Source organism: Leucoraja erinacea, chromosome 1, assembly GCF_028641065.1.
Source record: "Leucoraja erinacea ecotype New England chromosome 1, Leri_hhj_1, whole genome shotgun sequence".
Lineage (NCBI taxonomy): Eukaryota > Metazoa > Chordata > Chondrichthyes > Rajiformes > Rajidae > Leucoraja > Leucoraja erinaceus.
In genome coordinates, this window is record NC_073377.1 from 95,244,603 (window position 1) to 95,305,550 (window position 60,948).

A 60,948-nucleotide genomic window follows, 5' to 3' on the forward strand; every position below is an offset into this window, starting at 1 on the left:
CGATGCTGAGCGCCCTCCGCAGACAGCGCTTGCTTTGGACAGACTCAATGGAGGGGAGTGAGGAACCGGTGATGCGTTGGGCAATTTTCACCACCCTCTGCAAGGCCTTCCGGTCGGAGACAGAGCAGTTGCCATACCATACTGTGATGCAGTTGGCAAGGATGCTCTCGATGGTGCAGCGGTAGAAGTTCACCAGGATCTGAAGAGACAGATGGACCTTCTTCAGTCTCCTCAGGAAGAAGAGACGCTGGTGAGCCTTCTTGATCAGAGTTGAGGTATTGTGGGTCCAAGAGAGGTCATCGGAGATGTTAACACCCAGGAACCTGAAGCTAGAAACACGTTCCACCTCCGTCCCGTTAATGTGGATGGGGGTGTGCGTGCCGCCTCTGGACTTCCTGAAGTCTACAATGAGCTCCTTGGTCTTCTTGGAGTTAAGGGCCAGGTTGTTGTCAGCGCACCATGCTGCTAAGTGCTGGACCTCCTCCGTGTAGGCCAGCTCATCGTTGTTGCTGATGAGGCCAATCACCGTTGTATCATCTGCATACTTGATGATGGTGTTAGTACCATGTACAGGTGTGCAGTCATAGGTGAAGAGGGAGTAGAGGAGGGGGCTCAGCACACAGCCCTGTGGAACGCCGGTGTTCAGGGTGAGGGTTGAAGAGTTGTGCTTGTCTAACCTCACAGACTGGGGTCTGTTGGTTAGAAAGTCCAGTATCCAGTTGCAGAGGGAGGGGTCGATGCCCAGGTTACCGAGTTTGGTGATCAGTTTTGATGGTATAATGGTGTTGAATGCTGAGCTGTAATCGATGAACAGCATTCTTACGTAAGTGTCTCTGTTGTCGAGGTGGGAGAGGGCGGAGTGAAGTGCCGTTGAGATGGCATCCTCCGTACTCCTGTTCTTGCGGTAGGCAAACTGATAGGGATCCAGTGTGGGGGGTAGGCAGCTTTTGAGGTGTGCCAGGACCAGCCTCTCGAAGCACTTGGTGATGATGGGGGTAAGTGCAACTGGGCGGAAGTCGTTGAGGCTTGCCGCAGTGGAGTGTTTTGGCATTGGCACGATGGAGGTGGTTTTAAGGCAAGTGGGGACAACTGCTTGGGCAAGTGACAGGTTGAAGATGTCAGTCCAGACGTCTGTCAGCTGCGCAGCACAGGTCCTGAGCACGCGCCCGGGGATGCCGTCAGGGCCAGCAGCTTTACGTGCATTAGTCCTACTCAGTGCCACGTACACGTCGTAGGGGGTGAGTGTGAGGGGTTGGTGATCGGCAGGTAGCACAGCCTTGATGGCTGTCTCTAGATTGTCCCTGTCGAAGCGGCAATAGAAGTGGTTAAGCTCCTCAAGGAAGGAGGCGTCGCTGGATGTGGGGGTGGTGTTGGAGGGTCTGTAGTCCGTGATGGCCTGGATGCCTTGCCACATGCGTCGGGGGTCGGAGTTGTTGTTGAAGTGCTCCTCAATCCTGAGCTTATGGCAGTGCTTGGCCTTCCTGATGCCCCTCTTCAGGTTAGCCCTGGATGAACTGTAGGCTCGAGCATCGCCTGACCTGAAAGCGGTGTCCCGTGCTTTCAGCAGTAGCCTGACCTCGCTGTTCATCCATGGCTTCTGATTCGGGTATATGGTCACCTGTTTGAGGGAGGTGACACTATTGATGGTGGAGTTTATAAAGTCCAGAACAGAGGATGTATAGGAATCAATGTCCGTGTGGGAGTCAAGGGTGGCCTGGGCTGCAAACGCCTTCCAGTCAGTGTTTCCAAAACACTGCTGAAGTGTGAAGTCCGCTTCCTCTGACCAGACTTTAACTGTCCTCACAGTTGGTTTAACCCATCTGATGAGTGGGGAGTACTTAGCGAGCAGGAACAATGAGACATGATCAGACTGACCAAGGTGGGGGAGGGGGATGGCTTTGTAAGCTTCAGCCATGTTGGTGTAGACTTTGTCCAGTGTCTTGTCTACTCTAGTGGGGAAGGAGACATGTTGGTGGAATTTGGGGAGTACAGTCTTCAGGTTAGAGTGATTGAAGTCACCCGCAACAATGAAGGCTGCCTCGGGGTTGTGCGTCTGTTGATTGCTAATGGAAGTATGCAACTCTTTCATTGCAAGCTTGGCATTAGCATCAGGAGGGATATAGGCTGCAGTCACAACAGTGGAGGTGAACTCTCTGGGCAGATAGAACGGCCTGCATCTAACCAAGAGGAACTCAAGGTTAGCTGAGCAGTGACTCTCGATGATAATTGGAGACTCAAAAGACTGGAGATGCTTGAAACTTATGTAAGGAAGGTGATCAGTGGAATTTAATAAGAGAGGGTTTGTGGGGCATGGGGGAAGGTAAGAAACCCAGTAGGTATGGTACGTGGATGATAGGCAGATGGGACCAGGTGGGGGGAGCGGTGGACCTGGTTGAATTAGTAAAGAGAAAGGAGCAGATAGTGTTGGTTCATGTGTTGACTTACCTATTCCAGTAATAGTGCAATGAGCTGAAACAAAATATCTCATCCAGAATTTTCAATGTATTTTTTTTAAAGCGTAGATTCTAAACAAAACAATGATTCATGTTCTGCCTTGTGAATTATTTACTGGCTTACTCAGTTGTACCACAGAGCTACCTTTGTTTACTGTAGATTAAACCTACCTTGTTTATGCGTACCATTAAAAAACTCATACAGGAAAAGGTGCAGTTACAGGTATATGGGTCTGAATCAGTGATCAATACTGAGAGAGGCATACGTATGTGTCTTGATTTAACTGTTGAATTGGCAGGATATTTCATTATTGTTGAATGGATCAAAAAAGATCATCACTTGGGTATGGCTGAAGGCTCCTTAAAGAAAATGTGACACTAACACTTTCTTATTTACTGCTTTTTGAAAGAATCTCAACTTGTAGAAAACCATCCCAACACATTTCACACGATCAAAGAGAAGATAAATTTAGGAAGTACGTAAAGTTAAAGAACATTGGCAGCTGAAGGCAAGAGGGTCAGTGATTTAAATCAAGCCCGAATGACAGGGCAAAAGTGGGGAGCACAGAAATTTGGGAATTTTTAGAACTGCCTGTGATTACAAAGATGGGGATGAGCAAGACTAGGGTGGAATTTGATGTTAAGGGTGATCATATCCTGACCCAAATTGAAATGTTATCTGTCCATTTATAGACAATAAACAATAGGTGCAGGAGTAGGCCATTCGGCCCTTCGAGCCAGCACCGCCATTCAATGTGATCATGGCTGATCATCCCCAATCAGTACCCCGTTCCTGCCATCTCCCCATATCCCCTGACTCCCCTGAACACTATCTAGCTCTCTCTTGAAAGCATCCAGAGAACCAGCCTCCACCACCCTCTGAGGCAGAGAATTCCACAGACTCACCACTGTGAGAAAAAGTGGTTCCTCGTCTCCTTTCTAAATGGCTTACTCCTTATTCTTAACCTGTGGCCCCTGATTCTGGACTACCCCAACATTGGGAACATGTTTCCTGCCTCTAGTGTGTCCAAACCCTTAACACTTATATGTTTCAATGAGATCCCCTCTCATCCTTCTAAACTCCAGAGTGTACAAGCCCAGCTGTTCCATTCTCTCAGCATATGACAGTCACGCCATCCCGGGGATTAACCTTGTAAACCTACGCTGCACTCCCTCAATAGCAAGAATGTCTTTCCTCAAATTAGTGGACCAAAACTGCACACAATACTCCTGGTGTGGTCTCACCAGGGCTCTGTACAACTGCAGAAGGACCTCTTTGCTCCTATATTCGATTCCTTTTGTTATAAAGGCCAACATGCCATTCGCTTTCTTCACTGCCTGCTGTACCTGCATGCTTACTTTCATAGACTGATGTACAAGGACCCCCAGATCCCGTTGTACTTCCCCTTTACCCAACTTGACGCCATTTAGATAATAATCTGCCTTACTGTTTTTGCTACCAAAGTGGATAACCTCACATTTATCCGCATTAAACTTCGTCTGCCATGCATCTGCCCACTCCCCCAACCTGTCCAAGTCACCCTGCATTCTCATAGCATCCACCTCACAGTTCACACTGCCACCCAGCTTTGTGCCATCTGCAAATTTGCTAATGTTACTTAGAATCCCTTCATCCAAATCATTGATGTATATTGTAAATAGCTGAGGTCCCAGCACCGAGCCTTGCGGTACCCCACTAGTCACTGCCTGACATTCTGAAAGGGACCCGTTAATCCCTACTCATTGTTTCCTGTTTGCCAACCACTTCTCTATCCATGTCAGCACTCTACCCCCAATAACATGTGCCCTAATTTTGCCTACTAATCTCCTATGTGGGACCTTATCAAATGCTTTCTGAAAGTCCAGGTACACTACATCCCTTGGCCATTTTCCTAGTTACATCTTCAAAAAATTCCAGAAGATTAATCAAGCATGATTTCCCCTTCGTAAATCCATGCTCACTTGGACCGATCCTGTTACTGCTATCCAAATGTTCGGCTATCTCATCTTTTATAATTGACTCCAGCATCTTCCCCACCACCGATGTCAGGCTAACTGGTCTATAATTCCCCGTTTTCTCTCTCCCGCCTTTCTTAAAAAGTGGGATAACATTAGCTACCCTCCAATCCACAGGAATTGATCCTGCGTCTATAGAACATTGGAAAATTATCACCAATGCATCCACGATTTCTAGAGCCACTTCCTTAAGTACCCTGGGATGCAGACCATCAGGCCTTGTGGATTTATCAGCCTTCAGTCCCATCAGTCTATCCAACACCATTTCCTGCCTAATGTGGATTTCCTTCAGTTCCTCCATCACCCCAGATCCTCTGGCCACTACTATATCAGAAAGATTGTTTGTGTCCTCCTTAGTGAAGACAGATCCAAAGTACCTGTTCAACTAATCTGCCATTTCCTTGTTCCCAATAATGAATTCACATTTTTCAGTCTTCAAGGGTCCAACTTTGGTCTTAACTAATTTTTTCCTCTTCACATACCTAAAGAAGCTTTTACTATCCTGCTTTATATTCTTGGCTAGCTTACCTTCATACCTCATCTTTTCGCCCCATATTGTCTTTCGCCCCATATTGTCTTCTGTTGTTCTTTAAACATTACCCAATCCTCTTGCTTCACGCTCATCTTTGCTACGTTGTACTTCTTCGCTTTAATTTTTATACTGTCCCTGACGTCCCTTGTCAGCCATGGTCGTCCCTTTCTCCCCTTGGAATCTTTCTTCCTCCTAGGAATGAACTGATTCTGCACCTTCTGTATTATTCCTAGAAACACCTGCCATTTTTGTTCCACTGTCATCCCTGCTAGTGTATCTTTCCAGTCAACTTTAGCCAGCTCCTCCCTCATGGCCCCATAGTCCCCTTTATTCAACTGCAACACTGAGACCTCCGATCTACCCTTCCCCCTCTACAATTGTAGATTGAACCTGACCATGTTATGGTCACTTCCTCCTAATGGCTCATTAACCTCGAGGTCCTTTATCAAATCCGGTTTATTACATAACACTAAATCCAGAATTGCCTTCTCCCTGGTAGGCTCCAATACAAGCTGTTCTAAGAATCTATCACAAAGGCATTCTACAAAGTCCCTTTCTTGGGGTCCAGTACCAACCTGATTTTCCCAGTCTACCTACATGTTGAAATCTCCCATAACAACCACAGCATTACTTTTGCTACATGCCAATTTTAACTCCTGATTCAACTGTCCTATGTCCAGGCTACTGTTTGGTGGCCTGATGATTAGTCCCATTAGGGTATTTTTACCCTTAAAGTTCCTTAGTTCTATCCATACTGATTCCACATCTCCTGTTTCAATATCATCCCATGCAAGGGACTGGATTTCATTCCTCACCAACAGAGCAACCTCACCCCCTCTGCCCACCTGTCTGTCTTTTCGATAGGAGGTATACCCTTGAATATTCAGTTCCCAGCCCTGGCCCTCTTGAAACCATTTCTCAGTAATTCCTACAAGATCATACTTGCCAGTTTCTAACTGAACCGTAAGCTCGTCCACTTTATTCCTTATTCTCCGCGCATTCATATACAATACTTTGACCTCCGTATTCACTTCCCCTCTCACAATTGGCGCTGACCTTACTCTGTTGTCCATTCTCGAGCTTTCCTTCCCATTATTTCGAGAATCTTTTGTAATTTTTCCTGTAGCCACTTCCCCTTCAACTCCATCTTTATACTCCCAATTTGTCAATCCCTCCCCCCCACTATTTAGTTTAAACCCACACGTGTAGCCCTAGCAAACCTGGCTGCCAGAATGTCAGTCCCCCTCCAGTTAAGGTGTAACCCGTTCCTTTTTGTACCCCAGAAGAGATCCCAATGGTCTATAAATCTAAATCCTTGCTCCCTGCTCCAGCCCCTCAGCCACACATTCAGATCCCCTATCCTGTCCCTGTTCCTGTCCTCACTAGCATGAGGTACTGGAAGCAATCCAGAGATAACCACCCTAGAAGTCCGGCATTTCAGTCTTCTTCCCAACTCTCTGAACTCATGTTGGATAACCCCCTTCCTCTTCTTTCTGATGTCGTTTGTGCCTACGTGCACAACTACTGCCGGCTGTTCATCTTCTCTCTCTCGAGGATGTTCTGAATTTGGCTGGTGACATCCTGAACCCTGGCACCAGGAAGGCAACAGACCATCGTCGCATCTCATCTGCCGCCACAGAATCTCCTGTCCGCTCCTCAGACAATGGAGCCACCCACCACTAGGGCTCTGCCCGACGTCGGTCTCGCCAGTCGAGTCCCATCTCTAGGATTGGAGCCACCGACGTATCCGTCACTCGGACTGGAAACATCGTCTCCCCGGACAGTTCCCAAGAGGGCGTACCTGTTTTCATTAGGCACAGCCACCTGAGTCTTTTGCACTCCACGATTTCCTCCCTTTCTCTCCGTCACACACCTTGGTTCTTCCCGTATCCTCTGCGTGACTACCTCACTGTAGGTCCTGTCCAGGAAACTCCTGTTTTCCCGGATGGCCCTGAGGTCATCCAGCTGCTTCTCCAGTGCCCCAACACGGTCCTTTAGGAGCTGAAGCTGAACGCACTTGCCTCAGTTGTAGCAGCCAGAGGCTCCATCTGTGTCCCTGGGCTCCCACATTCTGCAAGCCTCACACCGTCTCATCTGCCCCGAAATGTGTTCATCGCGTTCCGTCCTCTCGAGCTTTATGCATAGCCTCCTCTCCTCAGCCTCCTCGCTGAAGACTCTCGAGCCAAAGACTCGCACTTCCCTCACAAGGCTGCTCCCTCACAGCCGTCTTGCTTATATTGACTGATAAATTGCCTAATTTACCAATTTACAAACCAAATTCCTCAGTTTTAAACTGTTTTCCCCCTCTGACTCACTTCTAACTCTCCTCCCACTCGGGCTAGAGCCAATCATTGCTTTTTCCTGCTTCTCTTTGCTGCTGTTTCTTCAAAATCCACAGGATTTTCCTCCAGATGCTGCCCGACCCACCCTCCAGCAGTTTGTATTTTGATGAAAAATTTTAAATGTTGACATTATTTCAATGAGAATTGTTGGCCAGCAACAACTGTTTTAGAAACATAGAAAAATAGGTGCTGGAGTAGTTATTCGGCCCTTCGAGCCAGCACCGCCATTTAATGTGATCATGGCTGATCATCTAAAACCATTACCCCACTCCTGCTTTTTCCCCATATCTCTTAATTTCTTTAGCCCTAAAAGCTAAATCTAACTCTCTCTTGAAAACATCCAGTGAATTGGCCTCCACAGCCTACTGTGGCAGAGAATTCCACTGATTCACAATTCTCTGGGTGAAAAAGTTTTTTCTCATCTCAGTCCTAAATGACCTACCCCTTATTTATAAACTGTGACCCCTGTTCTGGACTCCCCCAACATCAGGAACATTTTCCCTGCATCTAGTCTGTCCAACCCTTTAAGAATTTTATATGTTTCTAGAAGATATTCTCTCATCCTTCTAAATTCCAGTGAATACAAGCCCAGTTGACCCATTCTTTCATCATACGTCAGTCAAGCCACCCGGGGAATTAACCTGGTGAACCTACGCTGCTCTCCCTCAATAGCAAGAATGTCGTTCCTCAAATTAGGAGACCAAAATTGCACACAATACTCCAGATAGAATAGAATAGAATAGTTTCTTTATTGTCATTGTAACATGAGCCATGTACAACGAAATTTAAAAATGTCAGCCAGTCTGTGCACCATTCAAACATTTCTAAAAGCTAACGGTACATACAAGGTAAAATATTAAAAGATAAACAACTAAATAAATATCACGAAAATAGCACGCATAAACACCCAACCCTCCATCCTGTCGATTTCACAGTGTACCACAGTCCCTTAGTATGTCTCGCCCCTGCGTTCCTTGGCGGCTACATTTAATGCTTTTATAGCAGTGGGGTAAAAACTGTTTTTTAGTCTGTTCGTCCTTGTCCCTGTAGATCTGTACCGTCTGCCTGACGGCAACAGTTCAAACAGGGAGTGTCCGGGGTGGGAAATGTCCTTTACGATGCTCTGGGATTTTTTGGTGCAGCGGGAACTGTGTAAGTCCTCCAAGGTAAGGAGAGGGCAGCCGACAATCTTCTGGGCGTTGTCAATGGCCCTCTGGAGCGCTTTCCTCTGAGCCGCTGTGCAGCTGGTGTACCACACGCATACACAGTATGTTAGTATGCTCTCAATGGAGCACCGATAAAAGGACAGCAGCAGTCTCTGAGTGATGTTATTCTTCCTGAGCACCCTCAGGAAGTGCAGTCTCTGCTGGACCTTTTTCAGCAGCGCAGTGGTGTTCACGCTCCACGTCAGGTCCTCCTCAATATGGATTCCCAGGAAGCGGAAATCCGCCACCCTCTCTACACAGTCCCCTCTGATAGTCAATGGTACCATGTCCGTTTTATTCTTCCTGAAGTCTATTATTACTTCCTTTGTCTTTAAGGTGTTGAGGAGCAGGTTATTTTCTTCACACCACACTGTCAGCTGCTCCACCTCATCCCGGTAGGCGTACTCGTCCCCCCCGGAGATGAGTCCCACCACCGTAGTGTCATCCGCAAATTTGACAATGGTGTTGCTATGGTGGGCGGGGGTGCAGTCATGTGTGTAGATGGTGTAGAGCAGGGGGCTCAGTACGCAGCCCTGTGGGGAGCCGGTACTGAGGCTGAGGGCCGTGGATGTATGATGGCCCACTCTGACTCTCTGGCTGCGACCCGACCGGAAGCTATTTATCCACGTACAGGTGGAGTGTGGAAGTCCCAAATCCCCCAGTTTGTCCATTAAAAACAGAGCTGTAGTCCACAAAGAGCATCCGCACGTAGCTCCCCCGCTGCTCCAGGTGTGACAGTGCAGCATGGAGAGCTGTGGCTACAGCGTCCTCTGTAGATCTATTTGCTCTGTACGCAAACTGGTGGGGGTCAAAGCTTCGGGGCAGGAGTGATGTGATATGACCCCGGACCAGTTTTTCAAAACACTTCATCACCACTGGTGTGAGTGCGACAGGCCGGTAGTCGTTGAGCCTGGAGATGTTGGTTTTTTTGGGCAAGGGGACTATGGTGGAGGACTTCAGCCAGGGTGGAACAGTGGACTGGGCCAGAGACTGGTTAAAAATCCTTGTAAAGACTCCAGCCAGCTGGTCTGCACAGTCCTTCAACACGCGTCCAGATGTGGTCTCACTAGGGCCCTGTACAACTGCAGAAGGACCTATTTGCTCCTATACTCAACTCCTCTTGTTATGAAGCCAACATGCCATTTCTTCACTGCCTGCTGTACCTGCATGCTTACTTTCATTGACTGATGAATGAGGGCCCCCAGATCCCGTTGTACTTCCCCTTTTCCCAACTTGACATCATTTAGATAATAATCTGCCTTCCTGTTTTTGCTACCAAAGTGGATAACCTCACATTTATCCACATTAAACTGCATCTGCCATGCGTCTGCCAACTCGCCCAACCTGTCCAAGTCACCCTGCATTCTCATAGCATCCTCCTCACAGTTCACACTGCCACCCAGCTTTGTGTCATCTGCAAATTTGCTAATGTTACTTTGAATCCCTTCATCTAAATCATTGATGTATGGTATGACCGATGCTAAACTATTTCCTGCCTTCAGTACAATAATTCAAAATAAATGTACCAGGCACGGCAGTAACTCACCAAGAACCCTTGGGCAGCAACTTCAAAACCCATCACCTCCATCAGCCAGAAGGGCAAAGGCAGCAAAAAGCAAGGGAACACCAGCACCTGGAGGTTGCCCACGAGGGCGCACTCCATCCTTACGGACAAAATCCTGGAACTCTCTCCCTAACAGGACTGGGGATATATCCACACCTCAAGGACTTCAAAGCTTCAAGAAAGTCGCTCACCATCACCACCTCCTGCATCCGAAGATGGGCAGTTAAATGCTGGCTCAGCCTGCAAAACCCACATTCCTTGAATGAATACAAATAAACATCCGTATTGGAAGCAAGAGTAGGCCATCTGCCCCATACCCTGATTCACATTTAGTAAGATCTTCCCGATCTTCCTAGCGAGGAGCTTTTCCAGGGAACTGGTCAGAATATTCCACAGACTGTTAGGTTCTGGCACCTAAACCTCAACAGCAGGTACACATGCTTGCCAGAAATGGCATGGAGGTGGGTGGGGGGGGGGGGGTGGGGGGGGGGGGGGGGGGGGGGGGGGGGGGGGGGGTTGTGGGGGGGCGGGTGTGGGGGGGTGTTGGGGTGGGACTGGGGACGAGGGGGGGGGTTGTTGTGGGGGGAGGGGGTGTGTGGGGGGGGGGGGGGGAGCTGTGGGGGAGAGGGTTGAGTGGGCGGGGGGAGTGAGCCAGAGAAAAGACAGGGGAGGAGTCATGGGGGAGAGGGGAGGAGGAGCCAGCGAGGGGGAACAGAGGGGTAGTGGCTGGAATTGGCAGTACGACGGGGACTCACAGCGGGCGCTGGTCGCTGGTCGTTCTCGTCTGTCGGGATTAGAGTCTCCGCTTTCCGTTTGGCGACATCAGCGACATCTCCGACACCGGGCAGGGCTGGGTCTCCAACACTGGGCAGGGCTGGGTCGCAACACTGGGCTGGATCTCCGACGCTCAATGGGCTGGGTCTCCTATGCTCAATGGGCTGCTTGGGGCTAGGCTGCTTGGGACTGCGTTGCTTCGGGTCCCTCCGAAATTTGTGTCAGGCTGTAAACCTCGGCCAGCCATCCTCAGCACCAGTAAAGGCGCGATGGCGGAGGTAAGGTGCAGGCCGTCCCAGCGAGTGTCAGGGCAAGAGACTAATCCGTGCGGCGCTGAACGGCAGAAGAGATCGATCTGCGCATGCATGGTTTTTAAGATTTTTTAAACCTCGCTAACTTTTACGACATTCAACCGATTGGAACAAAACTTGTAATCGCAGCACATGAGAACGGTGAGTGAACTGGCAAAAAATCGTAGCGCTATCGCGAACAGTTTTTGCAAATAGAAAGACCGCACAAACCGGAAGAAACATAGAAACATAGAAACATAGAAATTAGGTGCAGGAGTAGGCCATTCGGCCCTTCGAGCCTGCACCGCCATTCAATATGATCATGGCTGATCATCCAACTCAGTATCCCGTACCTGCCTTCTCTCTATACCCCCTGATCCCCTTAGTCACAAGGGCCACATCTAACTCTTAAATATAGCCAATGAACTGGCCTCAACTACCCTCTGTGGCAGAGAATTCCAGAGATTCACCACTCTCTGTGTGAAAAAAGTTCTTCTCATCTCGGTTTTAAAGGATTTCCCCTTTATCCTTAAGCTGTGACCCCTTGTCCTGGACTTCCCTAACATCGGGAACAATCTTCCTGCATCTAGCCTGTCCAACCCCTTAAGAATTTTGTAAGTTTCTATAAGATCCCCTCTCAATCTTCTAAATTCTAGAGAGTATAAACCAAGTCTATCCAGTCTTTCTTCATAAGACAGTCCTGACATCCCAGGAATCAGTCTGGTGAACCGTCTCTGCACTCCCTCTATGGCAATAATGTCCTTCCTCAGATTTGGAGACCAAAACTGTACGCAATACTCCAGGTGTGGTCTCACCAAGACCCTGTACAACTGCAGTAGAACCTCTCTGCTCCTATACTCAAATCCTTTTGCAATGAAAGCTAACATACCATTCGCTTTCTTTACTGCCTGCTGCACCTGCATGCCTACCTTCAATGACTGGTGTACCATGACACCCAGGTCTCGCTGCATCTCTCCCTTTCCCAATCGGCCACCATTTAGATAATAGTCTGCTTTCCTGTTTTTGCCACCAAAATGGATAACCTCACATTTATCCACATTATACTGCATCTGCCAAACATTTGCCCACTCACCCAGCCTATCCAAGTCACCCTGCAGTCTCCTAGCATCCTCCTCACAGCTAACACTGCCCCCCAGCTTAGTGTCATCCGCAAACTTGGAGATATTGCCTTCAATTCCCTCATCCAGATCATTAATATATATTGTAAATAGCTAGGAAGATAACAAGATCAGAGCTTTAGTATGTATAGATAGAAGATAGATGTATAGAAAGATAGATAGAAGATTTGCAGTGGCCAACTGAAAATAGTCTCATCTATATTGGGTTGGGCATAGGTATGCTTGGGCCCACGGACATCAAATACTATTTTGGCAGTAATCACAAGATGTAGAGAATAATGTTAGATATAACTTTGCAGCCAACGCAAACATGCTATGCAGATTGTAGAAACAAAGTCAAGTCAAAGTCAAAGTCAAATTTATTCGTCACATGCACCAACGAAGGTGCAGTGAAATGAATTTTCCATACACTTAAAAAAAAGAGCACACAATACACAATAGAATTTAACACAAACATCCACCTCAGCATTCTTCACTGTGGTGGAAGGCAACAAAGTTCAGTCAGTCCTCCTCCTTTGTTCATCCATGGTCGGGGCCATGAACCATCCGAAGTCGCCGCTACGGACGGCCCGATGTACAGGCCCTCTCGTCATGACAAATCTAAACTCCGACGCTGGGACGGTCGAACACACTCCGCGGCTTGGAGGATGTTATAGGCCCTGCTTTCCTGCCGGAGACCGCAGCTTCAGGATGTTATGGGCCGCAGGCCGGCGGTTGGAGCTCTTCTCCGACGATCCCTGGCAAGGGATCCCATATTCCGGATGGTATGTCTACGCCACGTCCGCAGACCATAGCCCCATGATGTCAAAGTCACCAGGCCAACGATCGGAGCACTCCTCTCTAGCGACCCCCGGCAAGGGTCAGCGATGGAAAAGTCCACGCTGCGCCCGTTGTTGAAGCTCCGGGTTCGACTCTGGCGAAGTCGCTCTAATCCAAGCCGCGAGCGATGGCGACATGAGGAGGTGACCGAAAAGCGTTTTCCCCCTCCCCCCTGCCCCCCTACACAAGACATACAGAGAGACACCTAAACTAGCATTTGGACACACCAAAAAAACCACAAAAAATGTCGAAATAACGAACACGCTGCTGGCAGGGCAGCTGACTCACAGCGCCCCCAACCGAATTGAGGGCACCCTCAACCGAAACAAGAAACAGGATTGTACTAATTTTACTGCCAACTCAAACATTCTACATCCGGCCTGATTGTAGAAACAAGAAACTGCAGCTGCTATTTTACAAAAAAAGGCACACCAAGTGCTGAAGTAACTCAGCAGACCATGCAGCATCTCGGTAGCGTGTGGATAGGTGATATTTCACCTATCCATTTTCTCCAGAGATGCTGCCTTGACCCACTGACTGACTCCAGCATTTTATGTTGCCTAATTGACTGATGCTGTGAAAGGCTGCTAAATAAACTTCTGATGTTAAATTGCATTTGAATGATCAAGTACAAGGATTAAGAGGGGTGGAATTAGTTGGGACCATTGATGTTTCACATTAGCCTCGTAACAAGGCAAATCAGATATTCAGTTGAAACCATGGGCATTAAATGTCAGACAGGGTATAGAATAGGCGCTTGTTATAAAACATTCCCGTTTGACTTGATTTCTTGACCTTTATGTACTGTATTTCTCCACAGGTTTAATTGAACAATTATGCATGAAGCTCCATAAGACAATTGTAAACCCACTCTGGTATCTTATCTTGTCTATTTTTAGCCTGTATTGGTAAGCTGAAAGCATAGCCCAGGTTTAAAATAGAAGAGAGGAGATACCAGTAACTGCTGATGTTGGAATCTGGAGCAAACAACAGACTGCTGGAGAACCCACCTCCCACAAACCATTAAACCTACAAATGTGATAGTAAAAAAGTTATTTAACATTTTGAATTAATTTATCTCTATACTTATAAAACTCTGTTCTTGGATGTGCGTGCGTGTGTGTATAATCACATCTTCTCGAAAAACAAGGAAGTAACGGTAAATTTTTTACATATTCCGGTAGAGATTTTTTCCGTAGAGTCCAAAATCGCCTTATCTGAAAAATTCATGCTTTATTTCTCGCGTTACTAATGAAAATGTTCAAATATCTGAAAAAACATTGAAAAAAACCGGCTGTCTTTTGCTGATGGCGTCACAATGAATCTGCGCGCTGTGTTCCACGCGCTCTGAGTGACGAACGAGCAAGTCGGGCCCTATACTAGAGCTCTCGGGTCCGGTCCATTTCGGGTCGAGTCAGTGTTGGTCGGTTCCATTTCGGGTCGTTCTGGTATGTCTCGGGTGCGTCTCAGGTCCTCGGTCCCTCTCTGCCTCTCTTTGTCTCTGCCTCTCTCTGCCCCTCTCTCTCTGCCTCTCTCTCTGCCTCTCACTCTCTGCCCCTCTCTCTCTGCCTCACTCTCTCTCTCTCTCTCTCTGCCTCTCTCTCTCTCTCTCTCTCTGCCTCTCTCTCTCTGCCTCTCTCTCTATCTCTGCCTCTCGCTCTCTGGCCCCCCCTCTCTCTCTCTATGCACTCTCTGACCCCCCTCTTTCTCTGCCCCCTCTCTCTCTGCCCCCTCTCTCTGCCCCCATCTCTCTCTCTGCCCCCATTCTATATCTGCCCCTCTCTCTCTTTGCCCTCCCTCTCTTCCCCTCTCTCTGCCCTACTCTCTCTCTCTCTGCCCCTCTCTCTGCCTCTGCCCTCTGTCTGTCTCTGCCCTCTCTGACTGCCCTCTGCCCTCTCTCTCTCTCTGCCCTATCACTCTCTCTGCCCCCTCTCTCTCTCTGCCCTCTCTCTCTCTGTGCCCTCTCTCTCTCTGCCCTCTCTACCCCCCCTCGCTCTCCCTCTCTAGCTGCGCCTGCGAATTGGGGGCTATGCGTGAGTGGAGAGGGTGGGAGATGAGATAAAAGGAGCGAATGCATAATATTAATATAATATCAAGGGGAGTGGTTAGTGGTGTGTGTGTGTGTGTGTGTGTGTGTGTGTGGGGGGGGGGGGGAGGGGGGGGTTAGTGTGTGTGTGTGGAGAAGTGGTTAGAAACATAGAAAAGAGATGCAGGAGTAGGCCTAGCCCTTCAAGCATGCACCGCCATTCAATATGATCCTGTCTGATCATCCAACTCAGTATCCTGTACCTGCCTTCTCTCCATACCCCTGATCCCTTTAGCCACAAGGGCCACATCTAACTCCCTCTTAAATATAGCCAATTAACTGGCCTCAACTACTTTCTGTGGCAGAGTATTCCAGATTCACCACTCTCTGGGTGAAAACTTTTTTTCTCGCCTCGGTCCTAAAAGATTTCCCCTTTATCCTTAAGCTGTGACCCCTTGTTCTGGACTTCCCCAACATCGGGAACAATCTTCCTGCATCTAGCCTGTCCAACCCCTTAAGAATTTTGTAAGTTTCTATAAGATCCCCCCTCAATCTTCTAAATTCCAGCGAGTACAAGCTGAGTCTATCCAGTCTTTGTTCATATGAAAGTTCTGTCATCCCAGGAATCAGTCTGGTAAACCTTCTCTGTACTCCCTCTATGGCTATGGTTACTGTGTGTCGCCCTCCCTCCCGCAACCGCGCGTTGAGGGGACGGGACCCAACAGGTCCCACTTGGTCTAATTTAGTCTAAAATTACAAGGAAATGGAAGACCACCCAGACTGCAGGATGCACCAGGACTGGCTCAATTAAATTTCTACTTGCTGCAGCTTCATAGGCACATTAAAAGGCAACAACACGATAAATACGCTATACGTTATCCTGATTCTAGGTAAACCAGACCATGATAGTGCATGCCAAAGTACACAGTGCAACCTGAGTAGTGCAAAGTCAATAGTAGTTCTGTGCAGGGTAGTTCAAAAGCCTGACAGTTGATGGGAAAATCTGAATCTGGATGCAACTGTTCGCAGGCTCCTTATGGGTAGAGACTGCAGAGAAACAGATAATTTCAGTTTTCAGCAAAGGAACAAGAAATTGATGTGGAATGCAAGAATATCTAGTTAGATATAGAAGATTACTTTAAAATGTAGTATAGATATATAAAAAGAAAAAGATTAGCAAGATTGCATGTGGGTCTTTTAAAGACTAAAATGTTGAAAATATTAAACAAATATTCACTGAAGAAATCACAGAAAATGTTCTGGAAGTTGTGAAGGGCATCTCATCCAAACTGAATATGGACGGGAAAGAAATTCTTATTAGTTAAAAAATTGCACTGGAGATACTAATGAGACTGAAAGGATCAGTAGGACTGAAAACCAGTAAATCTCCAGGGCCTGAAGATCCGCATCACAAAGTTTTCAGTGGTGGCCCTGGAGATATTTTCAGCGGTGGCCCTGGTTATGGCACTCATTGAAACCAGCCTACCAAAGAACCTTGATCCACTGCAGTTCGCCTACTGCCACAACAGGTCCACAACTCTCATCCATGGAACACATGAATCAGGACAACTATGTTAGACTCCTATTCATAGACTACAGCTCTGCATTCAATAACATTTTCCCAACCAAGCTCATCTCCAAAGTCATGAAAATTGGAGGCAGCACTCCTCTCTGCAACTGGATCTTCGGCTCCCTGACCCACTGGCCACAATCAGCAAGGCTTAGCGACAAATCATCATCTACAATAATCCTTAAAACAGGTGCCCTGCAAGGTTGCAGTCTCAGTCCCTTACTATACTTCTTATACACTCATGACTTCACCCAAATACTAATCCAACTCAATTTAAAAGTCCTCAGACGACACCACCGTAGTGGCCAGAGATCAAATAATGATGAGATGAAATACAGGAAGGAGATTGAGAATCTCATAACTTGGTGCCAAGACCACAACCTCTCTCTCGATGTCAGCAAGGCAAAGGAGATTGTGATTGACTTCAGGAAGCAGAACAGTACACACACCCTTGTATACATTGATAGAGCCGAGGTAGAGATGGTCGAAAGATTCAAGTTCTTATATCACCAACAATTTGTCTTGGACCAACCACATCGAAGATATGGCCAAGAAAGCACACCATGCCTTTACTTACTTCCTTCGCAGGCTTCGGAAGTTCGACGTGTCCCCAAAATTCTCATCAATGTCTACAGATGCACTGTAGAATGCATTTTATCAGGATGCATCACAGCATTGTTTGGGAACTGCAGGGTTGCCAACTCTCACGCATTGAGCGTGAGAATTACGCATTTTGCCAAATTCCCACACTCTCACGCTGATCACAAATTTCTCACGCTCTGTCGTGAGAAATTCTGTGATCAACGAAAATGTAAAAACTCATATCAACTGCAAGGGCTGCAGGTGTTGGAGCGTCGGGGCTGAGGGAGCGATGGAAGCAGAAGCAGTGGTGAGGACAGATGCGGACGGGGAGCTGGGGCTGGCGAATGTTTGCCGGGCTGTTGAGTGTTTCCCGGGTTGGTGAGTCGCTCGCTGCAGCTCCGGCCATGGAGCAGCCTCAGTGCAAGAGTCCCTGGCCGTCGGAGGCGTTGTGCCACTATCGTGAGAGTCTCTGAGCCGAATTCGCCCAGATGACCGGCATGGATCAGGCTGCAGCTTTGTGCATCTTGGAGGACAACCAGTGGCTGCTGGAAGTAAGTACCAAGCACTGGGTGGAAACGGTGGAAGACAGTGGCCTTCAAATGGGAGTGGTTGGAGAAAGCATCCTGCTTTCCTGCTAGATTTTCACTTACTGTAATTGCAGGAAAAATGTTCCCAAGTTAAGGGAGTTCAGAACCAGGGGTCACAGTTTAAGAATAAAGGGTAGGCCAGTTAGGATGAGATGAGTACAAACTTTCTTCACACAGAGAGTTGTGGATCTGTGGAATTCTCTGCCACAGAAGGCAGAGAGTTACATTTAGCTCTTGGGGCTAGCGAAATCAAGGGATATGGGGAAAAAATAGGAAAGCGGTACTGATTTTAGATGAACAGCCATGATCATATTGAATGGCAGTGCTGGCTCGAAGGGCCGAATGTCTTATTCCTGCACCTATTTTCTATGTTTCTATGCTTGAGTATATGGCAATAAAACTCGACCACTTGATTTTGAAGCATTCATGCATGGTGGAGGTATAATGTAGTCATAGAGTGATACAGTGTGAAAACAGGCCCTTCGGCGCAACTTGCCCACACCTGCCAACATGTCCCAGCTACACCACCTGCTTTTGGCCAATATCCCTCCAAACCTGTCCTATCCATGTATCAGTCTAACTGTTTCTTAAATGTTGGGATAGTCCCTGCCTCAACTACCTCCGCTGGCAGCTTGTTCCATACACCCACCACCCTAAAAATACTTGAAACAAAAAACATTGAAATCATACTTCTGCAATGCACTAAAACATGATTTTAATACATCAAATTTCAAAAAGTCCCTACTGTGTGAGGGGGGACACCCCCCTCCAACACCGTCCCCCTACTCAGTTGCTCCACTCCCTCGCCGGTTCTGATCTTGACCGCTTTTGGCCCACTGTGCTACGATTTCTGAGAGAACGCCGCCAGCTACGGCCGTTATTTTTGGCCACCTCGCTCAGAGCCCCCCTCCGCCTTCCTGGACCGGAGGATTTTTCCCATTGATGACAAATCAGAGAGATATTAATGTTTTTTTCAAATTCACTATTCTCTCTGCTGCCCCTGCTGGAGGGAGGTGGAGGGACTATAAAACCAGGGTGTGCCTCACTCAATCTCTGCAAGATGGATGAAGCCAAAGGGTCACGTCTCTCTGAGCTCTGAATAACACTGAACACATGTTTACTCAACTAGTCCCCTTAATGTGGTTTGAAAATGAAAATATGGTTTGTTTGAAGTAAAAAGGCACTGCCTGCAAATTGTTGTTTGGGTGCTTTGGCATGAAGTTAAGAGGCACTACTTACTGCAAATGGTCGCTTGAGTGCTTTGGCTTGAAATTGAAAGGCACTACTTACTGCAAATGATGGTTTGGGTTCTTTGGCTTGAAGTTGAAAGGCACTACTTACTGTAAATGGTCGCTTGAGTGCTTTGGCTTGAATTTAAAAGGCACTACTTACTGCAAACGGTGGCTTGGGTGCTTTGGCTTGAAGTTAAAAGGCACTACTTACTGCAAATGGTGGCTTGGGTGCTTTGGCTTGAAGTTGAAAGGCACTACTTACTGCAAATGATGGTTTGGGTTCTTTGGCTTGAAGTTGAAAGGCACTACTTACTGCAAATGGTGGCTTGGGTGCTTTGGCTTGAAGTTGAAAGGCACTGCAAATGGTGGCTTGGGTGCTTTGGCTTGAAGTCGAAAGGCACTATTTACTGCAAATGGTAGCTTGGGTGCTTTGGCTTGATGTTGAAAGGCACTATTTACTGCAAATGGTGGCTTGGGTGCTTTGGCTGGAAGTTGAAAGGCACTACTTACTGCAAATGGTGGCTTGGGTGCTTTGGCTTGAAGTTGAAAGGCACTAACTGCAAATGGTGGCTTGGGTGCTTTGGCTTGAATTTGAAAGTTAGTACTTACTGCAAATGGTGGCTTGGGTGCTTTGGCTTGAAGTTGAAAAGCATTACTTACTGCAAATGGTGGCTTGGATGCTTTGGCTTGAAGTTGAAAGGCACTACTTACTGCAAATGGGGGCTTGGGTGCTTTGACTTGAAGTTGAAAGGCACTAACTGCAAATGGTGGCTTGGGTGCTCTGGCTGGAAGTCGAAAGGCAGTATTTATTGCAAATGGTAAATGGTAGGGAATTGAAGAATGTAGGTGAACAGAGGGATCTGGGAATAACTGTGCACAGTTCCCTGAAAGTGGAATCTCATGTAGATAGGGTGGTAAAGAAAGCTTTTGGTGTGCTGGCCTTTATAAATCAGAGCATTGAGTATAGAAGTTGGGATGTAATGTTAAAATTGTACAATGCATTGGTGAGGCCAATTCTGGAGTATGGTGTACAATTTTGGTCGCCTAATTATAGGAAGGATGTCAACAAAATAGAGAGAGTACAGGGGAGATTTACTAGAATGTTGCCTGGGTTTCAGCAACTAAGTTACAGAGAAAGGTTGAACAAGTTAGGGCTTTATTCTTTGGAGCGCAGAAGGTTAAGGGGGGACTTGATTGGGGTTTTTTTTAAATGATGAGAGGGATAGACAGAGTTGACGTGGAAAAGCTTTTCCCACTGAGAGTAGGGAAGATTCAAACAAGGGGACATGACATGAGAATTAAGGGACTGAAGTTTAGGGGTAACATGAGGGGGAACTTCTTTACTCAGAGAGTGGTAGCTGTGTGGAATGAGCTTCCAGTGAAGGTGGTGGAGGCAGGTTTGTTTTTATCATTTAAAAATAAATTGGATAGTTATATGGATGGGAAGGGAATGGAGGGTTATGGTCTGAGCGCAGGTATATGGGACTAGGGGAGATTATGTGTTCGGCACGGACTAGAAGGGTCGAGATGGCTTGTTGCCGTGCTGTAATTGTTATATGGTTATAAATGGCGGTTTGGGTGCTTTGGCGAAGTTAAAAGGCACTACTGCAAATGCACTCCCTGTTTGCACTGTATATTGATTTTAGATAAAACACTACCACTTACGGCTGTGATTTTTGGCCATCTTACTCAGTCCCCCTCTGCTCAGCAGGTACAGAGAATTCTTCCCATCAATTAAAAATAAAAGTGTTATTAGTGTTTTAAAAATGTTGAGAATCTCTCTCGTCAATCACGCCATGAAGGCTACACCTTTTCCGGTGGGAGGGGGAGGGGTTATACCACCCGGAAGTGTGGGTGTGGCTCAGTCTCTGCATGATGGGGGAGGGAGAGGTCACGACTCTGAGCTGTGAATCAACTGAACACACTGAATGTGGTAAGTGGCGGCGCCTAACGGCAGCGGCTCGACTATAGTCGTCTGTCTTTTTTTTAAATTTTTGTCTTGTTAAATGTACGTCTTGAGCTAGTTTTATCATATTATTTTTAGCTGTGTATATGTGGGGGGTGGTGGGGGGGCTGAGGGGGAAACCGTTTAATCTCTTCCCTGTGCGGGGACCCGACTATTCCCTGTCGGGTCTCGGATGTCATTGGGTCTAACATCGAGGAGCCGGCGGCGGCCTCTGGCCGGGACTAACCTGAGGGCTCCAGTCACGGAGCCTACGGAACTGACTGTCTGTCTTCGGAGCGGGAAGAGCTGTGGTGGCGCATGGCTGCGACCCGACTTTGGAGTTCGGAGGCTCTGGCGGCAGGCTCGGTGGACAGTAACGTCAGAGCTCGCAGGTCCCTGGTGGGAGACCGCTTTTCCGAGCTCCCACGGCAACTTCTCCCGCTGGAACCGCGGGGTTTAAAGGACATGGAGCCGGTGCCTAACATCGCCCGGCGTGGCTTAAACAGCCACAGGACTTACCATCGCCCGCCGGGGGCTTTAACATCGGAGCCCCAGTTCGCCTCAACGCTGCAGTTGGACTGCTGGACCGCGGGAGAAGAACAAAGGGAAGAGATAAAGACTTTGCCTTCCATCACAGTGAGGAGGAGGTGGAGATTCACTGTGATGGATGTTTATGTAAACTGTGTTACGTGTGGGTCTTGGGTTTTTTTGTAATGTAAAAAACTGTAGAAATGAAATTTCGTTCAAACCTAGGTTTGAATGACAATAAATAGCATTCCATTCCATTCCATCCATGTGTACTGAACTGTGAGTTTGGTGTTTTGTGTGGTTTTATGGTGGTTTCACCCTGCATGAAATGGTATGAAGCTGCATTTGAATTTGGTGGCCTTGCACCCTGCTTGAAATGGAATGAAACTGCACTTGAATTTGGTGGCCTTGCACCCTGCTTGAAGTGGAATGAAACGTCACTGAATTTGGTGGCCTTGCACCCTGCTGAAAGTGGTATGAAACTGCACTTGAATTTGGTGGCCTTGGACCCAGCTTGAAGTGGTATGGCACTGCACTTGAATTTGGTGGCCTTGCACCCTGCTTGAAGTGGTATGAAACTGCACTTGAATTTGGTGGCCTTGCACCCTGCTTGAAATGGTAGGAAAATGGATTTGAATTTGGTGGCCTTGCACCCTGTTTGAAATGGAATTTCAAGGAATAGCCATGAGTCAACTGCCAGCCCATCAGCCGTGAGTGAGCTGCCAGCAGATCAGGCTTGATGGACTGAGCTGCCAGCAGATCAGGCTTGATGGACTGAGCTGCCACCCCAAGAACCCATACCAGCACTCCAGAAAGCCCCCCCACTCGCCACCAATATTGGAATTGGTGGAGAGGTGGAATATTGCGTCGGGGGACCAGCCCTCCCGTGTGAACATGGGACCTAACGGGTCCCACTTAGTCTAGTATAATAATGTATGCATGTTGGTAGGTGCAATCAAAAACAAAGCTCTTTTTATCATTGTGTTATGAATACAGAAAATATAATGTACTCTCAAGATCACATTTAATAGAATAATATTGCTTAAATATATAGTTATTGGTCTTTGCATTTCGGAAAAGTCCCAGCTGAGAGGAAGACAGCAAAATACTGAAAATATTGGGACTAAAAATGACTTCAGGCCAGTTTGTTAGGAAAATGAAGGAAATGGTAACGTAATACTTATATAGCTGAGTGAGTATAATTTTATGGATGAGAAATTGTGTTCAACCAGTTGATGATTTCTTTGACAAAGTAACTAACATGTTAGATAACAAGGAAAGCAATGGGTGTAGCAAATTTTGGTATACAAAATTTGGTCTGTGAAGTGCCCCATAAAAGATTACCGCATTAGATAAGCACCTGTGGACATGAACATAATAGGTTAAGCCCAGGGGGTCAGATATGGGGCTTTATGTGTGGGCCAGTGCAGAGGGTCTAGGAGCAAGGCCAAGTGTGCATCCAGTCAAGGTCTGGAATAGTACTAGGTGTGCAGTCAAAGCTGGGACAATGGGAGTGTTCAGGGCTGGGAACCTAAGCAGATAAGCAGCTATGATTAGGGTAGAATAGGGGGCCTGGTGTAAGGCTGGACTAAGGGTCAGGAATGAGAGAAGGTATGTAACTGGAGTCAGGGTCAGGAGTAGTGCCAGGTGTGCAGTGAGACCCAGGTTGGTCAATATGGGCCAAGTGTTTAATTATACTGATTACCATACATGAATATACTAAGATCATTCATGTGCTGCACCTGTTGATCAGAGCCTGGCTCTACTGTGGAATGTAATTAGGAATGTAATTTAGCCTAACCTTATTCATAGCTAATACAATTTAAAGCATAAATATTGCATTCAAGTGTAAGTTAAAATACTTGCTATTGTGCACCAGATTGCACAATTTCAAGCTGAAAAATGCAAAAGCTCCATACAAATGGAAGAGGGATACCCCCCTCCCGTGTCCCCCCCCACCTTGGTCTCTACGCTCCCTCGGGCTGGGTCTCTCGCAATTTCTCACTCCCAACTCTCATTCAATTTTGGCTGCCCTGGAACTGCTCCATCCAAGACCACAAGAAATTGCAGAGTTTTGGACGTAACCTAGACCATCATGCAAACCTCCCTTCCATTGACTTCATCTACACTTCACGCTGCCTCGACAAGGCCTCCAGCATAATCAAGGGCCAGTCTCACTCCGGTCACTCTCTATTCTGCATTTTTCCACCAGGCAAGAGGACCAGATGTTGGAAAACGCATACTTCCAGATTCAGGGACAGTTTCTTCCCAGTTGTAAGCAGGCAACTGAACTGTCCTCACACCAACTGGAGTGCAGTTCAGAGCTTCTCACATCTACCTCATTGGAGACCTTTAAACTATCTTTATGGACTATCTGACACTAAATTTTGTACCCTTTGTCTGTACACTGTGGATGGCTTGATTGCAATCATGCAGTCTTTTTTTTGACTGGATGGCATGCAACAAAAAGCATTTCACTTTATCTCGGTACACGTGACAATAATAAACTAAACTAAATAGTGGAAATATTACTAGATTTCAGAAATTTCACAACAGATCTCACAAATTGGGTGATGGAGGTACAGGGGGGACAGACCATAGAATCATAAATGAATACAGTGTGGAAACAGGCCCTTCGGCCCAACTCACCCACATCGGCCAACAATGTCTCAGCTACCCTAGTCCCTCTTGCCTGTGCTTGGTCCATAACCCTCCAAACATATCTGATCCATGTACCTGTCCAACTGTTTCTTAAATGATGGGATAGTCCCAGCCTCAACTACCTCCTCTAGATGCTTGTTCCATACACCCACCACCCTCTGTGTGAAAAAGGTACCTCTCGGATTCCTATTAAATCTTTTCCCCTTCACCTTGAACCTATGTCCTCTGGTTCTCGATTCCCCTACTCTGGGTAAAAGACTTGGCATCTACCCGATCTATTCCTCTCATGATTTTGTATACCTCTATAAGATCTCCCCTCATCCTCCTACGCTCCATGGAATAGAGACCCAGCCTACTCAACCTCTCTGTATAGCTCACACCCTCTAGTCCTGGCAAAATCCTCATAAATCTTTTCTGAATCCATTCAAGCTTGACAATATATTTCCTATAACATGGTGCCCAGAATTGAACACAATGGTCTAAATGCGGTCTCACCAACGTCTTATACAACTGCAACATGACCTCCCAACTTCTATAATCAATACTCTGACTTATGAAGGCCAAAGTGCCAAAAGCCCTTTTGACCATCCTCTATCTACCAGTGACTCAACCTTCATCGAACCATGCACTTGTACTCCTAGACAGGGGCGGAAAACCCGGGCGGGCCAGGGAGGACACGTCCCCCAACTGTTTTGAGAGGTGGGGGACATCCCCAAGTTTTTGTCATCCAGATTTTAAAACCTAGTGAAATCTCCGCTTTCCTCGAGACAGTGGGGGTGGGACTGATGATCGAGGGCGCCGATTGTACGAGAGAGACATGGGTTAGCAGGCAATGCGGGCAGGACATGATGATTCAGCACAAGCATTGGAGGAGGGAGGAGTGGGGGGGGGGGGGGGGGGGGGGTGGGACTGAGGATAGAGTGCAATAATTGGAGGAGGGAGACGTGGCACATATCTGCACCTCATCCGCAGCCAGGATCGATCCCAGCCGGGTCTCCGGCGCTGTACAGTCCTCACCCGATTGCCACCCCCCACGGGTGGCCAGGAGTCAGACGGGAACTGTACCCCCAGGCCCACAGCCGGCGCAGAGAAGCAGAACTAAACCCAGCTCAACTATTCCTGTCCCGCCAGGTTAACCTGCCTGGGCTTGCGGGAAATATGGCCAGCACGGAGATGCAGCGCTGGTGTCCCGTCAGGGCTGTTAACCCGGCGAGACAGGCAGAGTTGAGCTGCGTTTAGCCTCCGAAGCCGCGTGCGTGCGTGTGTGTGCAGAAATTGTGTCCCCCCGTCCCCTCCATATTTTGATAGCGATTACCGTGCTTGCTCCTAGATCCGTCTGCTCTACAACACTACCCAGAGGCCTACCTTTTACTGTGTAGGTCCTGTCCTTGTTCGACGTCCCAAAATGCAACACCTCACACTTCTCTGTATTAAATTCCATCAACCATTCCTCCGCCCACCTGGTCAAATGATCCAGATCCTGCTGCAATCGTTCACTTTCTGCAAAACCACCACCTTATGCATCATCAGCAAAATTGCTAATCTTGTCCTGTATGTTCTCATCCAAATCACTCATGTAGATGACAAACAGTAACGGGCCCAACACCAAACCCAGTGGCACACCACTAGTAAACAAATTTGCTTGACAGTAGAAGGGAGATTTTTATATTCTATTATTAAGGAATATTTAATTAATAATGGGATTAGGTAAAGTCATGTTTTATAAAAGGGAAATCTTTTAGTATTTTGAAATTGTAATAAGCAACATTGATAATGGTGAACTAATAGATAACGAGAATTTGGACTCTCAATAGAGATTATTTAACAAAATTAGACCAATGGGTTATGGATAAGATCCAAATATGGCTTCAGGATTAGTTAACGGACAAAAAAGTTTGTAAAACATTACATTATTAGACCATGACTGTGAACCCATATACTTTTCTCCTCTAACTGAAAAAAACAAGCATAGATTGAATGACTGTTTTTTGGAGTATCTGCATTGAGCCCGCTAGTGTGATCCTGAACTTCCAGTTGCTTGTCACTTTAATTCTCGATTCCATGAGCATTTGCATTCAGCATAGGCTAATAGGTGTGAGGAACAACACCTCATCTTCCATCTGGGCCTTTGGAACAATATCAGATTCAACAATGATGGATAACTTATGTTTCCATTCATATGTGAACTGATGTAAGATTATCAGTGATATCTGCCTAATCCACTGGCAATTCTAGCAATCTCCTTTTAATTTCAAGTTTCAAAAACATCTTTGAGATGTATTTCACAGCTTTTAAGGTCTTATTTTTGTTTTCCTCTCTCTCCCTCACTAACTGTTTTCATTATCTTTAAACTATTCCTCTCTCTAAATTATGGGATCACCTGGATAGGCTTGAATTTACCCCGTCAAATAAATTCATTCTGGTGTGTTCATTCCTATTTTCTTTGTAACTTAAAACATATTTTCTTACTTCCCCAATTCTGATAAAAGGTCATCAACAAGAAACATTACTTTTGCTTTTCTTTTCACCGATACTCTCTGACTCACTGAATGTTTCCAACATTTTCTGCTTTTTTTTAAGATTTCCAGCATTTGCAATTTTTTGATTTTCTTGCGGGGAGGTTGTGTGCAAATATAGAACAGATGTATCATTGGATGGCAGCAAATAAAATAATCTGTAAAGGCATTATGGAACTTCATTTATGCTAATTTTAAATAAACTGTAAAAAGATTTTATTTTGACAACTAGAAAGTTAGACGACAACGAACTACAATAGCTTTCGATGTACATCATGATTGAAATATTTGAGTGCAGCCTAAGAATTTAAAGTATATTTTTACTTATTTAATAAACATCAATAATTCAACACTATTTTTAAACCTATACTTTCACACAATACAACACAATACACACAATACAATTTATTTGTCACTTGAACCTCATAGAGGCTCAAATGAAATGTTGTTTCTGCAGTCTTAAAGCCACGCCGGGCGATGCAAGGCCACGCTCCGGGTCTTGTTGTTGGAGCCCCCGGCGGGCTCTAGCAAAGTCCCGCAGCCGTTGAAGCCGCGCTGGGCGATGATGTAAGGCCCCGCTCCAGGCAATCCTCGACCCCGCGACTCGGGCGGGAGAAGTCGCCGTTGCGGAAGCCCCGAAAAGCGGTCTCCCACCAGGGACCCGCGGGCTCCCGATATTACTGTCTGCCAGACCTGCGGTAAGCCTCCGAATCTCCGGGGGTCGGGTCACAGCAGCGCTCCACCCGCTCCGGACTCAGCCAGCTCCATGATGGTGAGTAGCTCCGCAGCTCCGTGACTGGAGCCCCAGGGCGTTCCTGCTGGAGGCCGCTCCACGTTGCAGCCCCAACTACAACGGAGACCCGACAGGGAAAAGGTCGGGTTCTCCGTGCAGGGGAAAGATTTTAAAAGTTCCCCCCCCCCCCCCCCCCCCCCCCCCCCCCCCCCCCCCCCCCCCCCCCACACACACACATACCCCATCAAAAAAATAATAAAAACTACATTAAAACAGGACAAAAAATAACAGAAAGACCAACGGATTGCAGAGGTCGCTGCGACGTGAGTCGCGCCGCCCACCGGGAACACCGAACTGGCCACCCCTTGACTAGTTTTAAAATATGTAAATTATGTGGTGATAAGGTATGATATTGAAATTGTTTATTTGTTTTACTGTAATATTTTAAAATCTGGCACGTGGATTCTGATCACATATCAGCTCTGCACCTTTTCTGCTTCATTAGTCTTCGTCTTTCCTTTCCATAGATTTCCAAACACAATTCCAGAAAACAGTACTAGTCCTAATATACGATTCAAACAGAATTTCTTCCAGCAATCTTGAGGATTATTTATGTCCAGTGAGGATATCTGTTTTAGGAAGAGCAGAATATACATTCAGATAGATCAATATCTTAAGTAAAAAGAAAGTTTACATGCATCGTCGCAAAAATATTTTTTTAATTTAAAAGTACAATTGAGTGCGGTCATAAAAAAGGCTCCTTTGTCATTATTTTGATAAGACCGTAAATACATAATTTTAAAGTCAAACATTTCTTAGATTAACATTGATTGTCTTACAAATTATAATCACTGAACTAGATGTTGTCTTTCTCCAGTGGGTCAGTGGGTACCTTTGGGCCACAAACCAATAGATTTCAAAAAATTCCAACCTCTTATCTTAATCTCTATCATTTTTATTTAAAAAGTTCAAGTTTTTCTGAACGATTACAGTTTTTAATTTGTTTGGACCAGTTTGTGTAGCTTAAAGCAGCGCAAACGGCCAAGTTAATGTTAAATTGGTAATTTCTTATAAAACGAAATCTAGCTAGAATCTGTTGCAACATACATAAATCATAAGGTCACAAGGAATTAGGCCATTCGGCCCTTCAAGTCTACTCCACCATTCAATCATGGCTGATCTATCTCTCCCTCCTAACTCCAATTCCTGCCTGCTCCCCATAACCTCTGACACCTGTACTGATCAAGAATCTATCTCTGCTTGGCCTCCACAGCCTTCTGTGGCAATAAATTCAAGTTTCTCCACCCATTGACTAAATGTTACATGATTCATTGATACTTAAAATACTTAACAATTGCAAAACTGCATAGAGATTTCTGTTCAATTATCCTAACGTGGTGCTAATATATTTAAAAAATCCTCCTTGGCAATTTTCAAGGGATTTAGTTGTTTCACAACAAATTATATATTAAACTAGACTAAGTGGGGACCCGTTGGGTCCCTTGTTCACACGGGAGGACTGGTCCCCCGATGCAATATTCCACCAATTCCAATATTGGTGGCCAGTGGCGGGGCTTTCTGGAGCGCTGGTATGGGCTCTTGGGGTGGCAGCTCAGTCCATCAAGCCTGATCTGCTGGCAGCTCACTCACAGCTGGTGGGCTGGCAGTTGACTCATGGCTATTCCTTGAAATTCCATTTCAAGCCGGGTGCAAGGCCACCAAATTCATTTTCCTACCATTTCAAGCAGGGTGCAAGGCCACCAAATTCATTTTCCTACCATTTCAAGCAGGGTGCAAGGCCACCAAATTCAAATGCAGATTCATACCACTTCTAGCAGGGTGCAAGGCCACCAAATGCAAGTGCAGTTTCCAATCACTTCAAGCAGGGTGCAAGGCCACCAAATTCAAGTGCAGTTTCACACCACTTCAAGCAGGGTGCAAGGCCACCAAATTCAAGTGCAGTTTCATACCACTTCAAGCTGGATCCAAGGCCACCAAATTCAAGTGCAGTTTCATACCACTTTCAGCAGGGTGCAAGGCCACCAAATTCAAATGCAGTTTCATTCAATTTCAAGCAGGGTGCAAGGCCACCAAACTCAAATGCAGCGTCATACCATTTCATGCAGGGTGAAACCACCATAAAACCACACAAAACACCAAACTCACAGTTCAGTAGATATTCAGTGTGTTCAGTTGATTCACAGCTCAGAATCGTGACCTCTCCCTCCCCCATCATGCAGAGACTGAGCCACACCCACACTTCCGGGTTTTATAACCCCCTCCCCCCTACAAAAGGTGTGGGCTTCATGGCATGATTGACAGGAGAGAGATTCTCAACACTTTTATTTTTCATTTTGATAAGACCGTAAATACATAATTTTAAAGTCAAACATTTCTTAGATTAACATTGATTGTCTTACAAATTATAATCACTGAACTAGATGTTGTCTTTCTCCAGTGGGTCAGTGGGTACCTTTGGGCCACAAACCAATAGATTTCAAAAAATTCCAACCTCTTATCTTAATCTCTATCATTTTTATTTAAAAAGTTCAAGTTTTTCTGAACGATTACAGTTTTTAATTTGTTTGGACCAGTTTGTGTAGCTTAAAGCAGCGCAAACGGCCAAGTTAATGTTAAATTGGTAATTTCTTATAAAACGAAATCTAGCTAGAATCTGTTGCAACATACATAAATCATAAGGTCACAAGGAATTAGGCCATTCGGCCCTTCAAGTCTACTCCACCATTCAATCATGGCTGATCTATCTCTCCCTCCTAACTCCAATTCCTGCCTGCTCCCCATAACCTCTGACACCTGTACTGATCAAGAATCTATCTCTGCTTGGCCTCCACAGCCTTCTGTGGCAATAAATTCAAGTTTCTCCACCCATTGACTAAATGTTACATGATTCATTGATACTTAAAATACTTAACAATTGCAAAACTGCATAGAGATTTCTGTTCAATTATCCTAACGTGGTGCTAATATATTTAAAAAATCCTCCTTGGCAATTTTCAAGGGATTTAGTTGTTTCACAACAAATTATATATTAAACTAGACTAAGTGGGGACCCGTTGGGTCCCTTGTTCACACGGGAGGACTGGTCCCCCGATGCAATATTCCACCAATTCCAATATTGGTGGCCAGTGGCGGGGCTTTCTGGAGCGCTGGTATGGGCTCTTGGGGTGGCAGCTCAGTCCATCAAGCCTGATCTGCTGGCAGCTCACTCACAGCTGGTGGGCTGGCAGTTGACTCATGGCTATTCCTTGAAATTCCATTTCAAGCCGGGTGCAAGGCCACCAAATTCATTTTCCTACCATTTCAAGCAGGGTGCAAGGCCACCAAATTCATTTTCCTACCATTTCAAGCAGGGTGCAAGGCCACCAAATTCAAGTGCAGTTTCTTACCACTTCTAGCAGGGTGCAAGGCCACCAAATGCAAGTGCAGTTTCCAATCACTTCAAGCAGGATGCAAGGCCACCAAATTCAAGTGCAGTTTCACACCACTTCAAGCAGGGTGCAAGGCCACCAAATTCAAGTGCAGTTTCATACCACTTCAAGCTGGATCCAAGGCCACCAAATTCAAGTGCAGTTTCATACCACTTTCAGCAGGGTGCAAGGCCACCAAATTCAAATGCAGTTTCATTCAATTTCAAGCAGGGTGCAAGGCCACCAAACTCAAATGCAGCGTCATACCATTTCATGCAGGGTGAAACCACCATAAAACCACACAAAACACCAAACTCACAGTTCAGTAGATATTCAGTGTGTTCAGTTGATTCACAGCTCAGAATCGTGACCTCTCCCTCCCCCATCATGCAGAGACTGAGCCACACCCACACTTCCGGGTTTTATAACCCCTCCCCCTACAAAAGGTGTGGGCTTCATGGCATGATTGACAGGAGAGAGATTCTCAACACTTTTATTTTTCATTGATGGGAAGAATTCTCTGCACCTGCTGAGCAGAGGGGGACTGAGTAAGATGGCCAAGAATCACAGCCATACGTGGTAGCGTTTTATCTAAAATCAATATACAGTGCAAATAGGAAGTGCACTTGCAGTAGTGCCTTTTAACTTCAAGCCAAAGCACCCAAACCGCCATTTGCAGTAAGTAGTGCCTTTCAACTTCAAGCCAAAGCACCCAAGCCACCATTTGCAGTAAGTAGTGCCTTTCAACTTCAAGCCAAAGCACCCAAGCCACCATTTGCAGTAAGTAGTGCCTTTCAACTTCAAGCCAAAGCACCCAAGCCACCATTTGCAGTAAGTAGTGCCATTCAACTTCAAGCCTAAAACACCCAAGCCACCATTTGCAGTAAGTAGTGCCTTTCAACTTCAAGCCAAAGAACCCAAGGCATCATTTGCAGTAAGTAGTGCCTTTTTCAAGCCAAAGCACCCAAGCCGCCATTTGCAGTTAGTGCCTTTCAACTTCAAGCCAAAGCACCCAAGCCACCATTTGCAGTAAGTAACCATATAACATATAACCATATAACAATTACAGCACAGAAACAGGCCATCTCGGCCCTACAAGTCCGTGCCGAACAACTTTTTTTCCCCTTAGTCCCACCTGCCTGCACTCATACCATAACCCTCCATTCCCTTCTCATCCATATGCCTATCCAATTTATTTTTAAATGATACCAATGAACCTGCCTCCACCACTTCCACTGGAAGCTCATTCCACACCGCTACCACTCTCTGAGTAAAGAAGTTCCCCCTCATATTACCCCTAAACTTCTGTCCCTTCATTCTGAAGTCATGTCCTCTTGTTTGAAAGTAGTGCCTTTCAACTTCAAGCCAAAGCACCCAAGCCACAATTTGCAGTAAGTAGTGCCATTCAACTTCAAGCCAAAACACCTGCCACGATTTGCAGTACGTAGTGCCTTTCAACTTCAAGCCAAACCACCCAATCCACTATTTGCAGTAAGTAGTGCCTTTCAACTTCAAGCCAAAGCTCCCAAGCCACCAGTTGCAGTAAGTAGTGTCTTTCAACTTCAAGCCAAAGAACCCAAGCCATCATTTGCAGTAAGTAGTGCCTTTCAACTTCAAGCCAAAGCACCCAAACCACCATTTGCAGTAAGTAGTGCCTTTTAACTTCAAGCCAAAGCACCCGCCACCATTTGCAGTAAGTATTGCCTTTTAACTTCAAGCCAAAGCACCCAAACGACCATTTGCAGTAAGTAGTGCCTCTTAACTTCATGCCAAAGCACCCAAACAACAATTTGCAGGCAGTGCCTTTTTTTACTTCAAACAAACCATATTTTCATTTTCAAACCACATTAAGGGGGCTCACAGTTGATTAGACATGTGTTCAGTGTTATTCAGAGCTCAGAGAGACGTGACCCTTTGGCTTCATCCATCTTGCAGAGTGAGTGAGGCACACCACTTCCTGGTTTTATAGTCCCTCCCCCTCCCTCCAGCAGGGGCAGCAGAGAGAATGGTGAATTTTTAAAAAACATTAATATCTCCCTGATTTGTCATCAATGGGAAAAATCCTCCGGTCCAGGAAGGCGGAGGGGGGCTCTGAGCAAGGTGGCCAAAAATGACGGCCGTAGGTGGCGGCGTTCTCTAACAAATCGCAGCACAGTGGGCCAAAAATTGCGGCGCCCTGTACGGCAGCGGCTACTCCAGCTCCCGATAGCGATGTGCGTTTTATGTTTAATATGTTGTCTGTACCGTCACAGTCTTGTACGAGAGTAGTCTATAACAGAACTATACTACTTGGACTAAGAAACTTCGACTTTTCCGTAAACCTTTCTGGAGTAACACTGGCATTGGAACCCGAGGCACTCTGCGAGCTAGGCATCCTACACCGGCAAGACCCAGGGGCCTGCAAGGCAGCGGACTCTCCTCCCATCACAGGTCGACACTGGAGGTGACACTGGAGGCGGTGCACGCGGCATGTGAGACCTAGCTTGCGGCGCAAGCGGTGTGCTAGACCTAGCAAGCGGGGCAGCCGAGCGGGTATCAGCGCCAGGCTAAAAGTTAACCCCTACAGACCTGCACTTCCTTCTATTCTACTGTCCAACGTTCGTTCGCTGGAAAACAAAATGGACTACCTTAGACTGGATCTAATTACACAAAGAAAGGTCAGAGACTGCAACGCCATCATCCTCACAGAGACGTGGCTCAACAACTCCGTTTCGGATAACGCCATTCAGCTGGACGGACTAACAACATTCCGGGCGGACAGGGGTAATGCTCTCAGCGGTAAATCTCGGGGGGGTGGTGTATGCATTTTCATCAATAACAACTGGTGTACAAACGTCGTAACTGTGTCAAGCCACAGTTTTGAGGATATAGATTTTCTGACAATTAAATGCCGACCATTCTACATGCCAAGGGAATTCACAGCTATCAACATCACAGCAGTGTACATTCCACCCAGTGTAAACACAAAGGACGCACTGTCTATATTGTATCAGTCTATCAGCTCAATGCAGAACTAACTCGGATTCTGTCTACATAATCGCTGGCGATTTCAATCAGGCCAAACTGAAGACAGTACTACCACATTATTACAAACATGTGAACTTTGCAACCAGGGGAAATAACATACTCGACCAAGTCTACACCAACATCAGACAGGCATTCAGAGCTGCTCCCCATGCCCACCTGGGGAACTCAGACCACCTCTCTGTTATGCTAATTCCAGCTTACAGACCTCTATTGACCAGGAGCAAGCCGTCTGTGAAGCAGATCAGAGCATGGCCAGAGGGAGCCACCTCAGCTCTCAAAGACTGTTTCGACTGCACAGATTGGACCGTTTTTAGGGAGGCTGCCACTACCAACTATCATGTCAACTTGACGGATACACTGAATCTGTGACTGGATATATATTCAAATGCATGGAAGATGTGACAGTCATCAAAAACATCACCACGAGGGCCAACAACAAACCGTGGTTCACCAGGGCGGTACGTGAGCTCTTGAGAGCACGGAATGCTGCTTTCAAGTCCAGGGACAAAGACGCCCTTAGTATTGCTAGGGCCAACTTGAACCGGGGCGTGAGAACAGCCAAGCGTGCCTATGGACAGAAAATTCAAGCACACTTCACAGACACTAAGGACCCCAAGCGCCTGTGGCAAGGCATCCAGTCTGTCACCGGCTACAGGCCAACACCCCCACCGTGCGAGGACAACACAGACTCCTCAACACACTTAATACCTTCTTCAACCGGTTTGAGGAGGCCAACACCACCACACCAACAAAAGCCCCTCCCTGCCCAGATCATGAAGCACTTCACCTGAACCCAGCTGATGTGCGGAGGACCCTACTCAAGGTGAACCCCAGAAAAGCTGCAGGTCCTGACAACATACCGGGGCGTGTGCTCAGAGACTGTGCTGACCAACTCACAGAGGTTCTTACGGACATCTACAACACCTCTCTGAGCCAAGCTATCATACTTCAAAGCCACCACCATCATACCGCTACCCAAGAAATCCCCAGCCTCAACACTGAATGATTACCTGCCCATAGCACTCACGTCCATCATGATGAAGTGCTTTGAAAGGTTGGTCAAGGCCCACATAACATCCAGTCTCCCCTCTACACTTGACCCATTCCAGTTTGCGTACCGTCCCGACCGTTCCACTGATGATGCCATAGCAACAGCACTCCACCTAAGCCTGGCTCATCTGGAAAACAATAACAGTTACGTGCGGATGCTGTTTATCGACTTCAGCTCCGCCTTCAACACAGTCATTCCCCAACACCTGGTGAATAAACTCGGCGAAATAGGCATCAGCACCCCACTATGCAACTGGTTACTGGACTTCCTCACTGACGGACCACAGATGGTAAGAGTTGGCAAAAACTCATCAGAGACCATCATGGACACCGGGGTCCCACAGGGATGTGTGCTGAGCCCTCTGTTGTTCACGCTGATGACACATGACTGTTGTGCCAAACACAATTCAAACCACATCATCAAGTTCGCTGATGATACAACAGTGGTGAGCCTCATCAGCCACGATGAGGACTCTGCCTACAGTGAGGAGGTACAACAACTCATCAGCTGGTGTGACATCAATAACCTTCAACTCAATGTTAATAAAACAAAAGAAATAACTGTGGACTTCAGGAAGAAACAGACAGCACACACCCCACTCACCATCAATGGCAGTGCAGTGGAGTCTGTGAAAAGCACCAAGTTCCTGGGAGTGCACATCACAGATTATCAGACATGGTCCACCAATACCATCTCCCTAGTCAAGAAAGCTCAGCAACGCCTCCACTTCCTTCGACGGATGAGAGCCGACCTCCCCCCTTCTGCCCTCACCACTTTTTACAGGGGTGCCATTGAGAGCATTCTTACCAGCAGTCTCTCAGTCTGGTATGGCATTTGCTCTGCTGCTGACCAGAAGGCACTACAAAGAGTGGTGAGGACAGCGGAGAAGATCACCAGATCACTGAACCTGCAATCCAGGACTGATACCCATCTCACTGTTGCAAGAGAGCAACCAATATCATCAAAGACACCACCCACCCAGCACACAAACTGTTCACTCTCCTACCATCTGGCAAGCGCTACCGCAGCATGTGGAGCAAAACCACCAGATTAAAAAACAGCTTTTTCCCTTAGGCCATCAGATTACTCAACACACTCAAGAAAATTCCATGAACATTTAACTTTAACTCAATGTCTGCAGTATGCTATTTGCACTTTTCTATATTGCACCTTTATTATTGCACTTTAATAACATACCTCAAAATGTTACTACAGTCTGGCACACTGTGAATATTTTAAAGAATGTATATTGTCTATCTTATTGGTATATTGTCTGTCTGTGTTATAAATATTACTTGCACATTTGGAGAATGGGGAAACGCAATTTCAATCCAATTTATTTGAATTGACAATAAAGTTTACTTTGAACTTTGAACAAAAGCGGTCAAGCTCAGACTTTTAGTAATATAGATGAGATAGCAAAGCACAGGCACTATTATTTATGAAAAACAGGGATAAAAAGTTAAAAATATTATTCCAATCCAACCCTAGTCACATTTAATTGCAAAAATATATTTTTTGTCTCAATTATAGTGCGCTGTGAATGACATCTACAAATGTTCATACCTGATGGGCCAGGTGTGCTCCAACAGCTACCACAGCGACATAGTAGGGTAACGTCTGTTCACTGTTTAGTCCGACCACTGTCAATCCTGTCAGCATGACTGTGCTGAATCCTAATAACCATTGTTTGGTCTGTTCTTGAAACTTCAGTGCAGTTGATTTTACTCCCACCAGAATGTCATCTGCTTTATCCTAGATAAAAAAAACTCACAATAATGCAACGAAGAATTGTACACACATCAAAAAAGAAAAAAACACTGCAATTTTCTCATGATGATCTCGCACCAAAACCAAGATAATGTTTATACCAGGTGACTGAATGTCTGGAGACAACACTTTTCAATAGAAAAAAATTACAACCAATGTTTCCTTAAATGAGATACACAGAATAAAATAGTTTAATGAAAATATTTTAAAACATAAACATTAACATTTTCAACTACATTACTCAGCTGTTACTCCTCCCAAAGTTAGCAAGATTGAAAAACTTGTATAATTTGTATCTAGAACACAATTTTACATAAATTGGCATTTTGCTTGTATAAGGATGCCAAAATGTCAGCTTCATAATTACATTTTGGATTCATTCAAGTTATGGTTAAAAGAGGGCATTATTTGAAACACATTATTTCAGCATATAACAAAGGTCCAAGGATCAGTTTGTCATGTGCACCAATTAACGTACAGTGAACCTCGAATTACCATACAGCCATACTAAAAAAGACATACAATTACATAAAAGTTAACATAAACATCCATCACAGCAGATTCCCCACATTCCTCCCCGTGATGGAAGGCAATAAAGTCTAATTTTCTTCCTCTTTATTCTCCTGAGGTCAGGACAGTCTAACCATCCGTACTCGGGGCGATCGAAGCTCTTGCTTCAAGGCAGTCGAAGCTCCTGCGGCTTGGAGCTTCCGAAGTTGGTCTCTAACCAGGGACCACGAGCGCCACGATATTGTCCGAAGGCTCTCGCGGTTGGAGCTCCGAGGTCGATCCCCGACAGGGATGCTCAGCTCCACGATGTTGAAGAATGCAGGCTTCCGTGGATGGAGCTTACAAAGTCGGTCTCGAGCCGAGGTCGCCAACTCCTTGATGTTAGACCGCAGTGCGGACGGAGATACGATACGGAAAAAAAATCGCATCTCCGTCGAGGCAAGAGATTTTAAAAAGTTTCCCCCAACCCCCCACATAAAACAAGGTAAAGAACACTAAAACATACATTTAACACATACTAAAAATACCAAAGAAGGAAGGGACGAGACAGACTGTTGGCAAGGCGGCTATTGTGGGTGCCACCTAGTCATTTAACAGGTAGAATAACAGAATAATGTGACTGATGAGATCTTAAGTACATCTTATTTTAGTGATGGATGCAACAAAATCATGTTAAAGATTGGATTGCTAAATTAATAGTATAATACAATTGTTTCAACAGTAGTTTATTGCAAAATAATACAAGTTTAAGCGTAAAAATAAATGTTCCTATGATGTGATGAGTAGAATTATATTTGTTACTTTTGATGTTGCCCAAGAGGTGTTTACACAATTCTAACATAAACTTCTGGCTCCTACATGCTATGTCACAGAAAAGTAGGTACATTGTGAAATGGGGTGTGTTAGACAAGAAATTCTTCCATGTGGAAAAAAGGTATGATTCAACTACATTGCACAAGGGTTTTGAATAACGAGATTCTATTATGCAATGGTCCACGCATGGAAAACTGGGGGATAGAGAGAGAACTGCAGAATAGACAGGTAGGAAGGGTAACGCCTAGATCAGGAACAATTGTGCAGTGGCACATTTCTGGTTGACAGAATGAGTTCATCAGATACATGAGATTAAAGTTGCAGGTAAAGACGAACAAAACAGCATTCCAGGGCCGTGAATGTAGCAATCTCCAAGAACATTCATCAAACACTAATTGTATATTAACAATCAGGTTTAAATCAAAATTGCATGATAATTGTAGATGATACAAAAAAGACAATATGACTGATAGTGAGAAGTAAAACTTTGAGTAGATAATGGTATGAAAAATCTGCTCAGTTGAACAGAAAGGTGACAAGTGTCTTCAATTGTATAAAGTAATGTTTGCGGTTATAACAAGATAGAACACAAATAAGTAGCAGGACGTGTGCAGTAGAGAAATGCATGTCCACAGATCATTCACATAGCAGGAAGCTAGTTAGGAAGATATATTTTGGGATGCTTTCCTTTATTAGTTACAGCATATGACATAGGAGCGGAAATATTTGCTAGAACTGTATTCAACATCAATTAGACAACATTAAGAATCACAAATGTGATTCTAGTTATCACATCACTGGGAAAAAAATAGCACTATTTGCAAGGATGCTGCCAAGATAAAAAGGTTATGAGGAAACAAACAATAGGCAACGTATGAGGAAATAGGCAACATTTCGGGTCGAGACCCTTCTTCAGTCTGAAGTTTCTGAGTTTCTCCAGCATTTTTGTCTACCTTCGATATTCCAGCATCTGCAGTTCCTTCTTAAACATAGATATTTTGGGGTTTCTTGGGATAGAGGAAGCTGAAGGGAGAATTTGTCAAGGTGTAAAAAAAATTATGAGGGCCTATTCCGTTAGCAGAGGGTCAAGAACTAGAGGGTATACATTTAATGTAATTTGTAGTATTAGAAGGAGGTAGACAACATTAATTTGTGTTTTAAGTCATAGTATTTTCATATTTCCTTGTTGTATTTTGATATTTTCCTGTTTTCCTTCCTTAAAGCCAATAGAAATAGTTGCGACACTTCCCTACCATTCCTTGACCTCACCATCTCCATCGCAGGGGACAGACTTCTGACCGACATACACTACAAACCAACTGACTCACATGGCTATCTGGACTACACGTCTTCCCACCCTGCCCCCATGTAAAGACTCCATCCCCTACTCCCAATTCCTCCGCCTACGCCGCATCTGTTCCCAGGATGAGACATTCCATACCAGGGCATCGGAAATGTCCTCGTTCTTCAGGGAACGGGGATTCCCCTCCGCCACCATAGATGAGGCTCGCACCAGGGTCTCATCCATACACCGCAACACTGCTCTCTCTCCCCATCCCCGCACTCGCAACAAGGGCAGAGTCCCCCTGGTCCTCACCTTTCACCCCACCAGCCGGCAAATACAACACATAATCCTCCGCCATTTCCGCCACCTCCAACGTGACCCCACCACTCGCCACATCTTCCCATCTCCCCCTATGTCTGCCTTCCGCAAAGCCCGCTCCCTCCGCAACTCCCTTGTCAATTCTTCCCTTCCCTCCCGTGCCAACCGTCCCCGGGCACTTTCCGTTGCAACCGCAAAAAATGCAACACCTGTCCCTTCACCTCCCCCCTCGACTACATTCAAGGACCCAAGCAGTCGTTCCAGGTGCGACAAAGATTCACCTGTATCTCCTCCAACTTCATCTACTGCATCTGCTGCTCTAGATGTCAGCTGATTTACATCAGGGAGACTAAGCGGAGGTTGGGCGATCGTTTCGCCGAACACCTCCGCTCAGTCCACAATAACCTACCTGAACTCCCGGTGGCTCAGCACTTCAACTCCCCCTCCCATTGCCAATCTGACCTCTCTGTCCTGGGTCTCCTCCATTGCCAGAGTGAGCAACACCGGAAATTGGAGGAACAGCACCTCATATTCCGCCTGGGTTGCTTGCGTCCGGGTGGCATGAACGTTGAATTCTCCCAATTTTGCTAGCCCTTGCTGTCTCCTCCCCTTCCTTAACCCTCGAGCTGTCTCCTCCCATCCCCCCGCCCTCGTGCTCCTCCTCCTTCCATTTTTCCTTCCTTCTCCCCCCCACCCCCCATCAGTCTGAAGAAGGGTTTCGGCCCGAAACGTCGCCTATTTCCTTCGCTCCATAGATGCTGCTGCACCCGCTGAGTTTCTCCAGCAATTTTGTGTACCTTATAAATAGTTGCTTGTCTACATTTGGAATGCAATTTTAGTGGTTCCTGCCAAATAACCTAATTTGAGTTTTAATAACTTCTGTGAGGCTGCATAGTTTGGTCATACTTTGGCCCAACTTGCCCACACCAGCATGCTGCTAGAAAATTGACACTTAGGTAAACCATAAAATTATTACCTTACCTGATGTGCATAAATAGTGTCATATATCAATGTCCACATGACTCCAGAGATATAGAGTGGAAGGCAGATTGACCAATCACACAAACCCTTCACAGCAGACCAACCTAAAAGTGCTCCCCAGTTAAATGTAAGACCTATAAGACATTAATTTTCATGAGAAATCAATTATATTAACATAAATTATAAAAGATTGCATCAAACTAAATCTGTGGGATAAAACTGATGTGAAAAAAGGTTTAGATGTAATGTAAAACAGATGATAACCAAACCTTATTTCAAACCACTGCTTCAAGTATCTCAGGCGAGCATTCTCTTTTAAGAATGGCACCGCCAAGCAACAGAATCTTCTCTAAGTAATCTCACTAATACAGGAGAGCCCCAAATACACTTCATTTGCGGCATTTAACAAAAATGTAGCACTACTTCTGTTAAATAAGTTACTCAATATGTACTTTATGAAACAAAAATATATTGACTCCATAAAGAAATCTGAAATAGCAGAGATGCACAAGTGGAATGTAATTCCAATGGAACCACCATCTTAATGGAGGGGCCATGTGAACAACTCAAAGGCTTCAAGCAGTCAAGGAACAGCAATTTGTTCTAACAATATTTTTTTGTGTTTACAATTGTTCAATAAGCTAAATTAAACATCAAAGGTAGACAAAAGTGCTGGAGAAACTCAGCGGGTGCGGCAGCATCTATGGAGCGATGGAAATAGGCAATGTTTCGGGCTGAAACCCTTCTTCAGACTGATGTAGCGTGGGGGGGGGGGGCTTCTTCCCATTTTCCAGCATCTGCAGTTCCTTCTTGCATAAATTAAACATCAATATCTTCTTGCACTAAAGAAGGGGTGTAGCCGCCTTAGTCCTGAAGTCGGACTGATCCCCCCCCCACCCGGGGTGTGCCCAGGGTTTAAAGACCCGTCGTCATGGTGCCCAGATGGGCCAGAACCTCGACCAGCTGCTTAGTTCCTGCGGACTTCCGCCGCTGGAAGTATAGGATTTTGGAGTGTGTACTTTATCATCATTCCTTACAATGCTATGTACGATAGTGATCACAACTTCTACTGAAGTGTGGATGGCCGTTGGATCGCTAGGTGCTCATCCACACTTTGACAGGTCTTGTTTTTAGTCCTGCTGGGGGTCCACAGACCCTCCACACCTGGCAAACCAGGTGGAGGAGACGGTTTAGTTGGCGACTATCCGACCATGGAGCAGGTAGCATGGGATTACATGGTACCCGTGGGGGGGGGGGGGGGGGAACTCCCCCTGACCTGACCTGAAAATTAAAACACTGTTAAATATGGGGAAAAAATAATCATTAAAGAAGAATTACATTTCATTTGATCCAAAACAGGGCCAGGGATTTAGAAACAGTAACATATAGCAATGGATAATGTACTTGGAAGAAATGACATGCGGTTGCATTAAAAGAAGAACTGACATCTGAATTTTGCAGATATTTAAAAAAAAGATGGGTTAGGAAATAGTTGTGAGAGTAGTAGTGAAGGAGTCTAAACTGGCTGGTATTTAATTTTATTTCTTTGTTACAGGTTAGATAATTCTCAGTAAAAATGTCTCATATTGTATCACAATTGCTAGATCCTTTACCTGGGGACAAAAGAGACTGCAGCTGTTGAAATCTACAGCAACAAACAGTCTGCTGGAGGAACTCAGTCGAGCAGTATCTGTGCAGGTAGTTGGGGGGGGGACGGGGGGGGGGGGGGGGGACACGGGAAGGAATTAATAATGTTTTCGGTTGTGGCGTTGCATTAGGATTGAGAGTGGGGCGGTAAGATAGACAGTATAAAGAGGGGAGGTGAGATAGGGGCCAGTAGGTGGACAGGGGAAATTTGGTGGATGATTGGCAGATGGAGCTAGGTGGGAGAGAGGGAGGGGTGGATTTGGGTGACGGAGATAAATGGGTGATAAGTGGAACCAGGAAGACAAAGAAATGGAAAAAGGGCAGGTGGATCCAGGTTGTGGGATGGGGGGAAGTGGAGGGTGATGATGGAGACAGCGAGAAGGGTAATAAGCAGGAAAACAAAAGCTACCAGCCCTGAAATCTGATAAATAAGGAGGGTGATAATGGGAATCATTAAGGAAGATGTGAAGGGCTGATGAAACCGGATCCGAGGGGTGAAATGTGGGGCTATTTGGTGGATGGAACAAGGAGAAGGGGGACAGAAATTAATGATAGGAGTGGAAGGAGGTGACTAGAAATGGGAAAGGGCACAAAGATTCTATGTTCATACCACTGGATTGTAGATTACCCAGTTGGAATATCATGTATTGTTCCAATTTGTATTGGGGCTCAACCTGGTAGTGCAGAAAGCCAAGGTTTCGACAGGTCAGTGAGAGAATGGGAAGGGGAGCTGAAATGGCGCCTAGCTAGGTAAAGCCACTGTGGACAGAGTACAGGCGCTCCGCAAATTGGTCATCTAGTCTATGCATTGTCCCGCCAATGTAGATGCCACATCTTGAGCACCGAATGCAAAAGATTAGGTTGGAGGGAAAGCATGTGAATCTTTGCCTCACCTAGAAGGCCTGTTCAGTCCCCAGATATCGGTGATGGAAGTGCTGCACCTAGCACGTTTGCAGGTAGAAAGATGACACTCCTGCCCATATCACCCATTTTCCTCCCCATCCCCTCCTGGTTCCATCCATGTACTACCCAAACACTTCACTGGCTGGATCCCCTTCCCCATTTGGTTACATCGCCCCTTCACGTCTCCCCTATAGCTACCATTATCACCTTCCGTTACTCATCATTTCCAGCTTCTGACTCCACCTTCACCCTCTCACCCCTCCACTTGGTTCAATCTGACTTTTTTTCCACACTTTTGTCTGGTTCCTTATACCCATCACCCATCTATGTCTTCCAACTCCATCCCCCAACCTCACCAACCTGCCTCTATCTGCTCATCATTCTTTGCCCCTCCTCAGTCCATCAATCGCCTGCTAGCCCTTATCTCAACCCTCCCCATCTCCTCTTTATACTGGCTATCTTCCCTGTTCACACTCAATCCTGATGCCGTATCTTGACCTAAAACTTTGACAATTATTTTTACCTCACAGATGCTGCATATCCTTCTGAGTTCCTAAAGCAGACAATTTGTTGCCCTTGAATTTACTCATGTGCATAGCAAATTATTTAGCAAGTGTATTCCATTCAAGGCTCTTTATTTTCTAAGACTATAAATAAAGCATTGTGCAATAAATTATGTGTCAGTCTCAGTTTACTGAATTTTTCAATTGCTTTATGCCTCCAGAAGCCAATTCTGTCTCAATTCAAGTTAGCCTCAATGTTTTTTTAAAGAATATTTTTTTTTAATCCAAGCTATAATATTTTATCTATAGCTATGGATTTTTCTTAACGGTATTTTTCTTCCTATGGGTCAAACAACTGCAAAGTACCAAAGTTTTTCCTTACCCAGAATTAACTGTGGCCAATAAGTTAGCCTCTTCATCAGAGGGTAGATGACTACGAGACCAAGCGATGCAGCTCCAAGTGAAATGCTATCAATAAAATGAAATGAACATCCCAGAACATTTGGAAATATATATAATTACCAAAACAAATAGGTAATTCTTGCATTAGTATTAGAAACATAGAAACATAGAAATTAGGTGCAGGAGTAGGCCATTCGGCCCTTCGAGCCTGCACCGCCATTCAATACGATCATGGCTGATCATCCAACTCAGTATCCCGTACCTGCCTTCTCTCCATACCCTCTAATCCCCTTAGCCACAAGGGCCACATCTAACTCCCTCTTAAATATAGCCAATGAACTGGCCTCAACTACCCTCTGTGGCAGAGAGTTCCAGAGATTCACCACTCTGTGTGAAAAAAGTTCTTCTCATCTCGGTTTTAAAGGATTTCCCCCTTATCCTTAACATCCTTATTTTAGCCAATGTCCATGGAATGTCCATGGAAATGAGGTGTTGAGATATAAAACAGTGGGCAATTTTTTTAGACGTTATTGGATTCAAAACACGAGAAGAAATCTGAGATAAAAGGTGAAAATGTTGGCGATGTCAGCAGATCAGACAGTGTGGAGTGAGAAAAATAGTTATTGTTTCAAGCATGGTGGCATCCGCAATGGCTGTCTCACCAACAGTCTGTCTTGTCCTTTCCTTCTTTGTTGTTTTATAGTATGTGTTAAATAAATGTTTTAGTGTTCTTTAGCTTGTTTTATGTGAGGGGTGGAGGTTGGTGGAAACTTTTTTTAATCTCACCTCGACGAAGATGCGATTTTTTCTCCCCGTATCGTATCTCCGTCTGCACTGCGGCCTAACATCGTGGAGCTGGCGGCCTCTTGCTTGGGGATCGACTTTGGGAGCTCCAACCACGGGAGCCTGCAGGACTTAACATAGTGGAGCTCGCGGTCCATGGTTAGAGACCGACTTCAGGAGCTCCAAGCCGCAGGAGCTTCGACCGGCCCAACGCAGGAGCTTTGATCGCTCCGACGTGGGAGCTTCGATCCCCCGACAATGGATGGTTCGACTGCCCCGACCGCGGGAGAAAAGGAGGTAAGAAGATTAGACTTTATTGCCTTCCATCACAGTGAGGAATGCGGGGAATCCGCTATGGTGGATGTTTATGTTAACTTTTATGTAGTTGTGTGTCTTGTTGCTTTTTTTAGCTTGGCTGTATGGTAAATCGAGTTTCACTGTACCTTAATAGGTACATGTGAATATAAAAGACCTTTGAAGTTGCTTACATTTTCTCAGTAGTGAGAAAAATAGAGAAAACAGGCATGCCTTACATTGCCAACTGGCAAAGGGGTGGGGAAAAAAAGGTATTGTCTGTTTTTTTTAAGTTTGTTCTTTCTATTACAAAATCTTTAACTGTCGTTAAAAATATAGCTACAAATATTTAACAGGCTGTTTATGCCATTTTCACAGCAGTCCACCATATTGGGGAACATGTGCCAAAATGATGCCACATTAAGTTTGTAGTGCTGCACCCAGATTTAGTACAGTATTAGTCCTTAGTTAACTTTATAAAGCATACATAGTAAAAAAGAACATAATGATCAAAGCAGAAGACATTTATTAGTTGATGTAGGTTTTATAGAAGATGAAAAACAAATCCTGTAATCACAGGGTAATCCCACATTACATATTGCCAAACTGTATAGGCAATTCTATTATAACATATGTTTCTAGAACACAAATTGGATATAATGCATCTGATGAATTAGGGAACATTATTTGTATTACGCAGGGCGAATTGGTTATAAACATGAAAAGATCTGAAGAAGAATCCCAATCCGAAAAGTCATCTATCCATCTTCTCCAGAATTGCTACCTGGCCCTGCTGAGTTACTTCAGCATTGTGTGTCTTCTTTGGTAAACAAGTATCTGCTGTTCCTTCTATAATATGATTTTGATCAGGAACTAGAGAACCACTTTGGAAATTGTCAAGCAGTAAAATTGTGGTGTGTTGGTAAAAGAAACATGTCGTAGCCGGAAAAAATATTTTTTTCACCATTATCTCATGAGAACATAGATACTATTTACACAGTGGCTGGCCATTGAACTTGACTTGCAATTGCTTCTCCTGACACTTGAGCAATGATACTCTACCAGACAATGTAACATTCAGCCTTTATAGTATCTTCAGCTTGCAATGACACAACAGGAAAAATAATATTGTTGTTGTGAGTCTGAAACTCTCTACCCCCGAATGCCCCTTTCTCCATTGGCATAATAAGCGAGTTCAGTATTCCGAAAAATGCAAGGAATCATGGGATTTGTCAAAGGTCATTCGCGATAAAGAAAAAGCGAACAAAGCGCTGGCTGTATAAACTGTGTATAAATTCTTATCTTTATTCATAATTCATGTGTAAAAATATATTTAATCTGAGGAACGGGGGTGCCAGTTAGTGGGAGAGCGGGGTGTAACAGTGAAAGAGAGGGGGCAGATGCGAGTGGAGAACAGGATCGAACCCGGGTCCCCAGCGCCACAAGTGCTGCAGAACCGCCACTGGACCGTCACCCCCCCACCCACCCCCCCACCCCCCCCCCCCCCCCCCCCCCCCCCCCCCCCCCCCCCCCCAAGTGTCCCATCCCCGTCTGAAGACATCCGGGGCGTCCCCGGACCAACAGGACACTGGCCCGGAGCAGCGGCGGCACCAGGCCCACAGCCAGCGCGGAGAAGAAGCGCCAACTCCAGCCCAACCTCGCTCCAACTCCCAAGGAACCTGCTGGGGACAGCCAGCCGCACCCCCCGCTTCACCCAGCGGCTACCGGCCAAACACCCAGCATCGGCGAAAGACGAGCACTAGCCATCAACAAGGACACACACAAAACGCTGCAACAACTCAGTGGGACAGGCAGCATCCCCGGAGAAAAGAAATGGGTGCTGTTTCGGGTTGAGACCCTTCTCCAGAGATGTTGCCTGACCCGCCGAGCCACCACAGTACCCCGTGTGCATCCCCGTCGATGACTGACGCTCGGCCCCCGCTGGCACTGAGGGGGCCAATCGACAGCCACTGGACAAGACGCGAGCCGACGGTCCCCGGCACGCCGGGTAAAGCACCTGGAGCAGAGCAGAGCCGGAGCAGAACAGAGCCAGAGCCAGCACCCCCCCTCCACGCCAGCTGCAAGCCCGAAGCTGCCCTGCCAGCCCAGGGCCCACCGGACACCTCCAGCCGCCCCCGGACAGGGAAGGCCCAGCAGCAAATCAACAGCGCCTGCAGCGCCGGAGACCCAGGCCCGACCCCGACCACGGACGAAACGCAGGCCTGCACTCATAGCAGCAGTACAGTTGCGTATCACGAGTGACCTATGACCTGGGCATGCACAGTCAGAATACCAAACTCGCTTATTGTTTATGTAATTATCTATATTACTAAAAGTAAGATCTTGACCACTTCCTGTTTTTCTGTTTCATGATTTTAGAAAAAACGCTGCCACATACGACTGTGATTTTTGGCCAGCTGGTGGGATGCGGGAGAGAATGTAAAACCCGGAAGTGTTGTGCCTCAGTCAGTCTCCGCAAGATGGGGGAAGTGAGAGGGTCACGTCTCTCAGTCTGAGCTGTGAATAACGCTGAACACATGTCTACTAAAGTGTGAGCGTGGTTTTACCTTGAATGTCCTTAATGTGGTTTGAAAATGAAAATGTGGTTGGTTTGAAGTAAAAGCACTGCAAATGGTTGGTGCTGTTTTGGGTTGAAGCAAAAGCACTGCAAATGGTTGGGTGGGGTTTTGGGTTGAAGTAAAAGCACTGCAAATGGTTAGCTGGGGTTTTGGGTTAAAGTAAAATCACTGCAAATGGTTGGGTGGGGTTTTGGGTTGAAGTAAAAGCACTGCAAATGGTTGGTTGGCTAAACTTGACAACTTCCTGTTTGCACTTTATATTGATTTTTGATAAAACGCTACCACTTGCGGCTGTGATTTTTGGTCATCTTACTCAGTCCCCCTCCGCTCATCAGGCGCAAAGGATTCTTCCCATCAATTAAAAATAAAAGTGTTATTGGTGTTTAAAAAATGTTGAGAATCTCTCTCCTGTGAATCATGCCATGAAGGCCACACCTTTTCCGGTGGGAGGGGGGGAGGGATTGTAAAAGCCGGAAGTGTGGGTGTGGCTCAGTCTCTGCATGATGGGGGAGGGAGAGGTCACGACTCTGTCTGAGCTGTGAATCAACTGAACACACCGAATGTCTACTCAACTGTGAGTGTGGTGCTTTTTGTGGTTTTATAGTGTTTTCTCCCTGCTTGAAATGGTATGAAACTGCATTTGAATATAGTGGCCTTGCACCCTGCATGAAATGGTATGAAACTGTACTTGAATTTGGTGGCCTTGCATCCTGCTTGAAGTGGTCGGAAACTGCATTTGAATTCGGTGGCCTTGCACCCTGCTTGAAGTGGTATGAAACTGCACTTGAATCGGTGGCCTTGCACTCTGCTTGAAGTGGTCGGAAACTGCACTTGAATTCAGTGGGCTTGCACCCTGCTTGAAGTGGCAGGAAACTGCACCTGAATTTGGTGGTCTTGCACCATGCTTGAAGTGTTATGAAACTGTACTTCAATTTGGTGGCCTTGCACCCTGCTTGAAGTGGTAAGAAACTGCACTTGAATTTGGTAGCCTTGCACCCTGCTTGAAATGGTAGGAAAATGGATTTGAATTTGGTGGCCTTGCACCCTGCTTGAAATGGAATTTCAAGGAATAGCCGTGTCAACTACCAGCCCACCAGCTGTGAGTGACCTGCCATCACATCAGGCTTGAGGGTCTGTGCTGCCACCCCAAGAATTCATTTGGCCCACAATGTTCATACGAGCCCTCTGGAGACCAGTCCCTTCAGCCCACAACACCCATAGCAGCGCTCCAGCAAGTCCCTCCCCCCACACTGGCCATCAATATTGGAATTGGTGGAGAGGTGGAATATTGTTTTGGGGGACCAGCCCTCCCGTGTGAACATCGGACCCAACGGGTCCCACTTAGTCTAGTATGTTCTATATTTCTATGTTTCTTAGGAATGCAAGTACTGTTTTACAGGAGAACCATCTGTATGTATTTTTTATCACTCCTATCTCCTACCTCTGAAGCAAATTGCAACACAACTTGCAATGTTACCACTGCTTGTTTTTTTAGTTTAAAAAAAATAAATTTCTGCAGCTATTTAGTCAAATTGCAACCTCAAGGCATACCCAAATATATTTGAACAGAAAAATGAACACCACCGAACACCGTTCAAAGTATTATTGAAATGAAAACTCGGAAATATTTAATAGCTGTACTGGATCGATTTTATTCAAGTACCAAATTATTCAATAGTTTACGTTAAATACTCTGGGGACCACATATAGCATTCTGAGTCATCCATACTGACTCTTTGATTAGCTCAAATTTGATTAGCTTAAAAGAGTAACCACAGTTCTGGAAAAAAGGTCTTGTGGACAGATGAGACGAAGATTAACATATCAAACTAATGGAGGAGAGAAGGAACAGCCCAAGATCCAAAGCATACCGCCTCTTCTGTGAAACAGTGGTGAGGGTGTTATGGCCTCTGCATGTATGGCTGCTGAAGGTATTGGCTCACTTATCTTCATTGATGATACAACTGCTGATGGTAGTAGTATAATGAATTCTGAAGTGTATAGACACATCCTATCGGCTTAAGTTCAAACAAATGCCTCAAAACTCATTGGCCGGCAGTTCATTCTACAGCAAGACAATGCTATAGCAACAAAGGAGTTTTTTAAAGCTAAATAATTGTCAATTTTGAGTGGCCATGTCAATCACCCGATCTGAACCTAATTGAGCATGCCTTTTATATGCTGAAGAGAAAATTGAAGGGGACTAGCTCACAAAACAAGAATAAGCTAAAAAGGCTGCACTGCAGGTCTGGCAGAGCATCGCCAGAGAAGACAACCAGCAACTGGTGATGTACATGAATCGCAGACTTCAAGCAGTCATTGCAAGCAAAGGATATACAACATAATACTAAAAATAACTACTTTCATTTACATGACATTGGTATGTCCCAAACATTATGGTGCCCTGAAATGCCCTATAAACATTGCTGTAATTTCTACATGGTGAAACCAAAATGAATGAAAATAGCCTTTATTAAAATCTGACAATGTGCACTTTCACCACGTGATCTTTTCTAGTACAAATCTCAAATTGTGAAGTACAGAGGCAAATATATAAATTATGGGTCTTTGTCCCAAACATTATGGAGGGCACTGTACTTATCATATTACCAATCTATACATAACTAAAACTCTGATCTTGTGCTCTTCCAGTTTGCGCGGTCTTTCTAATTGCGGAAAAACGGTACGCAATAGCGCTATGCTTTTTCGCCAGCTCGCCATTCTTCTGTGCTGTGAGTGCACAAAGTTTCGTTCCGATCAGTGGTCTATTGTAAAAGTTAGCGAGGTTTAAAAATCTTAAAAACCATGCGTGCGCCGATCGATCTCCACGCCTGCCAGTCAGCGCCACGTGGATTGATCTCCTTCCCCTGTCACTACGCAGGACAGTACAACCCTTCCTGCGCCATCGTGTCTTTACTGGAGCTGAGGGATGCTGTGGATACAATTTTCAGAGGTCGCCTCCATGTACCTTTTCCAAAGCCTCAAACTCCTTCTTATAATGATTGATACCCTGACCTATGAAGGCAAGCTTATCATGTGCCTTCTTTATCACTATCTATTTTTGTTGCCACCTTCAGGGAGTTATGGACTTGGACCCAAAGAACCCTTTTGTACATCAATGCTATTAAGGGTCATGCCATCAATTGTATGTTTTCCCCTTATATTAGATCTCCCAAATTGCAACACCTCATTTGCTCAGATTAAGCTTTACAGTGCCAGAGACCCAGTTTCGATCCTGACTATGGATGACATCTGTACTGAGTTTGTACATTCTCCCTATAGCCATGTGAGTTTTTTCTGGGTGCCCCGCTTTCCTCCCAAATTCCAAAGATGTGCAGGTTTGTAGGTTAATTGTCCCTAGTGTACAAGTGGTCGACACAGACTCGGTGGGCCTAAGGACCTGTTTCCACGCTGTATTTTTAAACTAAACATTCTGCACCGGGTCACAGGCATGAATGTCTGGATTATGCCAACAGTTGGCTAGCTACCTGTGTAATTAGTCATTTTTTTCTGGGACCACTGTGTATGTTTTAATTCACTTAAAACAGTAAACCTAATCAGTTGAGGATATTAACTGACCCAATTTGGATGGTAAGAAGGGAAATAAGACTTGAGCCCTACTTTAGCATGCAAGATTGAGTTGAATTTGCTCAACCTACTTTCCCAACAATGATTGCCAAATAATTAGGTTGCAAAGAGTTGCTTGTTTTAGTGCTATGTAATTGTAAAGCAATTTACAACGGTTGAAACATAGTAACAATAGCAATAATTTTGTGGAAATGAAAATGTCAGATGGTATTTTCGCACTGTGTAAACTTTGTATATATTTATTACTTGGACAGGGGCCACAGAGTGGCACGGGTTTGGTGAAATTTGACAAATGTAAACAATTGTACTGGAAAAAATTTGTATAGTCTCCGAAAATGTCGGATGAATTTTGTTTGTTTGAATGGTTCAGGAATTGTATATATTTATCAATTGAATAAAGTCTATTTTGAAATAAAAAAAAATAAAAAAAATAGTAACAATAGCAGAGCAGGCTGCCCAGCATGTCTGGCAAAATGCCTCATCGCCAGAACTGACCAACAAGCACCAAGACCTGGCTTGGCTGGCGGGGAGGGGAGCCCTCCCAGTTAGATCCTTACTGCGCTGTCGGAACCTCACTACCAGCGCACGCTGCCCTCGGGACGGCTGCTATGGAGAGGAGACGGTTGCCCACCTCTTTGCAGAGTGTGGATTTGCAAAAAGAGTCTGGAGAAGTATGTAAGGGTCTTTGGAACGATTTATCCCGAACAGCTCCGTCACAGAGGACTCTGTGATTTACGGACTGTTCCCAGGGACACATTCAGAGGCTGACGTCGAGTGCTGCTGGAGGGTCACCAACTCGGTGAAAGACGCTCTTTGGTCTGCCCGAGTGTTGCTCACCACCCAGCAGAGAGATGTCCGTCAGGGAATTTTGCCGACTGGCCCACTGCAGACTGCAGGAGTACGTGCTAAGGAACTCGCTGAAGCTTGGTGCAGCCAACGCCAAGGCTCGGTGGGAGAGGGCCACAGTCTAGGGTCCTTCCGCTGCTGGACATGGGGGGCACGGTATGGTATGGTGGAGACGCCCCCAAATTAAATTAAGGGAAGGTATCCCACACCAGGGGGCCACATGAGTGGCACGGGTGGGGGACATTTTTGTGGAATTTAAACGACATAAACTGTATTGAACAATCTCTATAGCCTACAAAAATGTCGGATGGAATTTTCGAACTGTGCACACATTGTATATATGTATTACTTGGACAGGGGCCAGGTGGGGGACAGTTTTGGTGGAATTTGACAAATGTAAAAATATTGTACTGAAAAATAAAATTTGTATAGTCTCCGAAAATGTCGGATGAATTTTTTGTTCGAATGGTTCATGAATTGTATATATTTATCAATTGAATAAAGTCTATTTTGAAATTTAAAAAAAAAAAAAAATAGTGACAATAATATCTGGGTTACTTCACGTCAATTGAGAATTGACGTGGCACCTTAGAATTAAGCTTATATCCAAGTGATTTAATTGGCAGATTAGCATCGAGTCACATAGTTTCCTGTGCATTCCTCCTTTTGCAACACTTCAGGAAAAACAAGTAATCGCCACAAAAACTATTTCCTAATACACTGCCTATTTCACAGACCACAAAGACAAGTGCCCTTACTCCTCGTTATACAGTGCCCTCCACAATGTTTGGGACAAAGACCCATCATTTATTGTGTTTAAGAAGGAACTGCAGATGCTGGAGAATCGAAGGTACACAAAAAAGCTGGAGAAACTCAGCGGGTGCAGCAGCATCTATGGAGCGAAGGAAATAGGCCTCTGTACTGCACAATTTGAAATTTGTAATAGAAAAAAAAAATCACATGTGGTTAAAGTGGACATTGTCAGATTTTATTAAAGGGTATTTTTATACATTTTAGTTTCACCATGTAGAAACTACATAGTCCCCCCATTTCAGGGCATCATAATGCTTGGGACACATGGCTTCACAGTGTTAGTAATTGCTCAGGTGTGTTTAAATGCCTCCTTAATGCAGGTATTAGAGAGCTCTCAGCACCTAGCCTGTCCTCCAGTCTTTCCATCACCTTTGGAAACATTTATTGCTATTTATCAACATAAACGACACAAAGTTGTGCCAATGAAAGTCAAAGAAACCATTATGAGACTGAGAAACAAGAATAAAATTGTTAGAGACATCAGCAAAACCTTGCGCTTACCGAAAACAACTGTTTGGAACATCATTAAGAAGAAAGAGAGCACTGGTGATCTTACTAATCGCAAAGGGACTGGCAGGCCAAAGAATACCTCCACCGCTGATGACGGAAGAATTCTCTCTATAATAAAGAAAAATCCCCAAACACTCTTCAGGAGTCAGGTGTGGGTTTATCAATGACCAATTTCATTGTCCTATACAGGGACACATGACAATAAACTCACTTGAACTTGACCACTGTCTGCAGAAGACTTCATGAACAGAAATACAAAGGCTACACTGCAAGATGCAAACCACTGGTTAGCCGCAAAAATAGGATGGCCAGGTTACAGTTTGCCAAGAAGTACTTAAGGGCCAGGAAGCGAGCGGGTAAGATCATCTCTGACCCCTCTCACCCTGGCCACAAACTCTTTGAATGACTTCCCTCTTGAAGGCGACACCGGACTGTCAAAGCTGCCACAGCCAGACATAAAAATAGCTTTTTTCCCCACGAGTAGTAGCTTTACTCAATAACCAAAAATCTGTAGCCTTCTTTGGCTCTGGTATTGCATTTAATTCACATGCTTAATCAATAATGCTTTATTATTAATGTTTCATGTTTTATACATCATTCTTAACTGTCACTGTATGTCATGTTGTCACTTGCGGGTGGAGCACAAAGGCAAGTTCCTTGTATGTGAAAACTTGGCCAATAAATTTATTCATTCATTCATTCATTCATTCAAAAGAGCAACCAGTTCTGGAACCGCAGTTGTGGACAGATGAGACGAAGATTCACTTATATCGGAGTGATGGCAAGAGCAAAGTATGGAAGACAGAAGGAACTGCCCAAGATCCAAAGCATACCACCTCATCTGTGAAACACTGTGCTGGGGATGTTATGCCCTGGGCATGTATACTGGCTCACTTAAACACTGGACTGCTGAGGGGTGTTATTCCCTGGGTAATGTATGGTTATGATACAACTGCTGAGGTAGCATTACTCTGGCTCACATTATCTTGCTGAATTGATGCTCAGCATCGCCAAGGACTGCTCTACAACTGCTGAGGGTACAGTGCCGAACCAGCATAATGAACGTACCTCTGAAGTGTATTCAAATCATTTGCTATGTCGCATCCTATCATTTCGTTGTGCTCAAGTTCAAATTAAAAAATGTCTGCTCTCAAATGCCTCAAAACGGCGGTTCATTCTACAGCAAGACAATGCTATAGCAACAAAGGAGTTTTTCAAAGCTAAAAAATGGTAAATTCTTGAGGGGCCATGTCAATCACCCCATCTGAACCCAATTTTATATGCTGAAGAGAAAATTGAATGGGGCTAGCCCCCAAAGCAAGCAAAAGCTAAAGATGGCTGCAATACAAGCCTGGCAGAGCATCACCAGAGAAGACACCCAGCAACTGATGTTGTCCATGAATCGCAGACTTCAAGCAGTCATTGCTTGCAAAGGATTTGCAACAAAATACAGAACATGACTACTTTCATTTACATGACATTGCTGTGTCCCAAACATTATGGTGACCTGAAATGCGGGGACAATGTATAAACACTGCTGTAATTTCTACATGGTGAAACCAAAATGTATAAAAATTGCCTTTATTAAAATCTGACTGTGCACTTTAACCACATGTGATTTTTTTCTATTATAAATCTCAAATTGTGGAGTACAGAGGCAAATAAATAAATGATGGGTCTTTGTCCCAAACACTATGGAGGGTACTGTACTTTGACATCCCCACATTAAAATAGCACTCTGTACCAACCTGACCCCATCCTCTGAACCTCACCAATCCTGACCCACTCGCTGATCAGGCTCGGTATCAATATCCTGTCATCACCAATCTTTGATTTCCCACTTGCCCTGAAGCCCCAGTCTGCATCCACCGATGCCTCACCTGCCATCCTCAATTTCCCTGTAGCTGTCACTGCTGCCTTTCGATAGTAGCTGCAACCTAACCCCTCGTTCCATCCACTTCCTCCAACCACATACATTAACCTGATCACAACCCTGCCACCAGTTCCTGTCTCAACCTTGACAGCATATGATGCTAGGCGCCTTGCATGTGATTAAACATAAGGGATGGAAACAAGAATAGAACATTCAATTCACAATTTCTCTACCATTCAATAACATCTTGACTGGTCTTTTACCTCAGCAACTTTCCTGCAATCAGCCCATATTACTTGCTTCTCTGAACATTTAAAAGTCTATCGCTCTCTGCTTCGAATATCAATTGACCTCTAGGGTAGTGCATTCCAACGACTTCTTATTCTCTAGGTGAAGAAGTTTCTTTCCATCTCTGCCTTCAATGGCAGATGCTTCATTTTGAAATTCAGGTCGCTGGTTCTAGAACCTTGGCCAGATAAACATTAAATGCTCAGCCATCCAGTTAAGTCTCTTAAGAATTTTATATATATTTCAAATAGATCACCTCTTATTTTTCCATACTCAAGACAGAACATGGCTAGTTTACCTTATCACTGCTCATACAACAAACCCACAATCGTAAGTGAAGTTTGCACTGTGCAGCTATGATCATTCAACCTACGCCGGCAGTCGCCTGAAAAATCGCCTAAGTGGCACAGGCCCATTAGGCTTACTAGAAAATCCAATAAGAATGAACCTCAGCAATTCTCTTCGAAAGCCACCTCAATTTAACATTTGGGTTACAAAACAAAACAAAAATCAGTAAATAGAAATTTATTTCTCCAATATTTATACTAATCAAAAAAACAGAATTTGACCTAATACAAGATTCAGCTGTTTCACTTACCTATAATAATTTAAACACAAGAGAACAGCAAGCGCTAGACTTAGTTGACCACCCAAAAACACGAAAGCCTGAGAACGACTGATTTCTCCAGCAGCTATGGGCCGATTTTCAGTTCTGGCAACCTTTTCCAGATCAGAGAGATACATGATGATTAATAGAAGTCCTTAAAAACACATATGTGTAAGATAGCACAAGAAATTAAACCTACTGTTGGAATGACAGCAATCTGCATTAACTTCTCAAGTTAAAATATGAATGCTGTAAATGCACAGGCAGCACCAATGGGACTTTGGACAGAAACCAATTTTCACTAAACAAACAAAAAACCTTAAATGCTGGAAATCCAAATTAAAAAAGGAAATACTGTAAATATTCAGAGGATCTAATAGCATCTGTGGCGAGAAATAAAGTTAACAGGCGCTTCTTGTTACCATTCGCAACGGAAGGTCAATAACTGCAAAGCCATGAAAATTTATTTTGGAACACATTGATTTTTAGAGGGCTTGCAAAGCCATGTGACTAGGCATCAAAATATTGTAGATGCTGCAGTCGGGAGCAAAACTAAACTGTTGGAGGCACCCAACATGTCAACCAGCATCTATGATGGCAAATGGATAGTCAACATTTTGTGTTGAGACCCTACATCTGATGCGATTAAATTTCTACACATCTGACTTTCATAACCTACAGTACCCTTTAAATAGTTTATTACCAATTCAAGCTTATTCTGCAACCACCCACATCCAATGGTATGTTCTATGTTTATAACATTATGTGTCTCTAATACAAAACTCATCATCATCATCACGGTGGTCACTCGAAACGAGTATGACTGTCCTCTCCTCTCCATAGTCTTGTGGGTCAGCAGATGTCTGTAGCGGCCGATCCCCGATCCACACACCTTGGTGCAGCGTAAGCAGTGGAGACTGGCGGTGGTTGGTAGTCGTCGAGCCTCCTTCTCTCTCTCCTTACGGTGCTTTGTCTCTGCAGCATGGCGTAGTTCCATTTCGTGAAATGCAGCTCCTTCCTGCATGGATTTCCTCCAGGAGCGCCTGTCCAGTGCAATGTGCTTGCTCCCAGTTGCTCGATGTTGATGTTGTCCTTGAAGCGTTTCTTTGGCCAGCTGGGGGCTCGCCGACCTTCCTTCAGTTGACAGTACAGGATTTTCTTAGGGAGACGCGTGTTGGACATGCGGATGACATGGCTAGTCCATCGAAATTGGTGCTGCATTATTGTGGTGGTGATACTGGTCATGTTGGCTTTCTCCAGAATTCTGGATTCTTGGTGCATTTGGCCTCCCAGCTGATCCTCAGAATCTTTCGTAAGGATCTTTGATGGTATTGTTCCAGGGCTCTCAGGTGCCTGCTGTAGGTGGTCCATGACTCGGCTCCACACAACAGGATGTAGAGGACAACGGCTCTAATACAAGCTAATATTGTTCAAGGACTGGTTAAAAAAAAAACACGATTCTGCTCTAAAATGAAGACACTCTTCTTAAAAGAAAATAATCAATATAAATGTGTTTTATACAAGTACAAGCTAACACAGGAATGAATGTGTACCAGCAGAAGTTACCTTTCTATCGATGTCTTTATCCCACATGTCATTGATTGTACACCCAGCTCCTCGCATCAATATTGCCCCCGTTCCAAAAAGTGTAAGCATGGACATATCTGGAAGGCAGCCTGGCTCTGCTGCTAAACCAATACTCCAGGTACATGGCAAATATAGCAACCAGGTTCCTAAAATATTAAATTGGAACAAATTAGCACTTTTCTATTGCTAATGTAACATTACCATAATATGGCTGCAAAAATAGGCAAAGAAAATGATTCTAATATTATAAATAGCACCTTGCAAGTTGAGGCCTCACAGTGCTAGAGATCTGAATTTGACCCTGACTTTGGGTGCTGTTTACATGGAGTTTGCATGTTCTCCCTGTGACTATCAGAGATAGATTCGTGATTATTATACGTCAGAGGTTATGGGGAGAAGGCAGGAGAATGGGAATACGAGGGAGATAGATCAACCATGATTGAATGGCAGAGTAGGCTTGATGGGCAAACTGGCCTAAATCTATTCCTATCCCTTATGACCATGACTGAGTGTTGTTCCTCTGGGTGCTCCGGTTTACTCCCGCATTCCAAAGATGGCGGGTTTGTAGATTAATTGGACTCTGCCCTAAGTGTAGGGGAGTGGATGTGAACGTGTTAACAGGCGATTGATGATAGGTGTGGAGTCAGTGAGCCGGAGGGCTTGTTTGCATGCTGTCTTTCTTTCCTATCACTATAGTACTTTGGTTGTCTTTACTGAGGAAGACACAAACTATCTCCCAGATATACTAGGGGACCGAGGATCTAGTGGGAGGGAGGAACTGAAGGGAATCCACATTAGTCAGGAAATGGTGTTAGGAAAACTGTTGGGACTGAAGGCGGATCAGGGCCTGGTGGTCTGCATCCCAGAATACTCAAGGAGGTGGCCCTAGAAATCGTAGATGCATTGGTGATCATTTCCCAATGTTCTGGATTCTGGATCAGTTTCTGTTGACTGGAGGGTCGCTAATGAAACCCCACTTCTTAAGAACGGAGGGAGAGGAAAAACAGGGAATTATAGACCAGTTAGTCTGACATCGGTAGTGGGGAAGATGCTCGAGTCAATTATTAAAGATGTAATAGCAGCACATTTGGAAAGCAGTGACAGGATTGGTCAAAGTGATTTATAAAGGGGAAATCATGCTTGACTAATCTTCTGGAATTTTTTGAGGATGTAACATGTAGAACGAATAAAGGAGAAAGAGTGGATGTGGTTATCTGGACTTTCAAAAACCCTTTGACAAGGTCCCACACAAGAGATTAATGTGCAAAATTAAAGCTCATGGTATTGGGGGTAGGGTATTGATATAGATAAAGAAAATTGGTTGGCAGAGAGAAAGCAGAGTAGGAATGGCAGGCAGACTGATGGGATGCCGCACGGCTCAGTGCTGGGACCCGTTATTTACAATATATATTAATGATTTAGAAGAAGGAATTAAATAAATTTCTGAATTAAATGAATTATTATCTTAATGGTGTCAGATTAGGAAAAGGGGAGGTGCAAGACCTGGATGTGCTTGTACATCATTCACTGAAAGCAAGCACGCAAGTACAGCAGGCAGTGCAGAAAGCTAATGGCATGTTGGCCTTCATAGCAAGCGGATTTGAGTATAGGAGCAAGGAGGAATTTATTTAAAAGGTGGTGAATCTATGGAATTCTTTGGCACAGAAGGCAGTGGAGGCCAAATTAATGGATATTTTAAGGCGGAGATGACATGGAAAAATAGGTGCAGGAATAGGCCATTCGACCCTTCGAGCCAACCGTCATTCAATATGATCATGGCTGATCATCTAAAACCAGTACCCCGCTCCTGCTTTCCCCCCCGTAGATTCAATTCGCCCTAAGAGTTAATTCTAAGTCTTGAAAACCTTGATAGATTCTAGTACGGGTGTCAGCGGTTATGGGGAGAAGGCCAGAGAATGGGGCTGAATGCAGAGTAGACTTGATGGGCCGAATCTCCTAAATAGGCTGATAGATTTATGAATTTATGATATGCAAGGAATAGATCATGTACAGGGAGACGAGGTTCGTTCCACACGACATTGTGGGCTGTGCTGTTCCTGTGCTGTACTGTTCCATGTTCAACCACCCCATGTATCTCCTCCACCCCCAGCCATGCCTTCCCTTTGCCCTGTCAGTGCAGTTTCCATGGGTTTACCAATGGGTTTGTCCAGCCTCATCAGCCTCAGGTAGGGCTGCAGTGCCCGCGGCGCCATCCCCACCAGGGTGGCCGCCGCCGCCGCCGCTGATGGGCCGCTGTCTCCACCGCTCCGCCTGAGCTGGGCGGCGGGCAGCGCGCGGAGCTGCCTCTCCCGCGTGACAACGGCGGCCGTTACCCGCCAGCTCCCGGGCGGCGCGAGCGGTAGCGGGAGCGTGGACAGCAACTGGCGGGGCGCGAGGCACCTCAACATCGCGAGCGGCTCCTAACACCGGCCCCGGGGTTTCCCAGCGCTGGCCATGATCCTCTCCCACCCACGTGACCCGACGCGCGCGCTCTCTCTCTCTCTCACGTGACCCGGCGCTCGCCTCTCCCACGCACGTGACCCCGGCCAGTGCTGCGCGTGCGCATTGTTGCCAAAGCGACACCCAACGCCACTGGAGGTTACATTTAGTAATTAGAGGGTGGAGGGGAGGAGATCGCTTTAGTCATTGTAATAGAAGGTAATTGTCCATATCTGGGAAATAGGCTGTGGGTCGAGCTTCGAAAATGTGTATAGAATTTAACTTTCGTGACCCATGTCTGGGATCTACTTGAAAATTTGTACAGATTTAGATAAAATATAATTGAGAAGTCATAACTAGTCAGTGCCAAAAGTTGCACATTAATTAATTAAACGATTTAGAAATTGAGATCGAAAAAGTAAGCGCCATCTCGTGTTCAATGCTCATATTACTACATGGTGAGCCTCAAGTTTCTGAAGCTTTCCAAAAAGGGGGGTGGCATGATAGGATTACAAAAACTTTAATGTGAAATAATGTGCGCGCTGCACACATCACGAGCACGAAGTGTGAAGTCCCTCGATGCTAGGGT

General features: G+C 45.4%; 1 protein-coding gene across 1 annotated transcript; it reads right to left on the minus strand.

Moving 5' to 3' along the window:
• Positions 1–26,982: 26,982 nt before the first annotated feature.
• On the minus strand, positions 26,983–60,419 carry coq2 (coenzyme Q2 4-hydroxybenzoate polyprenyltransferase). Its single transcript, XM_055639527.1, has 7 exons — positions 60,076–60,419; positions 57,900–58,066; positions 56,325–56,446; positions 44,133–44,218; positions 40,698–40,831; positions 36,587–36,775; positions 26,983–28,143 (listed from the first exon to the last, which is right to left on the minus strand). Exons 1-7 carry the CDS (start codon positions 60,326–60,328, stop codon positions 27,991–27,993), a joined length of 1,104 nt encoding a protein of 367 aa, XP_055495502.1. The 5' UTR covers positions 60,329–60,419; the 3' UTR covers positions 26,983–27,990.
• Between the last annotated feature and the right edge of the window lie 529 nt (positions 60,420–60,948).

What these genes read in the sequence shown, in the direction of transcription:
- coq2 (XM_055639527.1), bottom strand. Translation starts at nt 60,328, where the DNA reads ATGTTGAGGTGCCTCGCGCCCCGCCAGTTGCTGTCCACGCTCCCGCTA. An exon ending in GAGGCTGGACAAACCCATTG is followed by an intron (nt 58,067 to 60,075) that starts GTAAACCCATGG and finishes TTAATATTTTAG; the next exon opens with GAACCTGGTTGCTATATTTG. An exon ending in GAGCACACCTGGCCCATCAG is followed by an intron (nt 28,144 to 36,586) that starts GTATGAACATTT and finishes TTCCTAAAACAG; the next exon opens with ATATCCTCACTGGACATAAA.